Source organism: Leguminivora glycinivorella, chromosome Z (genome assembly GCF_023078275.1).
Source record: "Leguminivora glycinivorella isolate SPB_JAAS2020 chromosome Z, LegGlyc_1.1, whole genome shotgun sequence".
Taxonomy (NCBI): Eukaryota; Metazoa; Arthropoda; class Insecta; order Lepidoptera; family Tortricidae; genus Leguminivora; species Leguminivora glycinivorella.
In genome coordinates, this window is record NC_062998.1 from 52,883,865 (window position 1) to 52,955,953 (window position 72,089).

Here is a 72,089-nt window from a genome sequence, read left to right on the forward strand (position 1 = left end):
AATTTGTCTCAATTCTAAAACATTTATAGTTAAAGACCTTCTGGATGAGCACCATCTTTGGCTAGTCTGTGGCCATGAGTAAGCCCATTTAATGAAATAAAGAGTACTTACTCTCCTAGTCACAGTAGGGTCCTGACGAGCGACAGACATAAGATGACCCAGCAAGTTCTTGGTTCTCAGCAGACGAAGCCGAACGGTAGTGGCTCTGGTCCAATCTTGGAGCACCGAAGAGTTGAAGTAGTTGAGCGCGGATGGCCGGTAGTTCAGCAGGGAAATTGGGATCTGGAAGAAAACTGGCATGTAATTTTTGCTTCTTTTTTCCAAAAGTTCATTTCAAATCTTTTTTTTTCAATGAAAACTTAATTATCAATAGACTGTCATCAGAAACTTTATTATTTATTCTTTATTTTTATAAATTCCTTAAAATTAACACTAACAGACAAGCTATACATGTTAATAGGAGGGTAGTTTTAGAGACTCATACAATAGGCTACACACTTATGGTCTTATGATTGATTCATAATCAGTAGCTAATGGAACTTGGAGTCGTATTAGCTTCCAGGTATCGGCTACTAATCGAAAGGAATTGCGATTCCGTGCTGTAAAACATGTCCAGATTGCTGTCACTGGCCAGTATTTCATTTAGAAGAGTTAATGCATGGTGTAGCGGAGAGTGTGATAGGGCATGAGTTCGTGCTGTCGGGATAGCGAATAGAGTTTGTGGATGGGGGCGGAGTTCTATGCCAGTAATAGGGCGAACTTTTAATGAAATCAGAGATAGCATGGTAGCCTGGTAGGGTTAGTAATTTGGCCGCGTATTAAACGTAAGAAGAACTTTATGAGAGCTATAATTCTTCTGCACTCTAGGGAAGTGTAATTTACCATCCCAAGGACGTAAAGAGTGGGATACAGATGCGGATAGTACCCATAGAGTTTACGGAAAAGAAAGCGTATAAAAGGTTTTTTTTTTTTATAAATATGAGTATGTTTCGCATGCACTTTAACAGCTCACTGTATTATCACCCGCAAAAGTGGATGGCGAATTTATCAATGGATTCATACTTTCTCCATGCACTTTTGCGGCTATAGTACATGCGCTATCAAATACAGGGTGAAATAAAAAGGACCTTTCAAACTCTGCATGGTGACTTTTGGGGTCATAATTAACAACTTTTATTATGGGACCAATGCTGAAATCGCGAAAAACAATTGGCTGTTCCATAGAATTGAGCGGCATCATGACAGTCAAAATGTCAAAACAGCCAAATTTTTTTTTGCGATTTCAACATTGGTCCCATAATAAAAGTTGTTCATTATGACCCGAAAAGTCACTATGCAAAGTTTGAACGGTTCTTTATAGTTCCACCTGGCAGGCAAGTATGGTCGCGCGATAAATTATAAAAACATCTGGACGTGCCTATCGCATTTACTAATAGTAGGATAGGGACGGCCAGATGTTTTATCATTTATCCCGCGACCATGCTTGCCTGCCTGTATATCGGAGATGGCAAAGTTTTGACAAATATCGTAACTCGCCTCTTTTTTCATGACGTTAGCGCGTGTTTAGATGCAGCTGAGGCAGCTCCAATATATCTGATGGCGACTATGAAGTGAATGATAATCGTTGGTTCTAGACGCCGATCAAAACACAGTCAGGCTCTCTTACTCCAATATGGACGAGAGATGACAGCTAGCTACGATAACGATATTATCGTCATTTGTGCATTTGACATACATAGACAGAAATGCTTTATTTGATATCATTTAGTAACATTAAAATTAAATTAAGTAACAAATTTGGCTGCGTACCCTGGCCCCGTAGAATGCCATTTCTACGACGCGAAACGAAAACGAAACGCCGGGAGAGGTAGCCTGGCTCTATCGCGTTCGCGCCAATAATACGCAAGAGCGAAAGAGATAGATGTCTACAAGCGTTTCGTTTGTGCATTCGCCCACGCACGCTGTACAGAAATTAGTATAAGACTCAGGTATGTACTAACCTCTCCTCCAGAGAGCGGTACGATCTTCGAATACTCTGTGCTGCAAATGACTGAGTCGTCTCTCGTGATTGGCTCCAAACTCTGCGACCCGAAGTATCTTTCGCAGTCCCTGAGTAACAAATAAATAATTTAAAATCTTTCTACAAGACCACAGTATAATAGAGAGTACTATCGTACAGTATGGCCACTTCCGCTCCCCGCTGAAAGCGCCACCCACCCCCTCTCGGTTACCTCACAGTTACCGCCTGTCAAAAACGCGAACAGTCAATCTGTCACATCTCACTCATACAAGCATGGTACGCGTTCACCTACACGAGCTTAGAATGTGTGCTAGGAACGCGCCTCTTTCATATATTTGATCGCCAGTGTCCGAGATGTGACAAGACACAGGTCTGCAAATATTTTCTTGCTCATTTATATTATTCTCTTAACTGATTGTAAGCAATACACATATCACTATAAGTCTTGAACAAAGGTGAACAGGCATCTTCTGGGCAAGCTCACTCCATCATAGGACACGTCTTTACCTTTCTGTGGCCAAGAGTACCTAAGTCTATTTATAAAAAAAGAAATTCTTATCCTTCATCAAATTAAATGCAAACTATCATCAGCTTTCGTTGAAAATTGATACAACTTGACATTCAATGTTTACCTTCTTTAAAATTTTGAGTGCTTGCATTTTCAAGGACGAGAGAAAGGATAAAAAATAATGATATAGTACTAACTGTCGTGAATCAGAGAAGTACTGCCAAGGTGTAAATGTCTTCCCGTAGTCCGTAGATTTCTCCAAGGCCCAGAGACCGGGCCGGGGGGAGTTGCCCATCTTTATGAACACGTAGGCCACGTGGAACTCCTGAAATGTGACGCGGAATTAGTAGGTTAATACTAGTAATTTGTCAAAAACGAATTGGTCTTTGAGTAAAAATTTGTCAAAACGCTGCCACACTTATCCACGATATTGGCATCTTGCTAAAGAAATGCTTCCACGTGGATAAGATAAAATTATATGGTATGCTTCCAATTTTATCACTTATCCACGCGGATAAGACAACTGTCACTCTCACACTGACATACTTGCCAAAGACGGATGCTTTATCCACGTGGATAAGTGATAAAATTAGAAGCATGATACGCCGGCAGAGCCACCGGACCTTCCTTAAATTCTCAAGGATGAAATTTTGGGATAATGTAGAGTACGTATCGACGTTTAATGTCTGCATATTACCAGAGATTATGGATTTAGTAGATATGTCCACCCCATACAAAAAAATGCGACCGCCTAAAAGCACGGCAAATGTAGATGGCGCTACTACAAATTTCTTGTTGCCTTGAGATCACTGTTAGATGGCGTTAAGTGTCACTTTTGAGACATAAATCTTTAAAAGAATATAATGAATTTTAGGACTCGTAACGTCATGCATGTACTAGATTGAAAGTTAGTTAATATTTCGCCACCCTTACTATCGCTTAAATAGCTCAGTTATAGTAGCGTAAGACGATGGACGCGGCCCTGTCGTCGTGGGTTCGATCCTCGGCAGTGAAAATTTTTTTTTTTCTTTTTTTTTAAATCCCCTTTCCCTTTTCAACCATCTCTTTTTAAATAGTGATTTTTTTAAATATTAGATTCACAACCAATTTCATTGAAATTTTGTTAGACACATGTAATGCAATAAGTTTAAAAATTGTCTTTCAGTATTAGTATTGATGGAAGGTAACCTAAGGTTCAACATCGTACCCATCGTACCTACTAACAGCAATACTCTGTCTTAGCTAACCATAGACGTTATGCTCTTGTAATAAGGATTACAAATGTACAGTGACAGTTGTCCAGTTGCATGTACCACATTGAAAGTTATTCTAGATTTATTAATATCGACAATTACAAACCGTCAACAGATGTTGCTTTATAATATAATTAATAAATAAAGATTTTTTTTGAGTGTAGGTGGATATTGTCGATTTTGGTTTCGCTCAAGAACCTTTGCGTATACGTTACAGACTAAGGTGTAAATTATTTACGCATTTTGTAATCAAAAACGATACAATATACGCCTTAAACAAAACGCGGAATATAAATACATAACAAAAATTGCCTTGTGTTGCTTAATTCCGTGATTCAATATATGTATTTACAAAAGCTTTGCCGCCATCCACGTCTTACTCAGCTTTGACATAAGACTGAAAATCACTTAAACATTAGTCTTTGGAGTCAAAATCTTTTTACTATTTTTACAATGAATGAATGACAAGTCTAGCTAGGAGGTTTTCCACGAACACCAGAGTTTGCGCTATGTGGCTTAATATGTCACTCTATATGCCTGGATAGGAGTAAAAGAGAAAGATGTCCGCAATGTGTTAACCCAGGTGACAGCAATAAGCCCTCAGTACTAGTACTGTCACTGGCTGTCATGGCTAACATACTGCGTTTCGATACTGGTAAAATATCGAAGTATCATTCATTATGTTCTTTTTGTATCTAGGTTATTAATTATATACGAATATCAAAATATCACAATGATGATAATTGATGTATATCAAGATGATTTTTAGTTTAAAGCAAGAAGATAAAAATATTTTCAGAAATATGTACCTACTCTTTTTATATAACAAAACGCATCCATCAGTCAAGCGCCGTATAGCCATCATCTTCTATTTCTGAATTGATTTTTAATAATAATTTACTAAGGTCTAAATCAGTTTACGACCAAACTAGAGTTATGCGACGTTGCAGTCAGCAGTCTGGCAACGTTGCATTTTTAAGTAACAAAACATTTAATATTCATTCAATTTGTCGTGAAAAGTCTTCATGACTTACTACTCATATTATACCTATAAGTTACCTAATTTCGTCACGCTGATTAAGTAGAAGTTTGGTGTGGCGGTCAAAGATACTGCTTTTTAGCTGCGATAACTTGAGCAACAGAGGTTCGAATCTTGCCGGAGACCTTGCTTTTTTGTGAATCTTTTTGTATTTTTTTAATACTTTGTGTTTGATTTATTTTTATTCATTATATTTGATGGGAAAATAAGTACTAATATTTCATATCTCAGGTTTGACATGTTTTTACACACCGAACTACCAATATTCACTGTTTTATCAATCTGGACCAACACTTAGTATGGTAATGAAGAAACTTTTCAAAGAATTTGGTGAATAAAATTGGCCTATTAATATAATTATTGTTTTATTCCCCAATAATATACAATATCTATCATTTTGACAACTTTTGTCTCATTCTGATCATAGTGCCGTCTGACTCTGTCGTGCTGATATTATGTAGTTGTTTGTGGTAAAACATTTTTATACTACTAAAAATGAAATAATCAGAAAGTAATACTTCCGTCTTAGTGCGTTTTCACATTATCCGATCCGATATCAGATGTAGGACCGGTATCGATATCCCATATATTTAAGCCGCCATCTTTGATTTTTGCCTTTAAAATTCTTCCTTCATCCGATATCGCGGATAGGACAATGTGAAAACGCACTTAGAGTTGTAATATTTTACCTAGCATAATTATTTTGGTTTTACTGGAATGTACGTTCAAGATAATTCAGAATTAAAATATAAATAAATAAATATAAATATTATAGGACATTCTTACACAGATTGACTGAGGCCCATGGTAAGCTCAAGAATTATCGTTAAAACTTATGCAAAAAAAAATCAAAAACCATAAAATAAATTTAAAACACAAAAAAGCTGTTATCTTCACTTGTGTCTCTCCGCCGGGATTCGAACCCGTGATCTCTGGCTTGAAAAGCAAACCAACTTCAACCGAGACCATAACGTGTCTTGACAATTGGCCCGAAATTCGCCATCATCTAGCTTTCACTAATGTGTCAGGCGTTTCGATGTTCCTGCTGAAAAGTAAATACTTAAGTTAGTAAGTTGCACCTGTCAAATGATTGAAGAGAAAAACGTGAGACGGATGTATGGGATGACAAGTCTGTACTGTATTGGCAAGGTGCAGGGTGCAAAGCGGGTGGAGAGGTAACTAAAAGGATGACAGCGCTCACTATGGCCAAAATTGACATTACTGTCACTGACTTACGCTGTCAAATCCATATTTCAGTAAAAATTTTCGAGATAAATTTAATATGGGCCTAGTAAAATTTGTTATGGTGAATTCTAATAACACCAAGAAAAATAGCGACTAAATTCTAGCTATTTCCAAGACTGTGGTGGAAACGAAACCACCGTTTAAGTGGATAATTGCTGTAAGAAGAAAAGTGTCATCTAACCTTTGAAGTTTTATTTAAAGTGCATAATCATTTGATACAAGTATTGAATTGAATTTACGGTGAATTTGTAATGCAAACTTTATTGGAGGTAGAAAAGCCGATGTGGAAGCCAATCCCAGTTACGAGTATATTCCAAAATCATTTGAGTTGTTTCCTCATGGCTCCTGTGTACAAATCGAAACGGATTGACAAAAATGCGTAAATATCGAAGTTTCAATGGGATGAAGGAGCACGAAAACAAGAAAAGCAGAAGCAGGCCATCCACCAAAGGCTTATCACATTTTAAATAAATTTCCTGAGAACTTATTTCGTCGCATTGATGATTACATATTTGTTGTGATATTATGGTAAACCTCTAATATTTTCAAGTAAATGAAACAAGTTTTTGTAATGTATATTATAATTAAAAGTTATTATAGCTAGTTTCTTTTTATTTTACTATAAACCCTGTACCCTGTCCCTGAATGATACCTACAGTTAGCCTATGAAAATGACATATCAACAATTTCAAAAACCAATGATTTATTTATACTTTATTGCACATAAGTTCAAATGGTGGAATAATGTCTTCAATCTCTAGAAAATTCCTAGCTAGAACCAATTTCTTGCCTTTATTCATTGACCGATATCGCATATGTTTAAGTCGCCATCTTTGATTTTCGCCTTTAAAATCCTTCCTACATCCGATATCGCGGATCGGGTATAATGTGAAAACGCACTTAAGGTTAATATTTTGCCTATTCTGGAATGTACGTTCAAAATAATTAAGAATTATTATGAAAATTTACGCAAAAAAATTCTAAACAAATAAAAAAACATAAAATAAAAATAAAACCCAAAAAACTGGATATCTTTACGTGTGTCTCCACCGAGGCTTGAACCAGTGACCTCTGGATTGAAAAGCGAACGAACTTCTGATGAGACCATAACGTGCCATGACAATTTGCCCGAAATTCGGTATCATCTAGCTTTCGCTACGTGTCAGGCATTTCGATGTTCCTGCATAAAAATAAATAGTTAGTCAGTTCCACCTGTCAAATGATTGAAGAGAAAAACGTGAGACGGATGTATCAGATGACAAGGCTTGCAAATTTATTAAATATAGATATGTGCCAAATGGGACTATGAGCGACATCTATCAATTTCCGCTGCAAACAATAGTTTCGTTTTGACAGTCGCATTTTGTGGTACGGGGTGGCATAGTCTGTATATATGTAGTTTGTGATATTACCTAGTTCGGCCCGTCGACCATTTTTTTGCTAAAAGTTTTTTTTACACATTAACTTTCCTTAAATTCTCAAGGGTGATTTTTTTACATGTAATATGTAATAGAAAAGACTGTAAGGACTTGATAATCATCATTTCCAGACCATTTGCGCCGGCCGTAGCTTGAGAAATTAGGGTAAGTAAGAGAGACTTTTAAGCGTCTGGTAAAAGTTTCGGCCGGCGGAAATGGTCTGGTCAAACTGCCCCTTTCTTTGTATCAAAGACACATGTAACTCCGTATAGACAGAAAAACTCTAAGAAAAAAAAACCGGCCAAGAGCGTGTCGGGCCACGCTCAGTGTAGGGTTCCGTAGTTTTCCGTATTTTTCTCAAAAACTACTGAACCTATCAAGTTCAAAACAATTTTCCTAGAAAGTCTTTATAAAGTTCTACTTTTGTGATTTTTTTCATATTTTTTAAACATATAGTTCAAAAGTTAGAGGGGGGGGGACGCACTTTTTTTTCCTTTAGGAGCGGTTATTTCCGAAAATATTAATATTATCAAAAAACGGTCTTAGTAAACCCTTATTCATTTTTAAATACCTATCCAACAATATATCACACGTTGGGGTTGGAATGAAAAAAAAATCAGCCCCCACTTTACATGTAGGGGGGGTACCAAAATAAAACATTTTTTTTTCATTTTTTATTTTTGCACTTTGTTGGCGTGATTGATATACATATTGGTACCAAATTTCAGCTTTCTAGTGCTTACGGTTACTGAGATTATCCGCGGACGGACGGACGGACGGACGGACGGACAGACAGACATGGCGAAACTATAAGGGTTCCTAGTTGACTATGGAACCCTAAAAAACGTACCTCAGAACCATATAGAAAAAGGTACGGCGGCCTAGATGGCGTTACACCTTTGGGGTACGCTCGGCTAGATGGCGCTAATTGTCAAAACTGAGGTTCAAAAATTTTAAGCTTGTGTCGAGAGATGGCAGTCTAGGCACCGTGATTACATATTTTACTTTGACAGTCACTCTCTATAATACTTGATCCTCTATGCTTTGTATGTACAATCTTTAACTAACAACTATAGAAATACAACCGCTGTATTTAAAAATCCCTTTGGACATTTCGGTTTTCAGCAAAGGCGCAGACAGGTTTAGATCATATAAACAGAGGCTGCGAATAGGCAAATTTTATTACACATTTTATAGCGCATTTGAACAGGCAGAGGCAGTAAAACAGATTTTTAGTCTTTTTCCCTTCGTAGTAAAAGTATACTCAGTATCAAAAACTGCGCTATCTTTATGTTATTACTAACTTTTGTCCGCGGCTTCGCTCGCGTTAGAAAGAGACAAAAAGTAGCCTATGTCACTCTCTATCCCTTCAACTATCTCCACATGACAATTCGTCGCTCCGTTTTGCCGTGAAAGACGGACAAACAAACAGACACACACACTTTCCCATTTATAATATTAGTATGGATTAAACTTAACAGAGACATACCTACTTAAGTATTTTGTTGCAACTTTAATCCTACAGGAATGTACAGAGAGAGATATGAATAAGGTACAGCGGTGCAAATCTCGACGAGTGTCGCGGCAAATGTAACTGGTCCATTTTTTTCATGTTTTACAATGTTTGCATTGTTAAATAGTATCCACCGGTTATATATGGTATTAGGCGTGTTCAGTGGATACATATAGAACTCAACATCATAGTGTGATAATGGAAAAAATGGATTAAGTAGTTACAATTGACCCCTAGTCGAGATTTGTACCGCTGTACCTTATATTAAACTATAAGTAATTTTTTATCATCCCTCTTGTATCCGTTTCAGTGGAACATATATAAAAGTAGCATTGTTTAGGCATACTCATGATACAGTCTGTCGAGCGTGATAATTCATTTCCTAGTAATATTAACTATCAGTCCACCCACGCCGTCCGCTTCATCGTTGAACATACATTTTATTATTCTACCAACGTACTATCGATTTTATAGTGTAAAAGGTTGAACAAACAGTTTTTTTTTAAACCATAATTTTATTTTATAAATAAAATACACTTTCCATGGCACTGATTTAAAACAAACACACAACTATTCTTTTATGAACTTCTATTCGTTTGATTTCGCGATTTTCGTTAAAGCGTTGCGTCGTTCTTTAATACAATGAAAAATATCAACTGTGTACTATCAGCTGCAAAATTGCATGGAGAAATTATGAATGAATTCATTGAAAAATTCGCCATGGAATCGTAAAATGTATATAAATCTCAGGACGTTTTTGTCTCGTATTTGGACTCGCGACTAATCACAATCATAATTTTTAAAAAGCTGCCTAAAGTTAATGAAAATCGAAGTTAACCTTCATATTTAGTGACCTTACAAACGGCATTTAAAGACTGATCAAAAATATTTGACTATTTCTTAGAACAAATTAAATCATCCTCATAGAAAATAATTTAATTTGTATTTTTTAGTAGACATACTACTATTTTAACTATAAACTGAAATAAATGTCATATACAAAGAAAAAATGACCAAGGCCTCCAAGCTCCAAGGCTCCAAGGGCCCAGCTTTGGACACTTGGAGGCCTTGGTCATTTTTTCTTTGTATATGACATTTATTTCAGTTTATATTTGACTATTGTCAAGAGGGCGCTGTTATTCTGACGTATGCTATAACAGTTCAGTATAGTATAAAAAGCCCTCTGACTAGATGTCGGGATGACTTGCATAGAGGGGCTGGCGGAAACTGGATGCATAAAGCAGCAGACCGGGCTCTGTGGCGTACCTTGAAGGAGGCCTATTATGTCCAGCAGTGAACTGCAACGGGTTGATGATGATATAGTATAAAGGAAATAGTTCTAACGAAATTTCGTAACATGGCGCGTAGTCATATATTTCTGGTCAAGCTCCGTAGCCGAATGGCATTTCTGCTAAATTTAAGTTGTAATTTGCCTGTAAGATTGTAAACTTGCCATACGATTTAAATTAATAAATTTCTGCGACGCTAAACGAAATCGAAACGCCGCAGTAAAGGCTCTTTCGCGCCATACGCAAGAGCGATAGAGATAGATATCTACGAAAGAGATATTATCGTGAGCGTTTCGTGAGCGTTTGTGCATTTGGCTACGCACACAGACTATTTAGTGGCTGTCGACCATAAAAGGGTCCATGTGCGTCAAAAAAAACCGAAATTTAAAAAAAAGACGAAGCGTTAAGGACACATTAGTAATTGAAAGCCACCTTGTTTACACTAAATTGTATTTAAAACTTATTAAAAGGAAGAAAGGGACGCGCCGCATCACGCGGCCAAATATAGTAGCGAGGGCGTTCAACCCGATTACTTCACCAGGACATCAAGTTAAAATTAGATTTTAGACCAGGATTGAGGCGTGGCATACAAATATAATGAATCCTAACGTTTTCACTTGTTGTAAGTAAGTCTAACGTTAATCAGTTTACTTGAGACAGTTGAGACCAAGGACCAATTAAATGGTCCTTGGTTGAGACTAAGCGAATGGAAAATCTATTAAGTAAATCATCATTACGATATTACTCATCATCATTATTTCAGCCGAGCCGTTCATCGCTCACTGCTGAGCATAGGGTTGTAAATAGAAAAAAAAAACAAATGTTTTTTTTCAGAATTGTGAAAAAAACATGAAAAAAAACCGAGCACCTTGGTTTTTTTTCTAAATATGTTTTTTTTTTTCAGATGAACAAATAATACGACAATAATGGTTTTTCGTGAGTTGTAACGTGTTTCAATACGGTCAATAACGTAAATTTTAATTCAATTAACATTCAGTATACAAGGGAATCCCCGATGCTGCGTGTAGCGTGGAGAGGCGGTGGTGTTGTCAACAGTAAAAAGTGATAACTACCAACTACAGATTTCGTAAATGTTACTTTTATAAGACCAGAAATTAATGTTATTTGATTAAATTCGTTTAATAGTTAACATTAAGTCTAAAAAACCGTATAAAAGTATTAATTACTTTCAAATTTTGAGATTTCGTACTTTAGAAAAAAAACATACTCCAGAAAAAGAACTGTTTTTTTTACGGTTTTTTTTTTCATGTTTTTTTCAAGCCAGAAAAAAAACCGTTTTTCTGCAACCCTAGCTGAGCATAGGCCTCTCTTTATGTACGCCACTAAGTTGCTAGGCCACCAGCACTTCCTCACTCGGTATTTATTTTTACTAACTTGTCTCAAGTTGATAGTCAGTTTGACTTCATCCTTCTGGAGACCGGCGGACTCTGCCATCGAGTCTCCAACCTCAAAACGTCAAGACTGCCTTTAAATGCTAAGTCACTCACTATTGACTCACCTGTCCCAAGTCGATGGTGAGGTTCACTTCATTATATTTAATCCCTCTGGACAATGGCGGACTCTACCATCGAGTCTCCAACCCGTAAACACCGAACGGTGTAAGAACCTTAATTTACCGACAGTTTCATGACAGTTTGGCTTTGGACTCTGCTATTGTCTCTCAAACCTCAAGTATATTTCTTTGTTTGATCAGTTTACTTGAGACTAATCAAACTCTCGGTACAAAATAACCGGCTTTTAGTACGTACAGTCAAGCAATTTGAACCCTAGGCCACTCTACAACTATGTCAAAATGACAAGCAAGTATTAGGAGATTTCTTACAATCTGATTTATAACATCACTATGCCATAATTCTACAGTGACCTAGGGTCCCAATTGGTTCACTGTACTTAAAGTACGAAGACCTATATACAAACACGTTATATAAATAAACTGACCTGTCCCAGGTCGATGGTGAGGTTCACTTCATTGTATTTCATCCCTCTGGACAACGGCGGACTCTACCATCGATTCTCCAACCCGTCAACACCGAACTCTGTATATAAGAACCTTAGTTTTTCGACAGTTTGGCTTTGGACTCTGCCATTGAGTCTCAAACCTCAAGTATATTTCTTGGTTTGATCAGTTCACTTGAGACTAATCAAACTCTCGGTACAAAAAACTGGCTTTTAGTACGTACCTAGCACGAATATAATAACACGTTACATAAATAAACTGACCTGTCCCAGGTCGATGGTGAGGTTCACTTCATTGTATTTCATCCCTCTGGACAACGGGGGACTCTGCCATCGAGTCTCCAACCCATCGACGGCGTACTCGGGCGGATGCCGACGGTTCTCCACTGTTTCATCGCAGTATTCGCAAACCTGGTGGAGAAAAAAGACAGAATTAGGTAGGTATAAGTAAGCCACTATTTGGAGACATTTATTCGTGGACGTTACATTTCATTTTCACAAAAAAATTATGTAAAATACCCTATAATGGACGCTGATGCCATTATGGACAAAAAAACACAAATCCGTAAAAATAAGTATCTAAAATTGTTCATGTATAAAATAATAGAAAAATAATACTCGGTGTAAACTTACTGCATTAACTATGAGATAAGGTATATAACATTCTAGTTTGTTACTCAAAAGATATAAAGAAATAGTGTTATTTTGCGAGTGTCCATAACAGGACCCGGAAAACTGCGTACCTCCTATGATGGACAGGAAACAATTTACGAAACCAAAATTTACAAGAAACAATCCTATGTTAAACTAACCCAAACTAATTTTATTTGGGGTCTATAAAATTATCTCATTGAGTATCAGTTGGCTTTAAAAGTAAAATTTTAAGCTTATTTCACTGTCCATAATGGGGGACCCATTACTGGAGAACTGCTGTCTCGTTTTAATTTGTTAACTACCTCTATGAGAAAACCAATAGCAATATCTTTATTCTGCAATACGCTTGAAATGTAGAAGAAGGTTAGGACATTCAAGTTTTACCACACTTAGTGGTAGAATTTTTACATGTATCATTGAAATATCAAAAATATGGAAACTTTTATCTTAAACTGTCCATGATTGGGTCCGTTACCTTAGTTGTTATTATTTGCAATCGAAATCTCTGCCTACTTAAGTTAGACTGAGTCTGTATTGCATATAAAGCCTGTATCGTTAAGTATGAGGACAACTTTGAGTAGCCGTATTTATTTGCTATTATATTTTTTTCTTAAAACAAGACATAGGCTTAATAAGGCACATAATAAGGTTCACATTTTGTCCTAGAAACTCGACGTAAAGCAAGTGGTTTAGACAGTATTGACTTAATCCTCCCGAGTAACAATTACGATTCCGGACAAATGCTACTAGAAAATTCACAAAGTGCGTAAAAAACGATACGATTGCGAAAAAAAATTGTACTGTGTGAACCTCAACGACATATGATCCACAAAGCAGAATATCTGGACATAGTCTAGCCATAGTTATTTTTAAGAAATAAAGTTCAGGATCTGTGTATGGCGGCCATTTAGAGAATGTGGCATGGTGCTTCCTCTAACTCCGACTTTGATGTCGAATTTAACTATCATACACTGTTTATATCGATTTGGTTTAGGCACTGTTCAAACACCGTGAATGTCAATTAGACTTTGGCCTATGGCTAAATCCTTTTTTTATTTTGGCAGCATATTAACCTTTGTTTGTTGAAATCGTGCAAACAGTCATTGAAATATTCTCAAATTAAGCCAGATAGGGGTTGTCCGAAATTTATTTGCTAGACCTTAATGAAAGTACCATAAAGTCTCTAAAATAAAATAAAAATTAGACTTTCTTATATCAAATAGTGCTTACCAATACCTTCAGATCATACTCTCGGAACATAATAATATAAAATTATGCACATGTCAACATTTAGACGAGGTTTGTTTTGTCCTTATACTTATCGATACAGTCCTTATGTACATATCTGACCCTTTAGCGCAACTTGCCTTGTCGCGCGCAAGTCCATATTCGAAGTCGCGCTTGATGTTTTGACTCGTGCGCGACAAGGCAAGTTGCTAAAGTGGCTGATTCGGCATATAGCCTAATCACAGTGATATACAGGGTGTTTACTTTCACCTGGGGCCCATTTCTCGAAGCTACAAGTTACAATTTACAAGTGTCTTATATGACAAGTTGGAAAGGGACTTCAGAGAGAAATGGGCCCCTGCAATTAAGTAACAGGTGAATGTTATCGAATGAGAATAATTCCTAAATCGAGAAATAATATAATTTAGTTGACAGCAGACCTCATCATTTTATATGGAAGTATATATTTTTTCACCACACCAACTGGTAAAGATCAATTTTGCTATTCGAAAACTGATAGCAAAATTGCATTTTATCCACAAGAGTGCAAAGTAATTTCATACAAATTTTAACTTGATGCCTTGAGCTGACTGGTAGAATTTACCTATAAATAATTATTTTGCATCATAAATATTGAATAGATTGCTGGATTTGATTTAGTTTGATGTTTTATGGTCAGTATTTTGTTCGTGTTGGTGTGGTGAAAAATGTTGTGTTTCACTCGGTGGCAAAGTTTGTTTCCTACGTGCCTCGAAACCCTCGCAACGCTCAAGATTCCACTTTTTGAACCATTCGCTACGCTCGAGGTTCAATATTGGAATCTTTCGCTTGCTCCGGTATCAATATTGGCACGTGCGGTTAAACAACAACTTTGCCCCCTTGTAAAACAAATAACTATTTTCATGCATTTCGCTTACGTACACATTTAAGAATGTAAAAATGTCTCAAACTAGCGGTATCGCTACCGACTATTTCTACTCGTAACATTGCCTAAACTAATGAACATGTGCAAATGGTGCGCATGTTGTGTTTGATGTGCAATTTTATAAAACAGACTAAAATTATATCATCATGAGTAATGTAAGACTGAGCGCTCGCGTTACATTTCGTTGCTTAAGACTGGGGTATCATTTAATTGGACATACAACTCACGATGGCTTAGAGTACAAATTCGTTTTCTATTTAAAGCTATAAATACAGGGTGACATGAAAATGACCAGTAGGCCTAGCACATGATGGCCGCGGGAGTATGTCGCCGCGAGATAGATGACACGTCTTTGTCTAATTGTATTAATGACATAAGGACAGGTAGTCTATCTCGCGGCGACATACTCCCGCGGCCATCATGTGCTAGGCCTGCTGGGCATACTCTGCATTGTGACTTTTGAGGTCATAAGGATGTAAGTACAATACCCTCTTGGCGCCCAATGTACTTTATAAAGTACATTTGGTTTCAATGGAACTTTTTTCATGTTAACAAATAAAATATAATTTCTTTTGTTTCAAAGTTTTTTCGAACATATGAAATTAAAATCATCTCTAAGAATCAAAAATCCCAAGAAAAAAAAATTGTGTGGTGGGCGCTACGAGGATAAATTATTGTATAAAGTGTAGTATTTGTTGTCAACTCAAAAATAGTTTAAGCTGTTTAAAAAACAATAATCTAGAGGTTTTTTATTGCACTATACATATTCGCGTATAAAAATAATACATCAAAACATTAAGTGAATCAAAAAATCGTGTCCCATAAGTTTGTACGACTGTCTGTATACAACAGAGCACAATATACACAAACCCAAAAAAAATACAATCTCAAGAATCCATTCATTTTCGGGACACCCATTTGCGAGCCACATGGTACAAAAATGGCCGCCGCCAAATTACATTTGCGGTCCGTGAGGTCTTTATAAGCAACGAAATGTACCGGCACCATGATTGTTTTACACGATGGGCTGCATTGGTAATGTTGTCAGAATACGCGATGGATACCAATAGTTGCAATGTGTGCGTGGCATTTTTTGGGTACCTATTGTTTTCAAATACGTAAGTATTACTTTAAAGTTAGCTTGCCAGAATATTTAACATTCTTGAAATGAATTACTGCAGTTAAAATGTGTGTGTGCATCAATCATTTTTTCTCAGTAAAAATTCTTTTTTTTTTTTTTTTGTAAATTTACATGACGACATATATTATAAAAAAAGAAAATGTATCAGTAACTTTCTTAATCAGTAAGACCAAAAAAGCGTTTTACCAATTTAAAAAAATGCTGATTCCAAAAAGAGATGCTGCTATTTAAAAATAACAAACGATTACATATTATCAAACTTTCATAGTTTAGATATTTTTAACATGAACAACAATTCAAATATTTAACTATTTTACTAGCCGTCCATTGATAAAGGGGTTATGAAGTCAATGATAAAATTTGAACCCACGACCTTAGCTTATCTTGAAAATTAGGTAAAATAGCTTCTAACATAACATAAAAATAGCATGAATTAGAATTGCGTAACTAGGTACATAGTTTTAAACTTATAATATTACTTAGTCAATTTAGGAATAATTAAACAAACGATTTACATATTCATGCTTTGCTTTCTGGGTATTTTTTTAGAAATTAAGCTGCCACATAATTGCAACAGTTAAAAAAACACCCCGTATATACGAACGTTGAGATACTGGCGTGTAGAATACAACTTTTCACGCTTGTATTAACAAATAAAGTAGGAATTAAACACACACAAAGAGCCATTTTTTAATTTCTCCCCTTTTTGGCCAGACAGTAACTGAAATATGAACAAGGGCATTGTAAGATCTTGAGCATAGCGACGGTTTTAACCCCTCAACTGCCTTGTTCCAGATTTGTCCCAGACAAATTAAACTGTAATTTTTAGATTGAAGGTTATTAATTCAGTAGCAAATTTTTGACAAGTTAAACACTAACCCCCTTATTCATAAACGTACACTAAAGTTCGTTTGTCCCTTTCCGACGTCTTCGTGTGATAGAAAAGGACAAACGAACTTTATCGGCTTGATAACTTTAAAGTACGTTTATGAATAAGGGGGTAACACTTCATCTTAAAACATCCGGTCAAAGATATCTCATTTAGAAGTGACAAAAGCGAGCATCGAACCCGTTATCGGGTGGCAGGATGAGATAGCCTTATCACCGGTATAGGCTCTCTTATCTTAAATTAAAGCTTATGAGCAACCGTTTAATTAAGAAATTTAAATGGCTGTTATAGTGGTGTTTTAATGGGTCATTGTGCCTTATTTTAAGAATTGAGGGCCGTTCAAGTATTATGTTAGCACTAGAGGGGGCGTGGGGTGTTAGCTCTGCTTATTTTTGACGAAGTGGGGATAATGGTTACATAATTCGCAGTTAATTCATATTTTAAAGAGTTGGCAATCTAATCATTGCCTATGCTTGAAAAAACAATACATTCACAGGAAAATTAGGTTTTAGTAGGAGGTAGGGCATAGCGAATAATATTCCGCTTTGTGTGGTAGGGCACAGCACAGCGGATATCGTCTCGTTCGAATCTAGAGCAGAGCCCAACTGGGGTAGTACCTCCGCCTTACAGAAGACCGCAGTCAAATAGCACTAGACCCTACTCATAGTGTTGTGTTCCTGTCGGTGAGTAAGGTTGCCAGAGCTCAACGAGGGTGCGGTGTGCTGATGACGGGAGGACTTACGGAACTAACTTGTTCCGTTTATTGTCCTTTGAGTCGTCGGCAACCCGAACCCTCCTTGGAACTTGTACACTCCTTTTTGCTGTGTACTTAACACAGCAAAAGGGAATGTACAAGTTTCTAATGGGGTGGCAACGCGCATGTGACACTGTTTGAGTTGCAGGCGTCCATAGGTTACGGTGACCGCTTTACATCAGGCGGGCCGTATACTTGTTTGCCACCGACGTAGTATAAAAAAAAAATCTTTACGGAAGCATTGGGGGCCGGAGCTTTGCTTACTTTTTGCTGACAAATTCGCGTTGATAAATAATAAAATAAAATATTTGACCCAATATTTTAAGTTAATGAATGAAGTATTTATAATATGTATTTGAACCTGTTGCTACGCTCAAGAGTAGGTAAAGGGTTTTTTTAAAGAATTATAGCAAACTTATTAATGTCCGTAATATTGTCTTCGGTTACCGCGATAGTTACTCATGAAATAAAACTATGGAAACGGATTAAATCGCGTATAATGAATTTAAAATTCATCCCGACGTTTCGAACACTTTACAGCGTTCTCGGTCAACGGGTGACTGAGGAAAAATTACAATGTGCAAAAGCTACCCACATACAAGAAATATTAACGAACCATGACCACAAATAATATAGATTGTTAAGGCAGGTTCACACACTAAAATAAAAATTCATTATACGCGATTTAATCCGTTTCCATAGTTTTATTTCATTATTAATGTCCGGTTTCAATATGTATTAAACAAAAATTCGCGACGCGGCATTACGGCAAGGTGCAAGCAAAATGCAAACAGAATGCAAGTAGGTGCAATTTGCCCAAACAGTTGTGACTAAATATAGATAAACAACACAGTGTAAGTTCTAGCTAATACTTATGTTTAACAAACATACATAAATACGTCTATATTCCTAAATGGGATATGCAGAGCACATGAAAAAATTGCTCAAATTTCAGTGCCACTTTTGTTCAAATTGAGACATCGTGTGGATGTACAACATTTTTTGTTGATTTCATCACGGAAAGTCGGTTAATTACTATTGGAAGAGCCTTTTAAGGTCAAGTAGTTTTCATCTAAAATTTTAATAATATGATCCTTACAGCATATAAGGTACCTACAGCTGGTGGGGGGTCAATTGCAACTGATCCATTTTTCCATGTTTTGCAATGTTTGCACATAGGGTGTCCACTGTGTATGGCACGCGGCACGCGTGTTCATTGAATACATGTGGAACTCAATAGTATAATAATGGAAAAAATATCAGTTACAATTGCCCCCCAGTACAGTCGCCATCAAAATATCAGAGCTGCCGTAATACTCAAAATTTCTAAACCCAGCCATAACCGATCCTTGCCGACATAGTTACTCAAAAAAATCTACACAACCAAAACAATCGAGGCATGTTCAGACATTTGTCAAGCATTGACCGCTCCGATACATAATAGCCAAAAACTTACCTGTCCTTGAATAACAGTCTCATCAGTCGACCCAGTCAACTCGCAATACAACTCCTGTCCAATATCTCCGCACGTAGCCGTCGCCGTTATCTTCTTCCCCAACGCCAGATTCAGGTAAGGGGGGGTGAGAATCTCCCCCGCCGCTCCTTGGAGGAGCAGCAATAATATGGCCGCCCACATGGTGCGCGCGCGGCGGTCCGGCGTGGAATGATCGCGCGCGCAGGGTCGCGGGAGCTTTTAGTATTGTTTGTAGACTTTAACGTTTTTTGTTAAGGTGTAAAGTTGTGCGGGATGCAAGTTGGGACTTTTTAGTAGTTTGTGGGATTTATTTAGCTGTGGTAAGGTTGAAAATTGGGTTTAGCACGATGCATGTTCTCGGAAACTTAAAGAGAATCGTAGACGCCGAGAGAAATGCAGTCTGGATCTCTCACGCCAATACGCAAGAGGGATAGAGATAGAAGCTTTCGTAGCTAGGAAAGTGATATTTAATTATCGTGATGTGCATTTGGCTACGTACAGTCAAGTGCAAAAATATATATATCGAAAAAAATGTCTCATAAATATGGTACTACGCTCTTATTACACCGGACGAAGATGATATGGGACATATTTATGAGTAAGATGTGTACACCTATATTTTTACCCTTGACTGTACGCTGGCCAGAAAATTAAATACATGACTATTGTCAAGAGGGCGCTGTTATTCTAATGTATGGGGTGATAGTTCAGTATAAGTAGTATGAAGAAAATAGTTCTAATGAAATTCCGCAAGATGGCGCGTAGTCATATATTTCTGGTCAGGCTTTACCAGATTATTGTTTTGTGTATTGTATAATGTGTGTCCAAAGTAATGTGTAATAAAATTGCAATACCGCTATAGGAAGGAATTGTTGATAAATCGAGTAAATGAGGGAACCCTAGTTGTTTATCAATGAGTACTTAAGTATTAGCAGACCTCGGACACTGGCGATCAATTATATGAAAGAGGCGCGTTCCTAGCACACAGTCTAAGCTCGTGTAGGTGAACGCGTACCATGCTTGTATGAGTGAAATATGACAGGTCGACTGTTCGCGTTTTTGACAGGCGGTAACTGTGAGGTAACCGAGAGGGGGTGGGCGGCACTTTCAGCGGGGAGCGGGAGTGGCCATACTGTACGATAGTACTCTTTATTATACTGTGGTATTAGGCACTAGGTAGTCTATTAAGTGTGTAACTATGTTTTCTCAAACATGGTATGAAATATTGATGTTATGTGCCTTATAATTGGCAGCGAAGTATGACGTTGCAGGTGCGGCTAGGACGATTGATAGATAATGGAATTTCATACAAACCTTGCAGGCCAAGGCCGGCAAAGTCCTCTTTTTTAATTTCCAAACACAGATAATTGTGACATAACATTCAGGTATTTAGCCAATTAAAAAAAAACTATAAGGGGCTTTATAGACGTGCCGACTGCAACTGGTACGGGCCCTAGACAATATTTGATTTTGGGTGCGTTTTCATACAAAAAAAAATTTTTTCGTTTTCTTTTGATTTTTTTTTAACTTTTTGTTTTTTTATAAGCGTATACGGGGGACCAAAGGGGAACGAAAATTCGATTATTTTTGCGCTACGACGCACCGTTTAGGAGATACAGCCATCCAAAGTTACTATTTTCAGTAGACTTTATTTATTTCATACCATGTTTGAGAAAAGCACTATACATACCTCGGCGGGAAATGGGGTTGCCCGCCTCAGACCTATCCGTCTATGTCTATATGTCTTCGGCCGGCAACCCCCTTTGTCCCGGCCTCTGTAGTAATGTACTATTGCAATACCACCCTACTAGGGTCCATGTTACCATTGAATGTAAACTTGATGTGTAGGTACACGCAAATAAATATTTCTATGTTGAGAACATTTTAGAAAACTACCTACGCAAAACTTAGAATATAAGATAAATCTTTCTGGACAAAAATACAAGCAAAAAAGTCCAAAAACAGAAAAAAGGACTGAAAAGTCCAGAGTTCAATTTAAGCTGGTTTTCTCTCACTTTTAAAGTAATAATGCGTACGCGGATAGGGACAGTTTTTTCTGTAAAAATTTGGGAACAGCCTAGCCGAAACGACAACCGTTGACGCTAGACGCCGATCCAAACGCAGTCTGTCTCTGTCGCGCCATACAGAAGAGCGATAGAGATAACGCTACAATAGCTATATTATCGCAAGCTTTTGTGCATTTCGCTACATACATACCTGTTTTTAGGGTTCCGTAGCCAAAATGGCAAAAACGGAACCCTTATAGTTTCGTCATGTCCGTCTGTCCGTCTGTCCGTCTGTCCGTCTGTCCGTCTGTCACAGCCGATTTACTCGGAAACTATAAGTACTACAGTGATGAAATTTGATGGGAATATGTGTTGTATGAACCGCTACAAAATTATGACACTAAATAGTAAAAAAAAAGAATTGGGGGTGGGGCCCCCATACATGTAACTGAGGGATGAAAATTTTTTTTCGATGTACATACCCGTGTGGGGTATCAATGGAAAGGTCTTTTAAAATGATATAAAGTTTTCTAAAAAACATTTTTCTTAAAGTGAACGGTTTTTGAGATATCAGCTCGTCGTAAAAAGTATGTCCCCCCCCCCTCTATTTTTATAACTACGGGGTATAAAATTCTAAAAAAAATAGAGGTGATGCATGCTAATTAACTCTTTCAACGATTTTTGGTTTGATCAAAGTATCTCTTATAGTTTTTGAGATAGGTTGATTTAACTGTAATTTTGGTTAAGTTATTGGTTTATTATATTTGCTGCTACGGAACCCTTTGTGCGCGAGCCCGACTCGCACTTGGCCGGTTTTTTTTTTTGTTAAATTTGGGAACAGGGATAATCATGGGTCGTCCCGAAACAGGTTTTGGCTTCTTTCATCAAAATAAATAAGCATTTTAAACCTTAGTAGTAGAATATAAAGTCTAAAAATGATAGCAGTTCTAGTACCTACTTATGCATTACTTTTACGGTATTTTATTGATTTGAAGGTTTGCTGGTAGATGCCTTCTGGCACTAAGTTCGCCTTTTGTAATGTTTTTAGGGTTCCGTAGTCAACTAGGAACCCTTATAGTTTCGCCATGTCTGTCTGTCCGTCCGTCCGTCCGTCCGTCCGTCCGTCCGTCCGTCCGTCCGCGGATAATCTCAGTAACCGTTAGCACTAGAATGCTGAATTTTGGTACCAATATGTACAACAATCACGCCAACAAAGTGCAAAAATAAAAAATGGAAAAAAATGTTTTATTAGGGTACCCCCCCTACATGTAAAGTGGGGGCTGATATTTTTTTTCATTTCAACCCCAACGTGTGATATATTGTTGGGTAGGTATTTAAAAATGAATAAGGGTTTACTAAGATCGTTTTTTGATAATATTAATATTTTCGGAAATAATTGCTCCTAAAGGAAAAAAAAGTGCGTCCCCCCCCTCTAACTTTTGAACCATATGTTTAAAAAATATGAAAAAAATCACAAAAGTAGAACTTTATAAATACTTTCTAGGAAAATTGTTTTGAACTTGATAGGTTCAGTAGTTTTTGAGAAAAATACGGAAAACTACGGAACCCTACACTGAGCGTGGCCCGACACGCTCTTGGCCGGTTTTTTTAACTGTGCAATAAAGTTTAAATAAATAAATAAATTTTGCGAAGTTAGGAATCTGAATGGATACTTACGGTTTTTCATGGAGAATAATTAGACGACCGGTCTTGCCTAGCAGGTTAGTGACCCTGCCTGCTAAGCCGCTGTCCTCGGTTCGAATCCCGGTAAGGGCATTTATTCGTATGGAGAGCACAGACATTTGTTGAGTCTTGGATGTTTCATAGAAATCATCTATAGATTAGTAGTATTAGTACAACATTGGTACAACACAAACCCTTCTTGAGTTTACCGTGGAACTCAGTCAATCAGTGTAAGAATGTCCTATAATATTTATTTATTTATTTAAAAAAATAAAACATGTAAATAAATTAACATTTTGCCACTTGCTTACTGTCAAAGCTGTAAAAGTAATCCATTGTCATTTGATTGTCATGAATATACCTGCAGATAAAATATGTATAGCCTGTCAACCAAATTTTGGCAGTAGCAATGTACATCAAACTAAAGTATGGTATCCCTATGAAACGTACAAAAACCAGCAATGTACGTCGAACAGCCACAGATATTTTTTTTCCAAGGGGCTCGCTCCTTCCTTACGAATTAGATAATGTATTAAAAAGGGACGGATATGTGCTAGTTATTTCTCTTTTTGGTAGGACGGAGATTTCCACAGATAAGAGACAAATGACACGCGAACTTCCACCGATTTTCAAAACTAGTGTTGCTAGCCCGCGATTTTTCAAATTTTCCGCCTTTTTCTAGTGACAAGATTTGGTTGACGGTCTATATACTTGCGTTAAATGTAGTATGATAAAAGACGGATCGAAATATAATAATATTAATAATATGACTATTGTAAAAAGGGCGCTGTCATTCTGATATACGCGGCGACTTTTCAGTATAGTATGAAGATGAAGATAATAAATTCTAAAGAAATTCCTCAACATGGCGCGTAATCATATTTTTCTGGTCGAACCTTTAAAGGTGGGACCACACCGCTGCTTAAAAAACGGTGACGGTACGGAATCGCAGTGACGCATCGTATCCGTACCGTTTTTATCGCATGCTCCCCACACCGCTGCTCAAAAAACGCCGACGGTACGGAAACGCACGACGTGCCCCATACGAAAGTCACTGCGTCTCCGTACCGTCTGCGTATTTTGAGCAGCGGTGTGGGGAGCATGTGGTAAAAACGGTACGGATACGATGCGTCACTGCGATTCCGTACCGCAAAGAGTAGTATAATACCTATATATGAGCCGTACCGTCGCCGTTTTTTAAGCAGCGGTGTGGTCGCACCTTTAAAGTTGCTTTCAAAGACCCAAAAACTAAATTAAGTAGGTATGAATACTTTTCTTCTATAAGAATAATTAATTGTTTGACACCTGTCAAATACTTAATATTTTTACGTATTTACACGGTATTTAGTTTACAATATTTTAAAGCAATGACCGTTGCAAAAGTATTTACTTTTATATTGTTATTATTTCAATCGCATAATGTAAACAATCTTGGTACTGATGACGGGAGTAATTTGTCTACAAGCGCTGACGATGATGACAATGAGTATCAAATGGCGATAAAGTATATATCAGACAAAATGGTAACGGTAACGGCTTTAATATCACATACCTATCATTTCGTTTATGCTTAAAACGCTACAGCTTTAGTATAGTATAGCTATAGTTATTTGTTATACAAGGGGGCAAAGTTGTATTTTAACGCCGAGTGTGGAATTGAAAAAGGAGCAAGTGAAAGGATTCTGTAGTTGAACCACGAGTGAAGCGAGTGGTTCGAGAATAGAATCCTGAACTTGCGAGTTTTTTAACACACGAGAAGTAAAATACATTTGCACCCGAGTGTAACACAAAACTTTTCTCCTCACTATAGCGAGGAAACTACAACGCAAAAAATGCGTTTATCACTGCTTCCAGTAGTTCCACAGGTGGTAAATCATCTTTATTACTAGATTCACCTACTTTTATCAATTTTAAAGCAGTTAATTTGACTTTATTCAAGGTCAAATTACTTTACCCACTAGTGGATAAAATGCGTTTTTACCCGCTGGTATTAAAGGACAAAACACGTGTTTCCGAGCTAGTGAGGGGAAAATATACTAGTGTTATTTAACTAGATTTATCGCAAAAATTGTCCATTCAGAACAACTCAGTTCAAAGATATTGGTTCCGCTCTCGACTGTTTCCTCCTTCAAAACTTAATCAATCATAACAAAATTTGCGAATTTGAATAACAATGAAATAATCTGCGTCAGACCGTTTAGGTTTTTTGGCCAATTGTTACCAATTTTGATTAGGTACACCTTTTTTACGCCATAATCTTTAAGGCCGTTTTTGGAAATTTTTGATGGGCTCTAGCGTCTTTGGAAATAAGAATATAAAAAAAATCAAATCGGTCCGACACAGACAAAAATAATAATAATTTGTGTTGAAAAAATCATTGTTCTATCTTCAAAAACCAGGGAAAAATAGTCGAGAGCGTTTGTATCCAGGAGAATTGACCCCTCTTATTGACCTTTTTAGGCCACCAGGACCAAAAACTTGGTGTTCTCAACAACCAGATCTCTACAGGCTGAAGTGCCCACAGCCCGAACTGATGTTATATATGTTCCAAATGAAAATGAAGCAATTAATGGAGACGTGAGTATTTTTGCCTTTATTATTACTATAGGCTACTAGACTCTTATCGAATTTGTCACAATAAATGTTTGTTGTGTATTTGACATAAGAAACCAATGTGGCTACGTATTTTCGATTAAAAATGTGTGTTATATTTTTTTTAACTTTGGCCACCGAAAACGCTGTCAGACATACTTATAATGAAACTTAACTTCCTGACGAGTCTATCACTGATATAATGAACTTCATGCCTCACACTTAAATGTCAGAAAATTTTCTGTTCAATTCGATTTACATCACGCACAGACAACCTATAGATTAACATGGCTAATGATGTTTTTGCCTGATTAAGTGAAAGTGTACTTTATAAATGTTTTTTTTTTTTGCGGTTTTCAAGTCGTAATAAAATATGGTAGTATTTTTTTCGGTTCATTGGACAGTAATTAATAATATAAGATAGACTTTTTTAAAAAGCCTATTATTAGCAACGTTTGTCGTGACGGGTTAAGACTTTCACCACCCCCTTTCTTCCCGTGGGTGTCGTAGAAGTCGACTGACATGGGTTAAATTGTGACGTAGACGAGAGGCTGGCAACCTTGGTACGAAGCGAGACGAAAACGAAACGCCGCGAAAGGTTTTTTTTTTTTATACTACGTCGGTGGCAAACAAGTATACGGCCCGCCTGATGTAAAGCGGTCACCGTAACCTATGGACGCCTGCAACTCAAACAGTGTCACATGCGCGTAGTAGGTAGTCTGGCTCTGTGGCGCCTATAAGAAAGAGTCATCAGAATCAGAATCAGAATGCTTTATTTGTCAAACATAGGTACATTAGGTCTTAGGTCTGAACAAACTATGTTTTGCCGGTTGGCATACAAATATCAATAACCTAACCACAAAATTAAAATTTTGAAAAAACCCCGCCCGCGACATTTTAGACCGATTTTCATGAAACATGGCTAAGAAAACTCCCGACTAACTCAGCTTTCAGACAAAAAAAAACGAAATCTAAATCGGTTCACCTGTTCGGAAGCTACGATGCCACAGACAGACACACAAACATACAGACAACCTTTCTGCGGCGTTTCGTTATCGTTTCGCGTCGCAGAAATGCCATTCGGCTACTGCACCAGAACTTATTTACTCGAATGTAACGCCGTTTTCACATTATCCGATCCGATATCGGATGTCGGAAAGATTTCCATAGAAAAAATCCAAGATGGCGCCTGTAATGTATGGGATATCGGTCCGATATCCGATATCGGATCGGATAATGTGAAAACGCACTAACACACGTTTGTTTCAGTACGATATGTTCTCGTACTACGGATTACCTGAAGAAATGGTACATCAGGCGCGATTTCCAAAGGTATGGTTCACGTCTTCACCCTCAAGAACCACTCGTTCCCTCAAAAACTTGTTCAGTTCACCTTACTACATGTTCAGACCGAGAAGCAGGCCAAGCTTGAATTTTCTCACTGGTAAAACTCGCGACTTGGACTTCGCATCGCCATTTGCTTACACATCAAAGAAACTGGTTACCTCCAAACCCTGGTACGTGGTGTACACAACTAAACCAACCCTTACAACGATCCAAGATTCAAATGTAACCTCAAACGGAAGTGTACCAGCCCCAACAACAACAACAACATCAACAACACAACAGCAACAACACACAAGCGTAGCAGTTACAGAGCTGTGTACTCCTCTGGAGACTACAATTGCGGCAGAGAATCACGCACTTGACAAGTATTACAGTGACCTTGAAACAACTACAACAGAACTGGACAAGTATTACGGAGACCTCGAAACAGATACTACAACAGACATAGATGTATATACATTCACTCCCACTACCACACATGAGGATGATCTTGAGACTTATAACGATGCCACAGTAACGGAAGCCAAGGGAGGCCTAAGAGCTCGTACTAACGCAACCACGAAGTCTAAAAGATATTACGCTTACCCTAGTTGGATTTGTTATGAATGTGGAAAGAAGGAGAAGAACGACGGTACAACCTTCTGCATGACTGTATTTGACGTGAAGCCTCGAACGGAGAACAAAAAGATGCACTCTTTGAGATACAGATGTGCGGGGGATGCCAGTTATGCTTATGGGTGCTTTAAAAGGTTTTTGGACGTGGGTCACTATAATGAAAGGGGGTGCAGGAATTGGCCGCCAAGGCGGTCAGGGAAGACGTTTGCTTCTAAGAGGTTGCGCGCTTTGGAGAGGACTTTGAAGTTTGAGCACGACGCTTGCACTTTTACGCCGCACGCGTCGCTGATAGCGTTTGGCAGGACGACGCAGTTGTGGGTGAGGTTCCACGCGTGCGTATGCACAGGCTCGCTCTGTAATGGTGCTCCTAGTAGGTACGCTTTTCCTACACTGGGACCGATTTTTAGTCTTTTTTTTTGTAATTTATTTATAGAACAATTTTATATAATTTATTAAATTTAATTTTTTCTACTCCCGAACTGTTATTCGTCATTTACAGGTACGTGCATAGATCTTTAAAACCCTACATAAAAGTCTATTCCGAAAGCCGGCTTTCCGCGCATGCGCGCAGTATCGAAAAAACTGAAAACGCATTGTTTGGCTCTGTAACCATGGCAACGCATTATTATAAAGATAACGCGCGCGGCTAATAAAGGATAAAGATAAAGGCTTTGGGCAGCTGAGCTGACAGTGCAAACCTTTGCGTCAAAATACAGGAAATAGAGCGAATTTCACGAAAGTTATTCAAGAAAAGTATTAAAAACTAAGTGCATGGTCGTAGAAAAACTGTTATATGCAACGGTGTTTAACTGAGTCAAAAAATACTCGTGGCGTCTTAATAACAATTTTCGGCTTCGCCGCAAATTGTTACCGCCGCCACTCGTCTTTTTTGACCTCCTTTAAACGCCTGTTACATCCAGCCAAACTTTAGAGTACGTTTATGAATAAGGGGGAAAATGTTTCAAAAGTATAAAAAATGTTTTCCTTGCAAGCGTCAGGATCATAATATATAACCCAGCAACCTTCAAATAAAGGGTGAACACTTGAACAGGTACCTTCTGGCGGGCTCGCTCCATCGTAGGCCACGTCTTAGCCTCCTGTAGTCTGTAGCCTTGAGTATAAGCCTTAATAGTGCGTTTTCACATTATCCGATCCGATATCGGATGTAGGACCGATATCCCATACATTGACCGCCATCTTTGATTTTTGCCTTTGAAATCCTTCCGACGTCCAATATCGGTCGGATAATGTGGAAACGCACTTGAACTAAAAAGTCTGGTATATTATCAGATTGCGGTAAGTAAGTAACACATGCCATGATAAAATAAAACAAATATTGTGTTTCAAAGTATAATAATAAAGACGTTAAATAAATCAGTAATTTTTGTAACAATAGGAGTAATAGGACATTACATTTTTTCTTACAAATTGGTATAAGTTATTCTGGTTATTTACAATAAATCATATTGATCTGCTTTGTAGTTGCAAATCTTTTATGATAATTATGATATTATTATGTCCGAAAATAATACTACTTGTTTATATTATTCAACTAAGTCATTAAAATAATAACCTTTGGATATAATCTGATAATAGTTAGATATTTTATGAAATACAATATTAATAATAGTATAGGTACCTAATTACAACCATATCTTCGAATTCTAAATATGTTCGAAGTGAACATCAAATGAAATGAAATAATACATAAAGGTTTTATATGTGTATCCCCCCCCCCCCCACTTTTTTTGGATTTGGAAGTTTTTGTGGTTTTCACTCAGAATCGCGAGCTCTTTCAATCCTAATACTTTGGAGAAAAAAAGTGTCGCAAGGTTTTTTTGTGCCATTCCGTTACCATTTTTTCATACATTTGTGGCGGTAACGGAATGGAAGGTAAGTAAGGTAAGTATGAGTAAGTATGAGTAAACTAAGTATGAATATCTATAATACCCATGTTACAAAAAATGTGGGGTGGACAACTTTGGAAAAAAAAATAGCCCAGCCGGCGTATCATGCTGCCAATTTTATCACTTATCCACGTGGATAACACATCTGTCACTCTCACACTGACATACTTGCTAAAGCGTGACGGATGCTTTATCCACGTGGATAAGTGATAAAATTGGAAGCATACGTCAGCTGATTATAGATGATTATGGGAAATATGTTAAAGAGAATATTGATATTTATGTCCATCCTCTGGTTTCTTCTTTTCAGTCTTCTCTTTCACGCTGTCGACGCTGCTTTGTCTTCTAAGCGACCTTAAATCTGGCTGTTTTTTACTTGACTCCTTCTGAACCTTTTTCTGTTCTCGTTTCAAGTCTTCGTCGCTTTCCGTTGTGCTTATAGTTATAACAGGAATCACGGAGACTTCAGACTGTTTTCTTTCTAATGCGTCTTTCTTGCTTGCCTTCTCATTGATTTCATCTACTTTTGTGGTAACAAAGCGTGATTTGGTTTCATTATTTCTATGTTCAACGGCAGCTTTGTCTGTATCATCTTCTTTATCAACTTTAACTTTTAATTTATTTTCGTCGCTCTCTTGCGTTTTGAATTCTACAATCTTCTTGTCAGTTTTAGTTATAGTTATATCTTTAGCTTTCAGTACATCTCTTGGTAGAGTTTCGTGGAAGTCTGTGTCAGTCTCATCACCGTTGTTAGGGGAGATGGACGGGTCGTTATCAATTTCGGAGAGATCTGATTTCTTATCAACTGCTTGCCCGACGATTTTGGCGAAGATGTTCGCTGTGTAAGAGACGTTTATTGTTACAGTAATCTATTAAGGCATCAGACAAACAAAATAATTGTTGGGTTGCCTTCTAGAACATCGTCACTACTTTGAAAAAATCTCGTATCTCACGCTGCTCCTCAAAGTTAAAACGCAGTAAGTCTATATGCATTCTATACATACTTACTACAATTTTCTTTTCATTGACAGACGAAGATACAAGTTTTTAAAAAAAGTAGTGACGATATATTATTGCGTACTTTTCAAATGTACCAAATGGTGGGTATAAATATATTTTGAGACGTATTCTTTTTTTTAAGATGTTAGTTTCTATACACATTCTATGGAATAACAAGTCAATTTTATTTATCATGTGTATTGCAGTGATCTGCCGTGTATTATGCTTCCAATTTTATCACTTATCCGTGGATATGACATATGTCACTCTCACACTGACATACTTGCCAGAACATGACGGATTCTTTATCTATATGGATAAATGATAAAATTTGAAGCATCGTAGGCCAACTGTGTTTATATAGATAGCTGATTTTCATCGATCATGACCATAACTACCATAAACATAATGAGCTCACTGCTTATTTAAATTCCAAGCTAAAAATAACATACCTTTCTTCTTCAGCGGTTTAACAGGTGTTTTCCCATCATCTTCAGTGACCGTCTTCCTGTCATCCGAGTCGATAGATTTGCCAAGTGGGAAACCTGGCAGCGCTTTCTTCCACCTGGCAAAGGGGGTGTTGTCCATGGCTGTCCCTCTTCGTCTGGTGTCGGCCAGTTGGAACATCTTTCGTCTCTCTTCTGTCCGCTCTCGGCGTAGTTGAATCTGTAATAAGATTTTTGTGTTTGTTGATCGATGTCATTGAATAGGCACCAACAGATATATTAAAGCAGAGTTTTAGAATACCTTGGTTACTTCGATAAATCTAATAGCGACTGGGAGTTACTACCTAGTCATTGCTAAAAATTTTCTCAAAATTATATGATTCAATCAGTAACACGAAAAGTTTCGTTCCGCTCATTTACAATTTACAATTCTTAACTTTTCCTTGGAAAAATATTTAGTATCTTAAAATAATTGTAATTCAAGTATTTTTTGTTGATCCACTACCTTCTTTTAGATTGTAACAGAGGATGAATTAAGACCATCAAAATAATATTCTGAAATTCTTACCTTTAAATCATTATTCGCTTCCCTAAGTGAGTTTGTAAGCGATATCAAATAATAAATAATAAGTATTAGTAAAACAAGCAAAGGTATTACTATAGCGGGTGATGCTATGTATTTAACAGCAAAGTTCAGCGAAGGGGGTAATAGTTTGGCAAGGTTTTTGGTAACTATCTCATATATCCTTCCGTATTCAGAAAACGGACCACAATGCCATGACGGCCTGACCCAGACTATAGAATAGCCTACTGGCAGAACGCAAAGGAACAGCATAGTTAATAATAATCCTAGATAAAAATTGTTGCTCTTGGAAACCCTGAAGACCACTTCATGAGGTACATTGCAGGTCATGACAGCCCAGGATCGTAAATACATCATGATCATAAGTTTGAAGACGTTTAACAAAACGAGACCGGGAGAGAAGAACATGCCCATCCACACTTGGCCCTGGTTGTTGATTAAATGTAGAATGTTCTCGGCTATTTTGAAGTCCCCGTACTCGGGGAAGCGTTTCTCGAGGTCCCAGCACCAGCAGCGGTTCATGTAGCGGACGAAGAGAGCACGGAAGAAGTCCATGAACAAGGTGCCAAGCAGTAGGAATACCTAAAAAAGGAATTGTGAGATGATATATAATGTTCTGTGTACCTTTTTGACTTAAAAGTGTAAAAGATAAGAAATAAAAATACCGAAATTGGTTACTAAATGATAACACAAATATATATATAATAATTAGGTTAAATAAAATATGAGATAGAGAAAATAAGAGATAAGAAAATCTTCTGCAGGGAAAGATAAACGGCTTCTTTTTGCAGAGGAAACAGATAATGTGTGTTTTACTTCATCTGTCGAAAATGAAAAATATTAAAAAACATAAGTTATTACCAAATCCATCATAGTAAGCTTCACCATCTCCTGCCCAAGCATTGTCTCCCAACACAGTTTCGTCAGCTTCGATCTGGTTTCCGTCGTCAAATTATACATCTTCAAGTTGTTTTTGAAATATACTACGTCTGAAGAGTTCGTTATGTTTGGTTTTATAGTCTCATTCTTTTTATTTAGAGTTTTAATCGAGACGGTTCTGGTATATAACATTTTGCAGCGGCAACTCGGCAATTGGAAACTATTATCACTTGTGTGACGTTACTTTCTCCGCAAATCGTTGTACAGTTGACCATATAAAAAGGACAGTATGACTTTGTTTCTGTGGATTTGCTAGGAGTCAACTCAGTGGGTGTTTTAGAGGTTGGTTTTGCTGTTTCAATGGATATTTGAGTTGTTTCTGTAGTAACTTGAGTTTTTTCAGTAGTAAATTGAGTTGTTCTGTCGTCATTAATACTGAAATGTGCTGTAGCAGTGGACTCCGTTTCTTTTTCAGTAATATCGGTGGTTTTGTAAACTTTATTGTTGTTTATGTCAATAAAGACAGTATTTGTATAAGGATTTGTAGAATCTGATTCTGAATGAGTCTGAGTTATAAACGCACTCGTTCCTGTAGAGTCAATTGTACTTTCCATAATAGAAGTTGTAGTTTCATATGATGATATATCGACTGTGCTATCTGTCACATATGTCGATATGTCATCCTGTATCGTAGTGCTCATATCGTCTTTGTCAATCCAATCGAAAGTCCAATCTATCCCAGGATTATCAAAATTAAAATGATTACCTGTTACGTCAGTAACATATGTAGATGTATAAGTAGATGATTCATCTGTATTTCCTTGTATCATTTCCGTAGTTGAACGCATATTTATACTTGTTTCCGTACTCTGCGTTTTCGTGTAATCTGTTGTTAGGTCATCGTAAACATTATATTCATCATCATCATCATTCACCTCTTCGCTTTCGTTAGACGTTTTTGAAAGAGATAGTATTATGTCCCATTGGCTCTGAGTACTCGATGGTACATCAAGTATAAGATTGTCAGTTAGTATACTTTCTGTACTTGTTTCACTTGCATTGTTTTTTATGGTATTCTTATTTAAATCAGTTTTCGGTTTTAGGGACAAATTATTTGCTTTTGCATATGTCTTGTTATCTCTTCTTAGATTTTGTACTATAGTTGAGGCTACTGCCATCATAGCAGCCGCACTGGGCATAACGCAAATGTCACATGACAAACAAGCTTGAACGTCTGAGCAATTAACCTCTTCTGTTATAAAAATAATGTCGTTTACATCAAAAGTACTGTTAATAGCGGTTATATTAGGGTCTACAGTTGTGTTTGGTTTCAAATACTCCAAGTCTTTAGACATACCTTGGATTTTGTAGAACAAGCCAAATATAAGAGAGAATAAGTTGAGTAAATTCAACAACATGATCCTGCAACAGATAGAATGTGTGTCATTATGCTATCGAAATGTAGACATCTAAAGAATGTATAATGACTAAACAGATAAACAGTTAAGTACTTAAAAAGAGTGACATCCAACGATTTTAAGCTTGTTGAGGTCGATATGGATAAATTAGGGCACAGTGTGAAAACCAGTAACCGGATTGTCATTTTTGAACTCACCTAAACAATTGCCATCGAAGCTGTGTCCTAGGATGATACTTCTCCATATACCCCAGCAGCTCAAAGAACACAGGGAAGATTAGGGACACGCAGGTGACCACGATAGTGGTGGAATTGTCGTGCCACCAGCTCCCAGATTTCTTGGTGTCGCTGGACACCACCTCGAGGACCGCGAAGACGGATAGGGCGAGGAGAATAAGCACAGCCAGGTTGACGAACACGCGACGGGCGATTATACGCCAGCTGGGAAAAAGGTTTTTACTATGAGAATCCATACTAATATTATAAATGGGAAAGTGTGTGTGTCTGTTTGTTTGTCCGTCTTTCACGGGAAAACGGAGCGACGAATTGACGTGATTTTTTAAGTGGAGATAGTTGAAGGGATGAAGAGTGACATAGGCTACTTTTGGTCTCTCTCTAACGCGAGCGAAGCTAGTTTTAAATAAAGAGCAGTGCTCTTGAATTGGAAGTCAAGACTTATTTTGGGTCATCGCGCTAACAAAGTAAGTACTATGATTAATTATATTTTGCAGGGACTAGCGTGCGTAAAACTTTGATAAATCGCGGAAGACAAAGAAGGTATTTGCCTACCAGTAGAAGACAAAGTAGACTAAGGTGCAGTGAGCTACCAGGATTATTTCCATCATATTAAGATCCCCCTTTCGAAATTACCCGAGCATTTCTGTGACACGAAATAACCCAACTGCACCTTAGTCATTGTAAATCATACATGGGAATTTCAGAGGCAAATATTGCCACCCCTTCTGCCATACAATTCAACTTAAGAGCTCGAGCAATCAAATTACTGGGAAGTTGATAGAAGAAAAAAGAACCACGTAAGACTTTGATACCGTCATAAAACCTATTGTTTTAAGAGTTTTGAACGGTTCACGATTATTTTCATTAGACTTATATTAAATCCAGTGATTTTTTTTGCGTAAAAAACCGGTGAAGTCAGAATTGAACAAACGTAGTGAAGTGACTGTGAGTGCAGTGTTTTTGGACAGATCATCGAGTGTGAATGCGACCAGTGGTAACGCTGAAAGTGAACGCAGCCCACGCGCGCGATGGAGGGTAGATCGCGCTCTGTCTACGCAACTTTGACATCCACCCACCTTCGTCAGTTTTCCGTAATTATGATGCATGCAACTGCGTCGAAATATCGGGAGGTCGACATAAATCAAAATGCTAATCACGGTCTATATCCCGATCTATATAGACCTATTGCTTTCTCTGACACTGTGTATGTTCAAAAGGTGGTTCAAACTTACTTTCTAACATCCTTCTTCTTCTCAGCTTCTTCTAAAAGAGCTTCCTTAAACCCGAGAATGACGGATGCCGTCCGGTTCTGAGCTGTCTCTGTGTTGCCTATCATGAAGTCCCAACCGGTGAACAGTTTCCACGAGAATATGCATTCGTCTTCCTTCTCCGAGAGTTTTGACATTCGAGAGTTTTCGGCCATTCTGAAAATGGAGATCCGTGAGTTCTGATAATTTTAATATTTTTGAAGTAAGGTAATTAAAAAATGGATCCAAATTTAGTATCAAGAGCAATTTACAATGTGGTGGTGACTTTAATACATGGACTGTGAGAGAGATGGTAACTAGACATTAAAGTTTTTATCGGACGTTAAGAGGTTAATGAGATATGAAAATTCCGATGCCTAATGATAATGAAACCACAGCAAGTTAATGATGAGATGGCGAGCGATAGAGGTGTATGGGAGAGGAAGACATGCTCTGCTGAGTTAACTCCAAGTGAATGGGATAAGATGATAACTTTAGTGCGGATATGATCCATCAGCGGAAATAAAGTGGTATTTTGAGCACCGATAGTCAGCGCTATGGATAATGGTGTCGGTGCATAGTTGCGATAAGTAGTTGTGACCCATAAAATTGAAAACCGCTTAGTAGTCACTACCACTTACTGTCATACTTTTATTGTAGGTACTTGTATTGTTCACTTTCTTTACAATTATTAGGACTATAGAAGTCTGTGCTGAATAGAAAGCTTTGGTGCACAAAATAAGGACCTCATGTGGTCGCGACTCTCAGCCATGAAGAACCGAGGAGGAGGAAGAAGAAGACACTTACTTCCTCAATATGGCGACGAATGCATAGATGTACACCACAACGCCAGTGAGGAAATATGCTAAAGGCATTCTATATTGTGAACGTTCTATGCTACTGTAGTACCTGTGGATCAAAATAATTATAGCTATTTTCAGTGAAGGATTTTCAAAGTAGAATATGCAACAATATTTCATTAGACGTTGTTGCTACTGCTATAAAAAAGGAAAAAAAAATCGCACGCTTTCATTAAGCATCGGTTGCTCAGTTGTTAAAGATTGGACTGGAGTTCTAAAAGGTCACTAGTTCAAGTTTAGGCCTAAGCGGTAAATATTTATTAAAGATTTACTAAATTTATTTTAGTAGACAATGTTGGAAGCATTGCAATAAGTTGGCTATTGACTCAACTTACCCATAAAAAATTGGTGACACCCTCAGGAACCCCTCGAACTCCCAAAGAGTGAGCAGATTAGTTGCATTCTTCTTTTCTTCATCGGTTATCCTCTTTCTTTCACCATCTTCATTCTTGTTAGCAGTTAGATACTGAAATTTATATTTTGTGTTCATACTGACTCGAAACCGACGAGCGTGTATGAGAAACATAATGAAAGTGTGTGAAGCGAAAGTGGTTTGTCAGGATCACATTAAAGGGAAATACGTGATCTCTGCCTACCCCTCTGGGAAACAGGCGAGATTGTATGTGTATGAAATATCAAGCTAGTTAAGAAGGAAAAATATAAACAGTGAGTTGAAAGCAAGAGCGAAAGATAAAAATAAAGAATGAATGAAAGAAAAAGAAAGAATAAAAGAAAGAAAGAACGATATAAAGAAAAAAAGAAAAAAGTGGATGAAGAAACGATGATTTATTAGATGGAGGAACGAAGGTTGGATGGATAATAGACATAAAAGTGGTGTTAAATTTAGAGACCTCAGGAACAATAACGAAGACCAGCAATATGAAGCCAATGACCAGGTTGACCCAGAACAGCCAGCGCAGGAACGTGAAGTAGGATGCCACCACGGAGCCGAAGTGGGACTCGATCTCCTTGATGCGGAGCTCCCGAGGGATGAGGGAGGCACATTAAGAAGAAAGATAGAAATAATGGCTATAAATAGTGGGGAGAAAGAAAGAAATAAATGAAAGCAAGAAAGTAAGATAGAAAAACGGAATAGAGAAGGGAATGAGGTTCGATAGGATAGTAGGGAGATGAAACTTCAGACCTCGGGGACCAGCAATATGAAGAAAGAAGGTTGACCCAGAAAACCAGCGCAGGAACAAATACGGAAGAACGGAGCGATGATTTGGCAGATGGAGGAAAGTAAGAATGAAGAGAGTTCAATAGAAGAAGCGATGATTTGGTAGATGGAGGAAAATGATGATGAAAAATGATGATGAAACTACAGACCTCGGGAACTATAACGAAGACCAGCAATATGAAGCCAATGACCAGGTTGACCCAGAACAACCAGCGCAGGAACGTGAAGTAGGAAGCCACCACGGAGCCGAAGTGGGATTCGATCTCCTTGATGCGGAGCTCCCAGGGGATCAGCAGGTTGGATGTGTTAGCGGCCTCGCGTTTAAGCTGGTGCCATTTCTGAAACAAATATAAGTAGATTTTTTTTTAGAATCTTCTCCTTGCGTAATCCCAGCATTCGCCACGGCTCATGGAAGCCTCGGGACCGCAACGATTAATCCCAAGATTTGTCGTAGACACTTTTACAAAAGCTACTGCCATCTGATCTACCCGAAGCCCCCGAAGGTGACTAGGCCTTATTGGGATTGGTGCGGTTTCTTGACGACGTTTTCCTTCACTGAAAAGCGTCTGGCAAATATCAAATTACATTTCGAGCCGGAGAAATGACGGCTGATAGAGAGGAGTGGAAGAAGAAGATAGAAAAGCCTTCAAAACGAGAGCAGCAGCAGTCGTGCTCCTCGAATATAAGTAGAACCTTACCGCAGCTAATAAGATGTTGAACCTCGCGTAGATGTCTCTAGTGCTCTTGGACTGCGCTAGACGTTCTTGTAGTTGCCCTTCGTGACACTTGATGTAGCGTTTTGCCTGTGATCAATCGCATGTTGTAAGATAACAATAAACAATATTTAAAGATAAACAATATAAACAATATTTAAAGATTGATGAATAAATGTTTCATTGAGTCTTTCCCGATAAAGGAGTCCTACTTTCTCACTTGTAAAGACAGATTATAGTTATAAAGATGCATGCAAATCTCATATTTAGTAAGTAACTGTATGTGCTGAACGATAGGATATTTTGGTGGTACCTATAATATTATTTTTTAAATAATGTCTTACCAAATGGACAAGCTTGAGTTTCCTCCGCAGATCTAATGGCTGCTGCTTCACAGAGCTCAGAACTTCTTTGTGCATGCGGATGTTCTTGAAAATCTCTTCCTGAGTGACGGCGCCTTGATCATCCATTGATATGGCCGTTCTGGAAATAAAAGTAAGGATTTGCATTTGCTGCATTCTCTAGATGTAACAAATACGTTTTAACATCATCCCCGGGTCTCTGGAAATATTCTATTCCTTGAAATAATTTAAGAAATATCTAAGAATTGATTTTTGATTCCTGTACTAACGTACAAGGAGGAGATGTTTCTAAAAAAAAATCCAAGGAATTTAGCAAAGAAAATTACCGCCAAGTCAAAGTCAAATACATATCCGAACATAATCACTTCAATCGTTTAGTATTTAAATTGCCAAGAGTCTAAAACATCAGTACTGATGAGTGGACGCTCGCTCGGAGCGGGGCGGACGAGCGTGCGTCCACCTATGCAGCGTCGACTCAGGACAATTGTATGAGCTTCAATTGTTTGACATGCACGCCGCACGCCCCTCCCCGCTGCACGCTCCACTCAGTCTGGTCCACTTACTCTCCAGAGCTGGTAGTGAACGCGGAGCTTCTCCGGCGCGCGCGCGGCTCGTCCGGCAGAAACGGGGACGACGTCCGGCGCCGTCCGACGCGCGACCGTCGCACGCTGCACCGCCGCTGCCGAAGGACGGCGCTGATGCTGGAGTAGTCCTCATCTTCGGAGCCGTCTGTGGAGGTATGTTACATTACCAGAGATCGCATTTTTGTGCGTCAATTTACACTCAATTTCATCAAAATGACGTAAGTCACTATAAATGTCGCCTTTGTGCGATCTCTGCACATTACAGTCTCATCATCCTCATCCAGTCCAGGTTACGTAGCCGAATGGCACAAACGCTCACGAAACGCTCATGAAACGAAACTCTCGTAGATATCTATCTGTATCGCTCTTGCGTATTGGCGTGACAGAGCCAGACTACCTTTTGCGGCGTTTCGTTTACGCGTCGCAGAAATGCCATTCGGCTACGGCACCAGGCCGGTTTCGGACTCGGCGACTGGGTTTGTATGTACTGGCTAGTGAGAGTCTACGGTTATGAGCTCTCAGATGGCTGACGTGGGCTTTTTTGCCTTGAATGTTCGAGCACACTCATTGCAGGTGCCTGAGCCGAATGGCTTTCTGCGACGCTAAACGAAAACGAAACGCCGCGAAAGGTAGTCTGGCTCTGTCGCACGTATACGCAAGAGCGATGGAGATAGATATCTACGAGCGTTGCGTTTCGTGAGCGTTTGTGCCATTCGGCTACGTATCTAGGTAATAAGAGTATCCTTACACAGTCTATCAATGGTTCTTCAATCTTTAAATTCATTGAAGAACAATCAATAGGAGGAGGCTAAAATAGTAGATTGTGTTACAAGGAAGCAAAATTGTACATTTACAGCGAGAGCTTAAATTGAATACTGAACAAAGCGAACGATTATATAGAATCTTGAGCTTAATAATGAAAGTTCAAGTGCCGCCGTAACGCCCAAAGAGGAAACAATTTTGCTTCCGAAAATATTAAAAGCGAAATATAATTTTGATAATAGAGCGTATCAAGGCAAACAGGTCGACACTATATAGGTATATAAAATACTAACTTTAGCCCGCGGCTTCGCTCGCGTTAAAAAGAAACAAATAGTAGCCTATGTCACTCTCCATCCCTTCAACTATCTCCACTTAAAAAATCACGTCAATTCGTCGCTCCGTTTTGCCGTGAAAGACGGACAAACAAACAGACACGCACACTTTCCCATTTATAATATTAGTATGGATAACAGAGCATCACAAAAAAAGGCAACAGCAGCAAAGTATCTCCATTTCGTTAATGAAGAAAAATCGTATCTACAAATCACTGAAACAGTTCGCTTAGCAATAGTGGCATGAAATGTGGCTTTCTACGTCTAAAGGATCCTTAATATGCTTCAAGGGAAAGAGGCCTTTCAAAAACCCAAACAGAAATAGGGTACTTGACTACTAACCAAATCTGGGTACGTAGCCGAATGGCACAAACGCTCACGAAACGAAACGCTCTCAACTCAAGCGAGTGACATAGCTCTTGACTTGGCAAGACTTCTTTGGTCATCGCGACAAGTAACTAAGTAAATGCAGTCAAATGCCCTACTCTGAATAAATTGGTCCTTATAGAACTTGGATCCTTCAGGCAAAGAACACCACAAATAATTAAGTATGCAGAAATCGGGTCAGAAACATTCGCTTTGGCAGACAAATCGAGTGCTGTGATAATTGCGCGCAGACACGCCACGGGCGCGAAATAGACTATTAGAGAAGTATTGGCTGATTCGGATTTTATTTCACTGATTAAAAATAGACTATAGTAATAAATAGACGGTCAACCAGATTTTGGCGCTGAAAATGGAGCGCAATTTAAATTTTCTGCGGGAAATAAACCTTCGCCCCTAGATTTTCAATCATTTTTAAGTGTTATGGCTCGTCAATGATTCCGTCAACGTTAAAGGTAGGTACGCGTTTTATGAAGACATTTTTTTAGTGACAAGATTTGGTTGACCGTCTGTCTACAAAACAATTCAAAAGAGCTGGCACGATTAGAATGAATGAGTCCTAGAGCTGGGGTCCCAATTTATGACATACGCTCTTCTGAATGATCGGATCAGGAATGAGTATATTAGGGAAAGTTTGAAAGTTGCGCCTATAACGGAAAAGATGAGGAGTGGCAGGTTGGCGTGGTAAGGTCATGTAATGAGGAGGGATGAATGTCATAAAGGCAAAATGATGTTGAGATGAAGGTTGATGGATGGAGAGGGAGGGGTAAACCCAAACTGGATGGATTGTGTGAAAGAGGATATGAGGAAGAAAGATGTGAGTGTTGAGATGACGAAAGATAGAGGAGAATGGAAGTGGAAGAAGTGTTGTACCGACCCCACATAAAGTGGGATAAGGTAGGAGGAAGAAGGAGCTCTTCTGAATGCTCCATCTACAAATTATTATGCCATACCCTTATAGCAGTATTGAAGATTTAAATCAGTATTGAGAGAAGAATATTTTACCTCGAGAAGTAAAGACTTCATGACAAGATATTGCCTCTGGTCGGTGGTTAGATTAACCCCTAAGGACATACTGGGGTCCCAGGTGACTGAGAAACGGTCGGCTGAATGCTTCTATTCTGCCATTTACCAATACTGATGTATAAGATCCTTAAGAGCAATAGTAACAATGTGTGAATGTCACGCCCTCGCCAGACAAATAATGAAGAACTTTGGAGTAGGTTACCTGCACACCTGGTACCAAAGGACTTCAGAGAGCTACCCATGAGCCTCGTCCGATACGTGGAGATGGTCGAGAAGCTCCTGAATAGCTGAAGGATCTTAGGATCGTAGGGGCTAATTGCACAAAAGATCCCGATGGGTCGAAGTGTATTAGTAAGGGCCCCGGAGATTTAAGATAAGATGATATTAACACAGTACACAACCACCTGTCCAAGAACCAGGGTCTCTGCTGGCAATCACCTGGCTGTAGACGGTCGGGACGCCCTTGTACCACATGGAGGCGATCAGTGGAGAAGGACGCAAGTAAACTAAACTGGGATGACCTTGAATTTGTCTCCCACACAAAACCAAGATTTAACAGATAGAAGAAACAAGTTCATATAGTCACTACTTTAAAAAAAACTTGTATCTTCGTCTGTCAATGAAAAGAAAATTGTAGTATGTATGTATGGAATGCATATAGACTTACTGCGTTTTAACTTTGAGGAACAGCGTGAGATACGAGATTTTTTTAAAGTAGTGACGATATAGACTTATATTGACCGGGATATAGACCGTGATTACCTTTTTGTGTGTTTGGACAGACCATCGAGTGTGAATGCGACCAGTGGTAATGCTGAAAGTGAACGCAGCCGACGCGCGCGAAGGAGGGTAGATCGCGCACTGTCTATGCAACTTTAACATCCACCCGCCTTCGTCAGTTTTCCGTGATCATGATGCATGCAACTGCGTCGAAATATCGGGAGCTCGACAAAAATCAAAAAGGTAATCACGGTCTATATCCCGGTCAATATAAGTCTAATGAAAATAACCGTGAATCATTCAAAACTCTTAGTGACGATATATTTGTATAGGGGCCGAGCGTGTCAGACTTTGTACTGAAGTTGTTACTTGCCTGTGATTTTAAATATGTCTCAGGCCCTTGTGTGCATAATTTTTGTTATGTTGCAATTAAATATCACGTATCGAGGCATTTCTTTATGTTTTTGCTGACTTCAACTTATAAATTGACGCCCGAAAGCTGCAAGCTGCGAATAAAGACGGACAACTCAGTGGATTTTACTGAGTTCATTTGACACGCTAAGTAGATACGTTTGCTTGATTTTGGTATATATATATATGACATCTGTGGTCGCCCAGGACCGCAAAAAAGGAAGATTCTTATAAGCCCCTTATAAGGGATAACATGATCACATCTTCATCAATATTACCTCCAGGAGTAAATTTAACTTCATTACTAGGTGTTGCCTCGGGCAGATGGAACAGGTTGACCCCTGAAGTCATGCTGGGGTCCCAGGTTACAGACAGACGGTCTACTGAAGGCTGGGGGGAGGATGGGACGCGTTCGTATGAGCCCTGGGAACAAAAAAGTCAATTTAGTTTTATCAACATCAGGGCATTTTCAGAAATTGGGACCCAAAATTGTGTCGCTTAACTTTTTAACTGGGTAAATCCATTCTGCTATAAGGTTGATTATCTTTCAGATCATACTATATTTTTTTATATATTCAACCTTAAAGCAGAATGGATTTACCCAGGTTTGAAGTTAAGCGACACAATGAGTAACGGTTGTTAACAAAAAGTTAACTCGCTGTCAGTTTTGTGACGACAAATTAAGCTTGAAATCTCAATACAAAATACTGTTTTAGTTAATTACATAAACTGTAAGCGATAATCTACATCTTTTTTTTTTCTTTTTTTTTTCTTTTTTTTTTAACGTTTATTTGATTTTTAGACAGATTTTATGCTCAATTGTCGTCACAAAACTTTTTGTTAACAACTGTCACTAATTTTGGATCCCAATTTTAAAAAATGCCCATTATCATGTTTTTGACTTGACACAGTCTTCGTATAGTCCAGATATTAAATATAGATTTTTTTTTTTAATACTACGTCGGTGGCAAATAAGTATACGGTCCGCCTGATGTAAAGCGGTCACCGTAACCTATGGACGCCTGCAACTCAAACAGTGTCACATGCGCGTTGCCACCCCATTAGAAACTTGTACACTCCCTTTTGCTGTGTTAAGTACACAGCAAAAAGGAGTGTACAAGTTCCAAGGAGGGTTCGGGTTGCCGACGACTCAAAGGACAATAGACGGAACAAGTTAGTTCCGTAAGTCCTCCCGTCATCAGCACACCGCACACTCGTTGAGCTCTGGCAGCCTTACTCACCGGCAGGAACACAACACTATGAGTAGGGTCTAGTGCTATTTGGCTGCGGTCTTCTGTAAGGCGGAGGTACTTCCCCAGTTGGGCTCTGCTCTAGATTCGAGCGAGACGATATCCGCTGTGCTGTGCCCTACCACACAAAGCGGAATATCATTCGCTATGCCCTACCTCCTACTAAAGATGCGGTCAAAGTGCGAATAATATGTATACACGACTTGTGGAGTTTTGGCTTTTTGTCGGCTTCTAGTATATTTATTACTTTGATGTACGATCATTTTGAATCTTAGACCGCTCTAGAACTCTGTCTTATTTACACCGTGCTTTCTTTTCCATAGAAGTCACTTCGAAGTTTAACTATGACAAGGTTCTACAGAGGCCTGTAGTAACACTGAAATAATGTGCGTGTGAATGAAAGATATTCATTATGTTACGTAGTTTAATTACTGTTCCATTTGCCAATTGCTAGTCGCCGTAATCATTTTCACTTAAACCGTTATACTCAGGATTGTAATCACTTTTAGTGCTATTTTACTTAGTGAGTTTCATGTACTTAGGTATTATGTTATTGTCGAAAACTGAGAGTTATATTTTTAACCCCCGACACAAAAACGACGGGGTGTTATAAGTTTGACGTGTCTGTCTGTCTGTGTGTGTGTCTGTCTGTGGCATCGTAGCTCCCGAACGGATGAACCGATTTAGACTTAGTTAGTTTTGTTTGAAAGCTGAGTTAGTCGGGAGCGTTCTTAGCCATGTTTCATGAAAATCGGTCCACTATATCGGGATTTTTTTATTTTTTGGTTATTTGCAAGTTATTTATTAGCTATTTTGTCAACTTAAGTACTTACTCAAACCTAGGACCTTATAATACGGCCACTAACATATTTTCCCATAAAAATTTTTGCCCTGTTTGTATTTTTTTATTAAAACTAATGACGCTGTTTCGCATTTTGAAGTGGCCAAAATAATATTTCACGAAATATTTTTGCGTGTTTTTTTTTTTATAAGAACAAATGACATGTTTCTTTATTTTGATATCATGATGTCACGTCAAACATTATGAAAAAAAAACTATGCAAACCTAGGCATCATCAGTGTAGAGTAAGACCAAATTAAATTATAATATTTTGGCAATTTGTGTTTTTTTAGTTTAAATAGTACATTATTTTAACATATAAACTGAAATAAAATGTCAATATAAACAAGAAAAAATTGATTCAAGGCCTCCAAGTGTCCGATTTTGAAAAAAATAAATTTGTAGGCCTCATCAGTGTAGTTATGATAGTATTTAATAGGTGGCGCTAAAAAATCGAGACACGATTCTTAGTATGCAGTATGTAAATCCTATATCCTCGACTTGCCCATATTGTACAGTTAGAGCCATTGAAATTTAAACCAAATATATGAATAAGTAGGGTAGATTTTCCTTCGTATTACGATTTAGGTAAAATATCAAAAAAAATGTTATTTTTCGCCTATAAATTCCAAAAAATGGAATATGTCCTTTATAAATCACATTGGGCCGGACGAGGTTATAAATAATCTTTGGTAAATTGTTTTATAACAGCGAGGAAAACTGACACCAACAGGCTGGTTTCCTACTAGTCAAATCAGCTTCTTTTTAAGAACTGTCAAAACGATTTGCTAAATATGGAATTACACTATGAAATACTGAGGAGTGACGTTACGGTTAATTCATTTACATTTATTATGTTTTTCTACAAAATAAATTAATTTATTAGTCTTCTTTAAGTGTGCGTTTTCACTTATTAAATAGAAATTATGTTTAAACATAACCATATCTGTCCATTTCTTCTAATTATGTAGTGCTTTCATTTCTAATTATCTTTATTCTGTTAATAACATAACCGTAAGAATTAAGACGCTAGTTTCTTATAAAGTTAATATTTTTATGTTTATTTTATGTGGTGCTTTATTTCGTGCAGTATAGGAAACTAGCCTATTCTCCCATAGCGAGGTAGGTGTTGCTTGTTTTACAAGGGAGCAAAAATATACATTTCAGTGCGTCCAGTCTTTTCCAACCAAAACGAAGCAAAGGTTTCTATAATTAAATCTTGAGCGTTATAAGCGAAATGAGCATATTTCAAAGTTGTTAAAAAAATCGCAACAAAAATCTAATTCGAAAATAGGTATTGTAACTTTCATAACTAAATTATATAACTTAGCTAAGGTACAGCGGGGCAAATCTCGACTGCGGGACAATTGTAACTACTCTATTTTTTCCATTATGACACTATGATGTTGAGTTCTACATGAATCCACTGAACACGCCTACCATATATAACCGGTGGACACTATTTAATAATGCAAACATTGTAAAACATGGAAAAAGTGGACCAGTTACATTTGCCCCCAGTCGAGATTAGCCCCGCTGTACCTTACATAAAACTCTTAAGTCACAATCATAATAAAATCAACCTGTTATCATCCAATGCACTTTCCCGTCCCAAATACACGCTGGGAAACAATTTCCATGCAAACCGTTTTGCTGCAAGGCCGACCGAAGACTGAGCCCGTCGCGCATTGACACATAAATTACACTATTTATTGCCATTTCGCTGCTAATGAGGAAATGAACAGCTTTCTGGTAGCCAAATGCACCTCGCTTACGATAACACACCTCGGACACTGGCGATCAAATATATGAAAGAGGCGCGTTCCTAGCACAGTCTAAGCTCGTGTAGGTGAACGCGTACTATGCTTGTATGAGTGAAATATGACAGGTCGACTATTCGCGTTTTTGCCAGGCGGTAACTGTGAGGTATTTAAAAATGGATGTAAATAGTATTTAAGAAATGAAATTAATGACTTGTAAAAATGTAAATGTACATTTTATCTTTTATCAATAAATTACTGTATCTCTGTATCACTGTAACCGGGAGGGGGTAGCACTTTCAGCGTGGAGCGGGAGTGGCTATACTGTACGATAGTAGTCTTTATTATACTGCGTCGATAATATCGTTATCGTATCTATATCTATCTCTATTGCACTTCCGTATTGGCGCGACAGAGCCGTACGTGGTAGGCTACGTAGGAAAATGCGTAAATGCTTACGATAATCTCGTTATTGTAGCTATCTCTATCGCTCTTCTGTATCGATCGGCGTCTAGCGTCAATGATCGTCATTTATTAATTACTAGCTTTTGCCCGCGGCTTCGCTCGCGTTAGAAAGAGACAAAAAGTAGCCTATGTCACTCTCCATCCCTTCGACTATCACCACTTAAAAAATCACGTCAATGCGTCGCTCCGTTTTGCCGTGAAAGACGGACAAACAAACAGACACACACACTTTCCCATTTATAATATTAGTATGGATTATCGTTAGCGTTTGAGCATTTGGCTACGACTTCTTTCTTCTTTGCATCCTGTTACCCTCTGCTGGGGTGTAGGGCTCGAATCATATTTCTCCATTTACTCCTGTCCTTGAGCTCCTGCTGAACCGAACGACGCCAGGTCGATTTAGGGCGGCATGGTTTGCGCTTTCCGGGTACATTCCAGGTGAGGGCCATTTTGGATAGGTGGGTATCAGGTTTTCTGAGGATGTGTCCAATCCAATGCCATTTCCGCGTCTGTATTTCTTCTTGTACGGGTGCTTGTCCAGTTATTCTCCATAAGTGGGCGTTTGTGATCCAGTTAGGCCAAAAGATATGCAGGATCTGCCTCAAGCATTAATTTGTTAAGATTAAAATCGTTGACACCCCGTAAAGTTATTTATCTCTCTATTGCTCTTTCGTCTTGGTGCGACAGAGATTTGTATCGTTTGCCACAAAGCGTAAACGATTATACTTTTGGCTACGAGCCGTGGTATCAGAACACGGGAGAGTGGTTTCTTTGATAATTCTGAGGTTTGTAATGAACTGAAAAATGACTTTTTTTATACACTAGAGAGCCACTACCTACTTAATTTCAATAAAAAAAAATGAAAAAAAAAAACACCTCCGTCAGAAGTCAGAAGTGTCAGAACTCGACTCGACCTGGCGATATTTCTGGTACTACTCTGGACCACCAGAAAAGTCGCAGGTTCGAGTCCTGACAGATGTGTGAATTATTAAATTTTTCTTTTTAAAATATGATAAAAACTAAGCAGAGAAAATAGTTTTCAGTATGTTCAGACTATACCTTACTAGCTTTCTAGTTAAATTCAAAAATTGCGAAATGCTCCATACATATTTTCACACTGAACACGTGTGTGGCATCCCTTACTTCCTAATGTTATTTGTTTTTTGACATGTGCCGTCAAACACTTAACAATGACTTTAATGTTATCACTAAGGTCCTCTCACACTAATTAATCCATTTATTATGTATTGAAACGAAAAAAAGCGACATACAGGATGGTTCCTGATGACGAACCTAAATGCGTGTCGAATTTAAAGGAAAACAAAAAAAACACGGTGTATATACATAATCACGTGTTTTCTTATTCTCCGGGCCCGGAACGCTAACGTTCGAGGCGTGGTGAGAAATAACTTGAATTGTGTACACTCGCACCCGCAACGGAAAACAAACGTCATTGGTTTATTGAGAAAAACTTTACGCGTTTCCAATTCCGTGGAATAGGTTTAAAGTTTACGACTTTTATACATACCAAAGACATACACTACTTGACCGTCTTATTAATAATGGCATTCGATTTATCTTCAGCCTACGCAAATACCTACGACCACATTTCTTCATATCGTCGCCAGTTAAATTGGCTCTCCAATCTCTCCATTCGTCGTCGTAGGTCTTTTAGAATCCTGAGCATGTTATTCTCCATTTTGTTCGAGCCCTACTCTCCCAGTTATCTGAAATGTAAATTCACTTTCATTACCCCCCGTCCAGGCTGTGAACTACGTTCCTCCCGCTCTCTCAAACTCTCCATTCCTTCTCACCGTTCCGGTTTCGTCTCTAACTCCTTCGCCGTCGAAGCAATCCGTCTTTGGAATTCTCTCCCTCTGATTATTGAATTCCGTTAAGGGAAGGTTCTTTAGATCAAATACAATTAATTTCTCTAAGAAACTAGCGTCTTAACGCTTGCGGTTACCGAGTTATTAAAAAAATAAAGATAATTACTGAACATGTGTGTGATAGCCTTTACCAATTTCTAATGTTATTTGTTTTGACATGTGCCGTCAATGACTTGACACTAACTTGAATGTTATTGTTAAGGGGCTCTCACACTAATAAATTCATTTTCCCCTCACTAGCTCGGAAACACGTGTTTTGTCCTTTAATACCAGCGGGTAAAAACGCATTTTATCCACTAGTGGGTAAAGTAATTTGATTTTGAATAAAGTCAAATTAACTGCTTTAAAGTTGATAAAAGTAGGTGAATCTAGTAATAAAGATGATTTACCACCTGTGGAACTACTGGAAGCAGTGATAAATGCATTTTTTGCGCTGTAGTTTCCTCGCTATAATGAGGGGAAAAGTTTTGTGTTACACTCGGGTGCAAATGTATTTTACTTCTCGTGTGTTAAAAAACTCGCAAGTTCAGGATTCTATTCTCGAACCACTCGCTTCGCTCGTGGTTCAACTATAGAATACTTTCACTTGCTCGTTTTTCAATTCCACACTCGGCGTTAAAATACAACTTTGCCCCCTTGTATAACAAATAACTATTATTATGTATGATAATGATGAAACATTTTTTTTTGCGAATTTAACTAAAAGTGATATACAGGCGGGTTCCTGATAATGAACGTAACGACGTGTCTAATTTAACGGAAAACAAAAAAACACAGTGTATATAACTCCGTATATTTACTTCGGAACCATCAAGAGAAATCTACGGTTGCCTAGATGGCGCTACACATTTGGTTGATTCTCGGCTAGATAGCGCCACCGCGCCGACGCCATATGGGTCAAATTGTCTGAGGTCTGAAAAAACTGAGGTTCAAAAGTTTTAAACATTCAGTTCAGTTCAGTTTTTAGTTCTCATGGCATCTGTCCATTGGGACAATTTCGCCAGAGTCTAGGTTGTGGGAGCAGAGAATTCCTTTGAAGGTCTTGATCGTTTTCTATCGAGTTCTTGATCGGTTGAGAGAGCTATAATCCTAAGGGAGGAAAAAAAAGAAAAGAGCCAGAGTTATATAGAGGGAGAGTTGGAGCCCTTGGGGCAATAACTTAAATATTTTTAGTTACTCGAAAGAGAGAGGGAACAATATATCATGAGAAAGAGAACTGAGTATTCATAGTTTGATATTAAAGTCTGCCATGAATTTAGCCAGAACACAGACAAAGGGAGAGTTCGTCAAGGACAGAAGGTAGTTCATATTGACCGGTCTTTGAATATAGTCAGGAAGAAAATCGTATAAACTGGCATGAATAATTGAATATTAGGGCAGTTGAAAAATATGTGATCAATAGTTCCCTCTTCAAGACCACACTCACATATAGAGTGATCCAGTATATGGATTTTAGCCAGCCAAGCAGGGCAAGAGTTGTGGCCCAAACGAAGACGAATGATAGAAGATGTAATGACTTTGGAGAATTTATGAAATCTAAAGAACCATGGTCTAACAAGAATATTGGGTTGAATACTATGATATCGACTTCCAGAGGATTGACTAGTAATCTTCCACTCCTCATTCCAGAGTCTGTTGAGGTCTGTTTTAGCAGTATTACGAAGGTCCTGCATATAGCAAGTGGGGTGAGAAGAGGGGCAACCAATGTCTATAGCTTGTTTAGCACAAGCATCAGCCTGTTCATTGCCATCTATTGCACTGTGACTAGGAATCCAAGCAATAGTGACTTCCAAACCAAGAAGAGAGCATTGATGAAGGGACTGTCTAGTCCTGAGGGTGATAGTGAGGTTATCCTTTGATCGGAGAGGGAATTTATGTAAGTCTTGAAGACAGCTGAGGGAGTCTGAAAGTATTAGAGCCTTTGGGATTTTATGGGATAGGATGAATGAGACTGCTTCATAAATTGCTACAGCTTCTCCTGTAAACACCGATGAGGGAGAAGGAATTTTGAAGCTTAAGATTAATTTATAGCGAGGGATCCAAACAGCAGATCCAACAGGACCATTCCGCGAAAGTTTCGAAGCATCTGTATAGACTGGAAGATAATCATGCCATTTTTCGTCTAAAAGTTTTAAGAAGATATTATTAGCATTAGGACAATTCTTGTTGATGCCCAAGGAAAATATAATATTTGGACGAAATACTAGGGAATCATAATCAAGTATTTAGTCTAATGACTGTAAAACTTCTTAAGTATTAGCTACTGTTCATGATTTCTTTTGCTTACCTATTAGCTTACATACCTAATTTTGTTAGTATGTTAACAATCTTTATATTCAGTAATGAACCTCCAGGTCTTTTTTTTATCCAAATTACTTAGTACCTACATTGTAGTACACCAACTCATTTGTTTATGTGACTGTTTGTGTTCTAAATAAATTAAAAAAAAAAAAAAAGTAGAAAGACCGGATTACCTGGAGAAGTCCACATAGGAGTGGAATCAAGTAATTTCTGGAAACTTTTAACCAGGCAGGGAAGATCTTTATGAGTCCAATAGTCAGAGGTTGGGATAATGTTAATCAGATTGTTAAGATGAACCAAAAGAGGGTGAGTTGATAGCTGAGCAGCTCTGAAAAAAAACCGGTCTGATAAAAACTGCCGCCGAAGGCTTAATGGGGGTTCAAGGCATTCAACTTGAAGAGCATTAGAGGGAGAGGAACGCATGGCTCCACAAATGATACGAAGACATCTCGATTGAATCTTAACAAGTAGGGAAAGGGCAGCCTTGTTACAAGGTTCTAATAGGAATGAGCCGTAATCAAAATGACTCCGGATGATAGCATTATATAAGATCTTTTGAGTCATAGGATGGGAACCCCACCAAGCCCCAGAAAGCGATCTCAAAACATTCACCCCTCTTTCACATTTTTTTTTAAGGTAATTAAGGTGAGGAATACCTGTGAGACGAGAGTCCAGGAAAAGTCCCAGAAATTTGACAGACTCCAATACAGGGATCACTTCGTCATTAAGAGTTATCTCTATATAAGGAGATTGATATTTACGAGTAAAAACAACAACCGAGCTTTTTGCAGCTGAGAGGGATAAGCCATGATCTGACAGCCAGTTGTTGAGGTAGAAAAGAGCGGAATTTAAAGCTGCTGTACAGTCAGAAATATCCTTGGAAGCAAAATAAAGAGCGATATCATCCGCATATTGAAGAATGTCGCAAAAGCAGTTAACAGATTTATCTAGATCAGAAGTGTAAAGGCTGTATAGAATGGGGCTTAATACAGAACCCTGAGGAAGTCCCTTCCAGACATTTCTGGGGGAAAGAAGAGATCCCTGGTGACGAATGTAAATCAACCGGTCCATGAGGAGATTACAAATGACATTGACCATTCTTGCCGGCAAACTCAGATGTAGCATTTTCTGCCTGAGTAGCGGAAGCTGGACGTTGTCATAGGCCACTCCAAAAAACCCATCTCCACATCCCATATCTCCACTTAAAAAATCACGTCAATTCGTCGCTCTGTTTTACCGTGAAAGACGGACAAACAGACACACACACTTTCCCATTTATAATATTAGTAAGGATAAGACTTTTGCTCTCGAGTATCCAAGCAAGTTGATAAAATTCTGCTCATCATGATAGCTCCCTGTGGCTACTGAAATGAATTTGCTTCATAGGGGCTCGAAAACAGTCTTACAAACTATTTTACGGCAGTGTAAGCTGTGTCCGTAGCATATGGACGCCTGCAACCCTCGTTGAACTCTGGCAACCTTACTCACCGGCAGGAACAGGAACACAAGACTATAATATGAGTTGGGACCAATGTTGTTTGGGGTAAGCACAAGCGTTCTTGCGCTTACCGTAGAGTTTAGTTAATCTGTGTCATATCATATAGTGTCCCTAAAACCAACGCCAAAATAAAAAGGGGTGATAGGACATCAGTCGATCACATTCGACCTTAATTAAAACGTGGTTTTCGAGGTATTCGCACTTTTTTTCCTTTTTAGGGTTCCGTAGTCAACTAGGAACCCTTATAGTTTCGCCATGTCTGTCTGTCCGTCCGTCCGTCCGTCCGTCCGCGGATAATCTCAGTAACCGTTAGCACTAGAAAGCTGAAATTTGGTACCAATATGTAAATGAATCACGCCGACAAAGTGCAAAAATAAAAAATGGAAAAAAATGTTTTATTAGGGTACCCCCCCTACATGTAAAGTGGGGGCTGAATTTTTTTTCATTCCAACCCTAACGTGTGATATATTGTTGGATAGGTATTTAAAAATGAATGAGGGTTTGCTAAGATCGTTTTTTGATAATATTTATATTTTCGGAAATAATCGCTCCTAAAGGAAAAAAAAGTGCGTCCCCCCTCCTCTAACTTTTGAACCATATGTTTAAAAAATATGAAAAAAATCACAAAAGTAGAAATTTATAAAGACTTTCTAGAAAAATTGTTTTTAACTTGATAGGTTCAGTAGTTTTTGAGAAAAATACGGAAAACTACGGAACCCTACACTGAGCGTGGCCCGACACGCTCTTGGCCGGTTTTTTTTTCTTCACGTTTTATAAGGTCATCATCATCCTCCTTGCGTTAGCCCGGCATTTTGCCACGGCTTATGGAGCCTGGGGTCCGCTTTGACAACTAATCCCAAGATTTGGCGTAGGCACTAGTTTTTACGAAAGCGACTGCCATCTGACCTTCCAACCCGGAGGGGTAAACTAGACCTTATTGGAATTAGTCCGGTTTCCTAACGATGTTTTCCTTCACCGAAAAGCGACTGGCAAATATCAAATGACATTTTGCACATAAATTCAGAAAAACTCATTGGTGCGAGCCGGGGTTCGAACCCGCGACCTCCGTAACGAAAGCCACACGTTCTTACTTATTAGGCTATCCAGCACTACTTGGTCACGTTTTATAAAGTAAACGGCCAATATCCCAAAACCATGACATTATCATTACTAAGTTCAAAAATCGCTTAATGAGATGTCCTATCACCCCTTTTCGTTTTGGTGTTGGTTTTAGGGACACTTGATATAATCCCAGCTTCTGCGGGGCTATCCAAATCGTTGCAGACTTAGCTTGGTCCCACTAACCACTGGGCTCCACCTCTGTCGTGTCTGCGGGCGGTAATTCCTCCAATGAATGCCAATCGGCACCTTGATTAACTGTCCTCATCAGGGCTGCCACCGCGCCACCGTCAATTGCATTTTGTTTTTAACACCTGACGCAAAAACGACGGGGTGTTATAAGTTTGACGTGTCAGTCTGTCTGTCTGTCTGTGGCATCGTAGCTCCCGAACGGATGAACCGATATAGATTTAATTTTTTGTCTGAAAACAGTTACTCGGGAGTGTTCTTAGCCATGTTTCATGAAAATCGGTCTACTATGTCGCGATCGTTGGTTTTTTCAAAATTTTAATTTTGTGGTGAGGTTGTTTTTTTTTCATCATTTACCGAGGTTTATTTTATATCACGTCGGTGGCAAACAGGTATACGGCCCGCCTGATGGAAAGCGGTCACCGTAACCTAAGGACACCTGCAACTCGAGGGGTATCACATTAGAAACTTGTACACTCCTTTTTTGAAGAACCCCATACTGTAGTTCATCGGGAATACCTCGGCATCAGCTCATTCCACAGCCGGAGCGTTCACGGGAGGAAATTCTTTTGGAAACCGCACGGTACGCGACCATTTAGGTTGCAAGGTGTGTGGATGAGCGCCCTGTTGATGGAGAGCGGTGCGATGTTTAACACCTTTTTTTTACATTTTCAACTTACTAAAGGGTCATTTCTGGAATAAAAACTAACTATTTGTCCATTCCCTGGAATTATAATACTTGTGTACCAAATCCATATGATACTGACTGATACTAATATTATAAATGGGATAACTCGTGTGTGTGTCTGTTTGTTTGTCCGTCTTTCACGGCAAAACGGAGCGACGCATTGACGCGATTTTTTAAGTGGAGATAGTTAACGGGATGGAGAGTAAAAAGCCTTCTAAGTAAAAATTGTACCTAGGCGTGACGTCACGCGAAACTTCAACGCACTGTACCGTCGTCATTTTTCGTTTACGAAAAAAAAATGTGTCTACAATTCTTTGATAATCTAACTGACGGACTAATTGGTTTTTTTTAGTCGTCTCGCCTATTTAATCAAAGTCAGAAAAGTGGCAACCCTGAGCGCTAATTCCATTAAATCCCTACCCAGTATCGCTATATTACTTATAATTAACTACTGATTTGGGTATCTTGATCGATATTAACTATAACACCCTGACATATAACATAATAACTTATTTCCATAAACATTGGGGTGAAATTGCAATGGCAGCTGATAGGTGGTTATGCTTTTTTATGTGTATGGTTTAGTAGATGGCGACTCTTATTTAGGTCATAGGTAAGTGTTCATTAGGACATGAATTGCTTCTAATTTATATAAAAGTAAGATTATAAGTAAATAAAATATAAAAAAACCGGCCAAGAGCGTGTCGGGCCACGCTCAGTGTAAGGTTCCGTAGTTTTCCGTATTTTTTTCAAAAACTATTCAACCTAAGTTTAAAAATAATTTCCCTAGATAGTCTTTATAAAGTTCTACTTTAGTGCTTTTTTTCATATTTTTAAACTTATGGTTTAAAAGTTAGAATGGGAGACTCACATTTTTTTTAACTTTTGGAGCGATTATTTCCGAAAATATTAACAATATCAAATAATGTTTTTCGTAAACCCCTATTGATTTTTAAATACCTATCCAACAATATATCACACGTTAAAGTTGAAATGAAAAAAAAAATCACGATCGACGAGCAAAATACTCAGAAATTTATTAAATTTGAACCATCCATAGAAACAACCCATACATAATTAAAACTTCGCTCCTTATTTTAGTACCAAGATATGTCGCCGCGAGATAGACTACGCGTCCTTATGTCATTCATACAGTTAGAAGAAGACGTGTCATCTATCTCGCGGCGACACTCTCGCGGCAATCATGTGCTAGGCCTACAGGTCATTGCGCTGTTTTCTTATATTTTTTTTCGAAATTAACAAATAGTTATTTGTTATACAAGGGGGCAAAGTTGTATTTTAACGCCGAGTGTGGAATTGAAAAACGAGCATGTGAAAGGATTCTATAGTTGAAAAGCGAAGAATAGAATCCTGAACTTGCGAGTTTTTTAACACACGAGAAGTAAAATACATTTGCACCCGAGTGTAACACAAAACTTTTCCCCTCACTATAGCGAGGAAACTGCAACGCAAAAAATGCGTTTATCACTGCTTCCGGTAGTTCCACAGGTGGTAAATCATCTTTATTACTAGATTCACCGACTTTTATCAATTTTAAAGCAGTTAATTTTACTTTATTCAAGGTCAAATTACTTTACCCACTAGTGGATAAAATGCGTTTTTACCCGCTGGTATTAAAGGACAAAACACGTGTTTCCGAGCTAGTGAGGGGAAAACGAATATACAGGCTGGTTCCTGTTAATGAACCTAAAACCTAAATTACCTTACCTTGTATTTTTTTATTTATTTTTTACATAATTGTAACAGTGTTTGACGGTGTATGATTAGTACCAATAAATGTATCTATCTATCTATCTATCTACCGTGTGTCGAATTTAACGCAAAAATATATTTGCTTAATAATTTGTCTTAATTTTGTAACCCCCGACGCAAAAACGACGGGGTGTTATAAGTTTGACTTGTCTGTCTGTCTGTTTGTTTGTTTGTCTGTCCGTGGCCACAGAATACGTTAGTACACCGTGGTATCGTAGCTCCCGAATGCATCAACCGATTTAGATTTAGTTTATTTTTTTTGAAAGCTGAATTAGTCGGGAGTGTTCTTAGCCATGTTTCATGACAATCGACCAACTACGGTTTTTTCAAAATTTTAATTTTGCGGTTAGGTTATCTGCTCTAAAATCTAAATGTATCCATTGTCCATCTGTGTCAGTACATGCATAAGTAAGAAAGAAAGATAAAATATTTATTTGGTATAAGAACAGTATAGGTACAACACAATACAAATAGAGTGAACCGGTATACCAAATAGGATGCTCAGCGTAGACCGTGTCTAAGAGACACGGCACTGATTTTCAGGGCACCCATAATTAAAACTAAACTTAAAACTAAAACTAAACTAAAACTACTTAGTGGCTTACTATTCTGCTAACTGTCGGGTGACGCCATTGCAAGTATTAAAACACGCTATAAAAGGAATTAAATGGCTTTAATTAACACACGACGGAGAAATCACACACATTATTTTAATTACTTACTACAGTGGAATTTCCTATGTATATACGTATATACCAAGGGCGTTTTACCGGGACTTACAAAGCCCATACAAAAAAGTTTAACCCAGAAATGACGACCGATCTGGCGCAGTCGGTAGTGACCCTGCCTGCTACGCCGCGGTCCCGGGTTCGAATCCCGGTAAGGGCATTTATTTGTGTGATGAGCACAGATATTTGTTCCTGAGTCATGGATGTTTTCTATGTATATAAGTATTTATATTATATCGTTGTCTGAGTACCTGCAACACAACACAAGCCTTCTTGAGCTTACCGTGGGACTCATTCAATCTATGTTAGAATGTCCTATATATATATATATATATATATATATATATATATTATACGTATGGGCCTTTTAGGGATAAAACTAGATGGCGCTGTTTCGCAGCCTGGAAGTGGCAAGAATCATATTGTCCCAAATATTTTTGCGTGTTTTTTTATAAGAACAAATGATATATATTATGTTTTTATTTTAATATCATAATATCACGTCAATACATATTTTGAAAACAAATTGTAGGCAACATCAGTGTAGTTATGATAGTATTTAATAGGTGGCGCTAAAAAATCGAGGTACGATTCTTAGTATGAAGATTGTCAATCCATACTAATATTATAAATGGGAAAGTGTGTTGTCTGTCCGTCTTCCACGGCAAAACGGAGCGACGAATTAACGTGATTTTTTTAAGTGGAGATAGTTGAAGGGATGGCGAGTGACATATAGGCTACCTTTTGTCTCTTTCTATCGCGAGCGAAGCCGCGGGCAAAAGTTAGTTTATTTATAAAATATTAATATATTTTTTTTTTACATGAACATATTTACATAATTATTAACCCAGAAGAATGGAAAAGCCGTGGGCCCAGATGGAATACCAGTTGAAGTATGGAAGTTGTTGAGTGCGGATGGATGGAAATGGCTGAGTGTATTCTTCGGTAAGTTGTTGCATGAGGAACGCATACCTGACGAGTGGTGCAGTAGTACGTTGGTACCAATATTTAAAAACAAAGGAGACGTCCAAAATTGCAATAATTATCGAGGAATAAAGCTCATGTCACATACCATGAAGGTCTGGGAGAGGATAATAGAGAGAAGAATGAGAGAAGAGTGTGAAATAACGCAAAATCAATTCGGATTTATGCCCGGTCGAGGTACGACAAATGCCATTTTCGCCTTACGCCAACTATGCGAAAAGTACAGACGCGCGCATAAAAATCTGCACATGGTTTTTGTCGACCTGGAAAAGGCTTACGATCGGGTTCCCCGTGAGGTTTTGTGGTGGGCCTTGAAAGAGAAAGGTATGCCTGGGAAGTATGTAGAGCTAATCCGTGCTATGTACAGATCATCTTGTACGCGTGTTCGATCCGCTGCTGGAACTACTGACAGCATCGGTGTGGCTGTGGGTTTGCACCAGGGCTCGGCATTGAGCCCATACCTCTTCGTGCTTATAATGGACGCTCTGACGTCGGACATGCAGGAAGAGGCACCCTGGTGCATGCTCTTTGCCGACGACATCGTGCTTGTCGGAGAAGAGGGACTCGAGGTACAAGGCAGGTTAGCGAAGTGGCAACAGAGGCTGGAAAATGTTGGCTTGAAGATTAGTAGATCCAAAACAGAGTATCTTTACTGTGACTTCGGCGGTCTTTCCGCCCCTGTTGCCATGACACTAGATGGCGAAATATTGCCTACCTGCTCGGATTTCAAGTACCTGGGTTCCCTCATTCAGGGAGATGGCGAGATCGACAGAGCAGTTCAGCACAGGATTAACGCAGGATGGATGAAATGGCGACAGGTTACAGGCACAACCTGCGATCCCCGAATGCCTCTCAGGCTGAAGGGGAAAATTTATAAATCAGTTATCCGACCTGTCGTCCTGTATGGAAGTGAGTGCTGGGCCACCAAGACGAATGATGAGAGAAGACTGCATGTGAATGAAATGAGAATGTTGCGATGGATGTGTGGTGTGACAAGACTGGATAGGATACGGAATGAGTATATAAGAGGAAGCCTGAAAGTAGCGCCAGTGACAGAGAAATTGAGAGGAAGCAGGTTAGCATGGTATGGGCATGTAATGCGGAGGGATGAAAGCAATGTTATAAAACGAGTGGTAAATATGAAAGTGGATGGATACAATGGTAGTGGAAGGCCTAAGAAAAGATGGATGGAATGTGTGAACAACGATATGAGAGTGAAAGGTATTAGTATGGAAATGACGGCTGATAGAGAGAAATGGAGGAAGATGATCTGCTGCGCCGACCCCAAATAATGGGAAAAGGGCAAGGGAATGATGATGATATTTACATAATTATATAAGAAACTAAGACTAAACTTAAAACTAGCTAATGTCTAAAATAGGCCCTTGAGGCATTGTACCAAGGATACTGGCGACATTTCCTCGCTGTATCGCAATGCTGATACGTTGTGCGAGGAAGTCGCCAGCTCTTCGGTCACCAGTTACCTCAACCAGACGCTTCGCGATTTCTGTGAACAACTTGTTCGCGCTGGGACCCCATGGACCTAGAGTTTCTACGCCAAAGGGTACAAAAAGGTATTCTTTGCCAAGACTTTTTCTATTTATTACGTTTCCAAATTTCGGCACTTTCTGCCGCTGCGCCCGCTTTTATCTTGGTCCGTTGGAGGTGAGACGATGCCAATGTGTCTACGCAGGTACCATCCCACACTAACATTCGTCCCATACTCCAAGGGACCAAGGACACTCTATCAGGCCTCTTGCCATCATCTCTGATTATGCCAGTCGGCTCAAGGAGAGCAGGCACATTGATGGTTGCAAGGGACCGATATAAATATTAGAAGCAGAATGTACCTGAGGTGTCAGTTCGCTCCTCTCCCATGTTTTTGGCTCCAGCTTTAAGATGCCTCTCTCTTTGTTCTGTCAAAGAAATAATAAGCTATTAAATACAGGGTGAAAATTAAGTGAATCATGTTCTTCCTTCTCTATCAACAATTGACGATTGAATGTCCCTTAAAAAAGACAATTTTTTTTTCTTTATTTTTAATCGTTTTTTTTTGTGGTTCATTTTTATTTTCTTTGTTAACGACGTTTGAAGATGTTGAATGGTGTCATCTTTCGAGTCAAATTTAGACCCATCATCAGGCCTGAGTGCTCGCGGCAAACTCCGCGATGCCTCATCATATGTTCAAGATTGGGCATAGGCACTAGTTTTACGAAAGCGACTGACCATCTGACTTTCCAACCCGAAGGGTAACTAGCCCTTATTCCTCCTCGCGATATTTTCATTCACCGAATAGCGACTGGCAAATATCAAATAAATTTCGCACATAAGTTCCGAAAAACTTTATTTAGTACGAGCCGGGGTTCGAACCCGCGACCTCCGGATTGAAAGTCATACGCTCTTACCGCTAGGCCACCAGCGCTTCAGCGCTTAACGCATTCACTGCCACCGACGCCGACGCATATGCGTCACCGTGACTTTCTCCCTGTGCCTTCGACGCACAGGTGCGTTCATACTATCTAATGACACCCAGTACCTTCGACCCACGTACGAGTCCTGAATTTGTAATCAAATTAGTAAGGTACATCGGGGCAAACCTCGACTGGGGGGCAATTGTAACTAATCCATTTTTTTCCATTATTACACTATGATGTTGAGTTCTAAATGTATAACCGGTGGACACTCTATTTAATAATGCAAACATTGTAAAACCGTTACATTTGACCCCCAGTCGAGCTCTGCCCCGCAGTACCTTAAGGACTCACATGTGCGTTATAGGCACTGGGTAATAGTCTGTTAAACTCACATGTGCGTTTGGGGCACACAGCAAAGTGTGGCACCAGGCGAATGGCCAGGTAAAGAGGGTGGCAGTGAATGCGTTAATACACTCTAAGAACAAATTAAATTACTTTCATAGAAAATATTTTAACTTGTTATTTTTTAAGTAGTAACACTACTATTATGTTCTAAACATTAAATAAATGTCATATACAAAGAAAAAGTGACCAAAGCCTCCAGTGCTCCGAGCTGGAATCGAACCAGCGTACTCCGCTTACCGGGCGAATGCCAGAACCACTCGGCTATCGGTCCACGAAAGCAAGGGTCAAAATTTCTAAGTATATGACATTTCCGAATACATATAAATACAATACATATAAATATGTATGTAAAAGCTTGTAAATACAATATATTACAAAGTACCTTATCCATGGTGTCGCCCCGACAGACTAACTCCAACTGCGACCCACGTGGCGAAAGCGCGTAACTGAACAATTTTAATTACCGCCCTTAAACTAAATGTGTAACTTGATTTACTCACTTTTTGAGTAATTAAGGTTTTTCGGTAATTGAATAGTGTGATTTTAGTAAATAGCTTTTGTACGCGATTCTGTTTGAATAACAGATAATTCTTTGCATAAATGTTTTACCTTTTATACGCATTCCTAACACCTATGTAAGGTATAATAAATAAAATAGAAAAAGTTTATTTTCCGAAAACGGATACAATACATGTGAAGCCTAACCAGAAATATACAGGGTGTAACAAAAATGGTGGTGATCCATTTAAGGGCGTATTCAGTATCGTATTCTCATCAGGAAAAAGTAGGATAAAAATTTTTTTCGCAAAAAAATGTTTTATCTTTGTATGGAGATTCGACCGATTCGCGCGGCCCGGCTCATACAAAAGTGAAAAATTTTTTAGCGAAAAAAAAAATTTTCTTCTACTTTTTCCTGATAAGAATACGATACTGAGTACGCCCTTAAACGGATCACCACCATTTTTGTTACACTCTGTATGTAAGGTATAATAAATAAAATAGAAAAAGTTTATTTTCCGAGAACGGATGCAATACATGTGAAAGCCTAACCAGAAATATATTACACGCCATCTTGCGGAATTTCATTAGAACTATTTTCCTCACACTAATCTGAACTGTCATCCCATACATCAGAATAACAGCGCCCTCCTGACAATAGTCATTTAATATTTCTGGTCAGTCTTTATAATTTGACCTTTATTTGTATGTTATTGTTCCATCTGATACTTGGTTAAGAATTTTGCCACCCCATTTCCTTCCGTGGGTGTCGTGGGCAATTGATCAGTCAACCAGGCCGGAACTCACGCGGCCGCGGTAGGCCTAAGAAGCGCTGGCAGGACGTCGTGACAGTGGACATGGAAGTGAACGATCTCACACCTCAGGATGCCGATGACCGGGTAAAGTGGAGAAGGCAGCAGGAAAGCGGACCCTGGCGCTAGGCCGGGAAAACGCTAGGTTGAAGAAGAATCAGGAATTTAATAAGCTGTCAATGAAGATAAGCGTTCATTTCTATGTAGATACGTCTGATAAATCCATACCAATATTATAAATGGAAAAGTGTGTGTATGTTTGTTTGTCCGTCTTTCACGGCAAATTTTTTTGGTGAGAGTAGTTGAAGGGATGGATATCAATCACCCATCACTTAAATTACATGTGTGATGTGTCCCTGGCTGGGCAAAGGCCTCCCCTCGCTTCTTCCACTCAACCCTGTCACGTGCGTAATCCTGCCAGCGTGGATAGAATGCGTCCAAGTCATCCCGTCATCCCTTTCTTCGGTCTGAAGAATATTTTTAAAAATTTCAGTTATAACCTTTCTCGCCTTTTCTCATAATTACTGAGTGCTAAGCAAAGCGAGCTGTTAAAAGGGGTGAGCTCGTTTACGCCACCCATTTAAGGGTTAAAACGCCACCGACACCCATCGGCACAACCACCATGTATATATGGTCGCGTTGGGCACCCTGTATACCACGCTTTTAACAGGTTAAATAACGGTCTCGGGTAACTAAAGTGATAATGGGCCTATTTTGGCAGTTAGTAACAGTTTAAAATACATTGTAGTATTTTGTATGTTTATGCATATATATAATACTAGCTTTTGCCCGCGGCTTCGCTCGCGTTAGAAAGAGAGAAAAAGTAGCCTATGTCCCTCTCCATCCCTTCGACTATCTTCACTTGAAAAATCACGTCAATTCGACGCTCCGTTTTGACGTGAAAGACGGACAAACAAACAGACACACACACTTTCCCATTTATAATATCGTGTAGGCAAACACGTACCATGCTTGGGTGAGATGTGACAAGTCGACTGGTCGCGTGGTACAGGCGGTAACTGTGTGGTAACCGAGAGCGGGTGGGCGGCACTTTCAGCGGGGAGCGGGAGTGGCCATACTGTACAGTACTATAGTAGGTACTTTTTATTATACTAAATAAATAAATATTGGAGGACACCTAACACACATCAACCTAGCCCCAAACTAAGCAAAGCTTGTACTATGGCTGCTAGGCGACGATATACATACTTATATACCTAGATAAATACATAGAAAACATGCAAGACTCAGGAACAAATACCTGTGTTCATCACACAAATAAATGCCCTTACCGGGATTCGAACCCGGGACCGCGGCTTAGCAGGCAGGGCCACTACCAACTGCGCCAGACCGGTCGCCTACTGTGATCTAACTCAAGTTTAGTTCTCATACTGCTCATACATGTAAGTCTTTTAGCGCGAGCTGGCTGCATATTTACTGCACTCTATATTAATTGAATGGCAAACATGCCCCTTGAGGCTTCAGTGTCTCTTCAGTTCCAGAGTAGGTATATCTACACTAATAGTCTAGGTACTATCAAAGAGGATCGAGTATTATAGAGAGTTACTGTCGAAGTAAAATGTGTAATCACAGCCTGACTGCCATCTCTTGACACAGGCTTAAATAAAACTTTTGGACCTCAGTTTTGACAATTTGGCTCATATTCTTAGCTCGATATGTGTTAAAATGTCAAATATTAATATTAGCGCGATCTAGCTGAGCGTACCCCAAAGGTGTAACCCATCTAGGCCACCGTACCTGTTTCTGTATGGTACTGAGGTACGTTTTTTTCTTAGACTATCTGTCTATACGGAGTTATATATTATGTCTTTGGTAGTATATATATACTACGATTACTACTAGTGATCTAATAGAAGGCGTAAGTGAACAGTTAGATTAAGTAAAATAAAATATAAGTATAAACATGAGATACAAAGAGACTCATACCTGCAGTCAAACTGTATATACAGTTTTGCAGGAACTTGCTTAGATTTAAGACCTGTACTGTGCATTAATAATAATAAATAATAAATAATAATAAAAAATCTGAAAGAATAATATATTAAGGTACAGCAGGGCAAATCTCGACTGGGGGGCAATTGTAACTGGTAAATTTTTCCCATGTTTTATAATGTTTGCATTATTATATAGAGTGTCCACCGGTTATATATGGTAGGCGTGTTCAGTGGATACATGTAGAACTCAACATCATAGTGTCATAATGGAAAAAATGGATTAGTTACAATTGTCCCCCAGTCGAGATTTGCCCCGCTGTACAGTACCTTAAGCTTATAAATTATTAAAAGTGGATTTTTTTGGGTGGATAAAAGGTAAAATAATGTTAATTAATCGAATAATCGCGTTCGACCTGTATGTGACTTTAAATATGTTGAACCCACGAGTACTAGATCACTAAGTAGCCCAGTTTTCTGCTATCCAAGACGCCATCTAATAGGGAATTAAAGTGTGTCTGTTTGTCCGTCTTTCACGGCCAAAAGTGTGTAGGTTCACCATTATCCTACTCTAAATATTATCAGGGGCGGCTCACTCCGCGATCCTTTCACCGCGCTACAAAAGGATGCCGGCGGCCGCGAGTTCGCGGCCCATTCAGTGGCGACGACCTTCGCGCGGCGCAATAGAATTCAATGTCGTCACGCGTGCGGTCCGTTTGTTAATGTAGGTAATAATTTAGAATGGCGGCGTTTTGTGAACTTCAAAGGAGTGAACTTGTATATTATCTGTGATATTATCTACACAACAAGGGGTACTTGCAGGAACACTTATCTGATTGATCTTTCACGATGTGCTCTCTTCGACCACCTCGACCCAAGTGAACGAGCCGGTCACCTCTCTCCCGTCTTGCCATCGCCCCCACCACTTATTGAACCTACCGCCGTGTTGCCAGTAGTATAATATTATTTTACCAATAACCCGTGTATTTTTAGGGTAACGTAATAATGTTGCCATAATTCAAATGTATTTTACTGTTATCATAAGTGTAATTATAAATAAATCATGACAGAATTAACGTAATTTTTTCAGGAATGGCTTGACGTAGGCTACTTTTTTTCTAATAAAAGTTTTGAATGATTCACGGTTATTTTCATTAGACTCATATTAACCGGGAGCTCGACAAAAATCAAAAAGATAATCGCGGTCTATATCCCGATCAAAATAGAGCTCACTCCATCGTAGGCCACGTCTTTGCTTTTGGCTAGTCTGTGGCCAAGAGTAAGCCCATTTATAATAATAAAAAAAAAGTACTCTTTTTCTCTTTATAATCTCTTTATTTATTTTCCCCACTTCCCTATAAAAGGGGGAGGAAGTTTGTATGAAACATTCCAATTTTCGAAGTTAACGCGAGCGAAGTCGCGTTCAAAAGCTAGTATGACATAATAAAATAAGTAATCTTTACCCAGATTACGGCATGCATCTTAAAGCGTGGGAAGTCATCTCCTAACTGATAAGAGAGGTCAATGAACTTTCAGTGATAACACTCGAAAGAGGAACGGACCCAAAATTATAAACAGGTCTAAAAAGCTAGGTTACCCGGAAGAAACATACTGGTTCAGTTTATTTTAAACGATAAGTAACATAATGTACATAGTGATTATACAGTGTCTAAATCTAATAGGTGATAACCTAACCAAAAAATTAAAATTTTGAAAAAACTACTGACCGTGACATAAAACATGGCTAAGAACCACAGAACTTAATTTAGATAGAAGAAACAAATTCATATATTTGTATAGGGGCCGAGCGTGTCAAATTTTGTACTGAAGTTGATTATTGCCTGTAATTTTAAATATGTCTCAGGCTCTTGATTGTTCATAATTTTTGTGTTGTTGCAATTGAATATCACGTAACGAGGCATTTTTTATGTTTTGGTTGACTTCAACTTACAAAAATTGACGCCCGAAAGCTGCAAGCTGCGAGTAAAGACGGACAACTCAGTGGATTTCACTGAGTTCATTTGACACGCTAAGTAGATACGTTTGCTTGATCTATGGTATATATGACATCTGTGCTAAGAACACTCCCGACTAACTCAGCTTTCAAACAAAAAAACTAAATCGAAATCGGTTCATCCGTTCGGGAGCCACGATGCCACAGACAGACACACACACAGGCGGCCAGACAAACAGACAGACAGACACACACACAGACAGACACGTCAAACTTATAACACCCCGTCGTTTTTGCGTCGGGGGTTAAGAGCGCTATGACAAAAAAAGGCGATATATTGTAAAATGCACAATATTTATCGACAAAATTGTACACTTTACTCATACTAAAAGACAGTGAAAGTACTTGTTTCAGTTAGAACATCTTATTAACTGTCGGTTAAATAAAAAACATATGAAAAAAAAAAGCTTTTTCAATTAGTAATGATTGTTTTTCTGATGCTCGTTTAGGAAAAACCGCGTGAAGCACAGAATTCGGAGCTCTTATTATGTACAATTTGATAAGATCACTCTCATAAATGAGGTAAATTTAAGTTCCAAATATCTTGTACTTAAGGCCCATTAAACAATATTTATCATTTAATCCTTTGAAATTGAGAAATTGAAAGTAAAACGAACTCAATTTTGTCTTGAAAATACATCGAAACAAGTGATCATTTCTCCGAAAATCTACATGTTATCGAAGTTATTTTAGTATATAAATAATCTGCACAATGTGCTTAAACTGCTGTTATCCATTTGTCGTTATAATATTTTATCATGATTTTTTGCCAATTTTTTGAAAACTAGCCTTCCTGTCGCTATTTTACCGGCGACGGACGCCTGCGATTTCAGTGCCGCGCCGGAGCTCGAGGAGGTAAGACGTATGTCACTTTGGTCTCCGAGTTTTCATCGCAAACGTCGAGAATATTTATTGTTGTGTGGGTCGGACGCCTTGTTTCTACACGGGCTATCCTCGCATTGTGTGTGTGTAAACAGCGACCAACGAATTTGATCCTAGATCCGTAAATATTTGCTTTTGTAATACTTTGTTATGTTTAAATGTTAAAGTATTACAACGTTGTGATGATAAAAATGTGAAAATTACAATACGGTCAAGATGATAAGACACATCAAGATGGTACTCGGGATCTGATGATGGAGCCAGAAGGTGGTCACCAGTACCAGTGAACCATGTAAGTAAACGACTTCGTGTTTAGGCTCGTTGGGTTCGTCTCAACAAGACCTTTGACAAGAGGTGGTACTCAGGGTCTGATGATGGAGCCAGATGGTGGTCACCAGTACCAATGAACCATATAACTAAACCCAGAGATGGGGAAATCGTAATCGATTCCGGATTACACGATTACTTGATTTTACTTTGTAATCTGACACTACTAGGTGTCAGATTACTTGTAATGTAATCAAGTGAAACGGTAAATTACCATTACATGTAAAGGAATCACTAATCATCTATACAATCATTACTATTACCAATAATTCGGAATCATAGTCGATTCAAAATAACTGAAATTATTGACTTGATTACTTTCAGATTACGAATATGTAGTATCTCAGATTGCTGACTGTCACTTTGACACAAAAGTCGTCATGGGTGTCGTAAAATAGGTTTTAGGAGGTGCTGATTCCAAAATTAATGACTAATGTTCAATCTGACATTGCTGACTGTCACTCTGACACAAAAGTCGTCATGGGTGTCGTAAAATAGGTTTTAGGGGTGCTGATTCCAAAATGAATGACCAATTTGGAATCTGACATTGCTGACTGTCACTTTGACACAAAAGTCGTCATGGGTGTCGTAAAATAGGTTTTAGGGGTGCTGATTCCAAAATTAATGACCAATGTGGAATCTGACATTGCTGACTGTCACTTTGACACAAAAGTCGTCATGGGTGTCGTAAAATAGGTTTTAGGAGGTGCTGATTCCAAAATTAATGACTAATGTTCAATCTGACATTGCTGACTGTCACTCTGACACAAAAGTCGTCATGGGTGTCGTAAAATAGGTTTTAGGGGGTGCTGATTCCAAAATTAATGACCAATTTGGAATCTGACATTGCTGACTGTCACTTTGACACAAAAGTCGTCATGGGTGTCGTAAAATAGGTTTTAGGGGTGCTGATTCCAAAATTAATGACCAAAGTGGAATCTGACATTGCTGACTGTCACTTTGACACAAAAGTCGTCATGGGTGTCGTAAAATAGGTTTTAGGGGGTGCTGATTCCAAAATTAATGACCAATGTTCAATCTGACATTGCTGACTGTCACTCTGACACAAAAGTCGTCATGGGTGTCGTAAAATAGGTTTTAGGGGTGCTGATTCCAAAATTAATGACCAATGTTCAATCTGACATTGCTGACTGTCACTTTGACACAAAAGTCGTCATGGGTGTCGTAAAATAGGTTTTAGGGGTGCTGATTCCAAAATTAGTGACCAATTTGGAATCTGACATTTCTGACTGTCACTTTGACACAAAAGTCGTCATGGGTGTCGTCAAATAGGTATCCGGAGGTGTTTGAAAACTAATGACCAATTTGGAATCTGACACTGTTGACTGTCACTTTGACACAAAAGTGATCATGGGTGTCTTCAAATAGGTTTTCATGGGTACTGATCTCAATATTAATGATCAATTTGGAATCTGACATTGCTGACTGTCACTTTGACATAAAAGTCGTTATGGGTGTCGTCAAATAGGTTTCCTTTCCAGGGGTACTGTGCAATGTCAGGTTCCAAATCGGTCATTACTTTTTAAATCATTTCATTAATTTTGGAATCAGTGCCCCCTAAAAACTATTTGACTACACCCATGATTCCTTTTGTGTCAAAATTACAATTAGCACTGTGAGATTCCAAAATAGTCGTTAATTTTGGAATCAGCACCCCGGAAACCTTTTTGAAGACACCCATGACGACTTTTGTGTCAAAGTGACAGTCAGCAATGTCAAGATTCCAAATCGGTCATTAATTTTCAAATCAGCACCTCCGGAAACCTATTTGACGACACCCATGACGACTTTTGTGTCAAAGTGACAGTCAGCAATGTTAGATTCCACATTAGTCATTATTTTTGGAATCAGCACCCCTAAAACCTATTTTACGACACCCATGATGACTTTTGTGTCAAAGTGGCAGTCAGCAATGTTAGATTCCACATTGGTCATTAATTTTGGAATCAGCACCCCCTAAAACCTATTTTACGACACCCATGACGACTTTTGTGTCAAAGTGACAGTCAGCAATGTCAGATTCCACATTGTTCATTAATTTTGGAATCAGCACCCCCGCAAACCTATTTGACGACACCCATGATGACTTTTGTGTCAAAGTGACAGTCAGCAATGTCAGATTCCACATTGGTCATTAATTTTGGAATCAGCACCACCTAAAACCTATTTTACGACACCCATGACGACTTTTGTGTCAAAGTGACAGTCAGCAATGTCAGATTCCACATTGTTCATTAATTTTGGAATCAGCACCCCCGCAAACCTATTTGACGACACCCATGACGACTTTTGTGTCAAAGTGACAGTCAGCAATGTCAGATTCCACATTGGCCATTAATTTTGGAATCAGCACCCCCTAAAACCTATTTTACGACACCCATGACGACTTTTGTGTCAAAGTGACAGTCAGCAATGTCAGATTCCAAATCGGTCATTAATTTTTAAATCAGCACACCCGAAAACCTATACTCGTGGTATATGCACTTGAAATGTGAAAGTGAAAATGCTAGAATGACATGTAAACCACGAAGTTGTATAGTCATATTGTTCATTGGTATTGGTGACCACCATCTGGCTCCATCATCAGACCCTGAGCACCACCTTGAAGTAATTAGAATTGTATTTGTCTTATTTTATCATCATATTAATATAATTATACTTTACTCTAATACTTATCATATAACAAAAGCAAATATTTGGGATGGGATCTACTTTTATAATTATTACTTTAATTTTTTAAATCAATTTTAACATAATTGATATTATTTCGCGCTATATTCTCGTATTTTCGTACAAAATAATGTTTATTAGAAACCAAAAGTTTATATCGAGATAGTAGATTGTGGTTGTTATCAAAATTCCATAGAAAGGATCAAGATTGTTTTGTCCATTATTGTAGTGCGAGCGAGTGATAAGACGTGCTAGAAAGGGTCGGCATATTGGGCTCGCGCGGCGGGTAAAATACCTAATTTCGCCCGACGCCGAAATGTTATAACGCTCTTAAAAAACGTCATATTGCAAAAACAATCCATACTAATATTATAAATGGGAAAGTGTGTGTCTGTTTGTTTGTCCGTCTTTCACGGCAAAACGGAGCGACGAATTGACGTGATTTTTTTAAGTGGAGATAGTTGAAGGGATGGAGAGTGACATAGGCTACTTTTTGTCTCTTTCTAATGCGAGCGAAGCCGCGGGAAGCTAGTTATTTATAAGTAACACATCTACGCTCTGTTTCCATCAAAAAATATGCTGCAAACTTACCTTGGTCTAACTCTACCCAACTATGTTATTAAACGACCTCTAGCGGAAACCGCTAGATTTAACCATTCCTTATATGAAACAACCCTTAGCAAAACACCCTTAAATTAGTTCCATGGATTTCCGTATAGATGGAGCTGTAGTATGCGATGTGTGTCTAACACGAGTTTTTCAATAGTTACTCGATTGCGGCATGGAGAATCACATTCATTTGTATGGAGAAAAAGAACAGCTGCCCTAAATGGTTGCGTACTAGAATCAAAAAACTACATCGTCACTACTTTGAAAAAATCTCGTATCTCACGCTGCTCCTCAAAGTTAAAACGCAGTAAGTCTATATGCATTCCATACATACTTATTACAAATTTCTTTTCGTTGACAGACGAAGATACAAGTTTTTTTTAAAGTAGTGACGACATGCATTTTGCTACGTTTACTCTATGGAGATATACCTAAATAAGATACATTAAAAACTCATTTTATTTATAAGTACCATTTATATACAGGGTGTCCCACGGCGATGCCACATGGAGGGAAAGTCCTATTAAGTGCCATTTTTCATCAATTTGAAATTGATGGATGGTCCCCTTAGACTATTTTCACGTAGGACTACGGGATCTCATACCGGCCTTACTGACCCGCTATCAAAATACATCCTGTATAAGTCCTCATAGTAAAAATTAAAAAAATTAATGCACTTTTACTAAGTTTTGAAAATAAAATAAAGTCTTCTTTCAGCAAAATATGCTATCTACGATATTTAAGGTACTTTCCCTCCATGTGGCATCGCCGTGGGACACCCTGTATATTTACAAGTTTAACGTGTCTGTCTGTCTGTTTATCTGTCTGTCTGTGTGTGTGTATGTCTGTGGCATCGTAGCTCCCGAACGGATGAACCGATTTAGATTTAGTTTTTTTTTTGAAAGCTGATTTAGCCACGTTTCATGAAAATCGGTCCACTATGTCGCGGTCGGAGTTTTTTTTTTTTCAATTTTTTAGTATTTTTTCAAATTCTGGTTCTCGTAACAACTAATCTAATCATACAAAGCATTTTCTAATACTAAAATATTATAAGTACCTATTAGACATTCATTTTACCAATTTTAAACACAGTTTTGTTAGAATTTTGAAGAAATCTTTAACAATGTCTTTGAAACGGCCGAATGTTTAGATATAGGTACTGAATACTGATAACCTTTCTATTCTATTGACCCCTTTATCATCAAAGTTTTAACATTTTTTTACAATGATTAGATATGTTCTATATAAGTATTTGTATATATTATACATATATATCGTTGTCTGAGTACCCACAACACAAGCCTTCTTGAGCTTACTGTGAGACTCAGTCAATCTAAGTCCGTTTTCACACTATCCGATCCGATATCGGATGTAGAAAGGAT

General features: G+C 38.5%; 2 protein-coding genes across 2 annotated transcripts; both read right to left on the reverse strand.

Moving 5' to 3' along the window:
• Window positions 1-29,421: 29,421 nt before the first annotated feature.
• On the reverse strand, window positions 29,422-60,014 carry LOC125241714 (transmembrane channel-like protein). Its single transcript, XM_048150316.1, has 15 exons — window positions 59,954-60,014; window positions 42,897-43,041; window positions 38,963-39,128; window positions 38,382-38,520; window positions 38,023-38,127; window positions 37,474-37,662; window positions 36,480-36,610; window positions 36,092-36,193; window positions 35,270-35,461; window positions 33,999-34,241; window positions 33,616-33,805; window positions 32,366-32,431; window positions 31,490-32,086; window positions 30,928-31,141; window positions 29,422-30,314 (listed from the first exon to the last, which is right to left on the reverse strand). Exons 2-15 carry the CDS (start codon window positions 42,967-42,969, stop codon window positions 29,737-29,739), a joined length of 2,985 nt encoding a protein of 994 aa, XP_048006273.1. The 5' UTR covers window positions 42,970-43,041; window positions 59,954-60,014; the 3' UTR covers window positions 29,422-29,736.
• Window positions 50,128-51,665, reverse strand: LOC125240518. The gene is made up of 2 exons (XM_048148411.1): window positions 51,280-51,665; window positions 50,128-51,044 (listed from the first exon to the last, which is right to left on the reverse strand). The coding sequence occupies exons 1-2, from the start codon at window positions 51,545-51,547 to the stop codon at window positions 50,128-50,130; spliced, it is 1,185 nt and encodes a 394-aa protein (XP_048004368.1). The 5' UTR covers window positions 51,548-51,665.
• Window positions 60,015-72,089: the final 12,075 nt, after the last annotated feature.

What these genes read in the sequence shown, in the direction of transcription:
- LOC125241714 (XM_048150316.1), bottom strand. Translation starts at nt 42,969, where the DNA reads ATGACTTCAGGGGTCAACCTGTTCCATCTGCCCGAGGCAACACCTAGT. An exon ending in TCAACATCTTATTAGCTGCG is followed by an intron (nt 37,663 to 38,022) that starts GTAAGGTTCTAC and finishes TATTTGTTTCAG; the next exon opens with AAATGGCACCAGCTTAAACG. An exon ending in AAGAGGTTAATTGCTCAGAC is followed by an intron (nt 32,432 to 33,615) that starts GTTCAAGCTTGT and finishes ACCAGATCGAAG; the next exon opens with CTGACGAAACTGTGTTGGGA.
- LOC125240518 (XM_048148411.1), bottom strand. Translation starts at nt 51,547, where the DNA reads ATGCGTTCCTCTCCCTCTAATGCTCTTCAAGTTGAATGCCTTGAACCC. An exon ending in AGGTAATCCGGTCTTTCTAC is followed by an intron (nt 51,045 to 51,279) that starts TTTTTTTTTTTT and finishes TAGACTAAATAC; the next exon opens with TTGATTATGATTCCCTAGTA.